The following is a 72,089-nucleotide window of genomic DNA, read 5'->3' on the forward strand; positions in this document are numbered from 1 at the left end:
CCAGACACAGTTTGGGATGCTTCAAACATGACATTAAATCCCAGACACAGAGCCTCTGTCCTCAAAGCATTTATAGTGTAGGGCTGTGTTCTTATCTGGGAGGTCCCTGGACCATAGAATGTTATACATTTTTTTCAGAGAACCATGTACTCTTTGATATTATACACAATATTTTGTAACACTGTATGTGTATTTGATTTTCCTAAAGACAACATGTGCTGTTTCCTCCTGAATATTTCTCTGTAAAAACAACAAAAAATGAAAAGGCCTTCCCATTGAAATATAATTAATTGAATTCTCTTTTTTTAAAGATTTTATTTATTTATGTGACAGACAGAGATCACAAGCAGGCAGAGAGGCAGGCAGAGAGAGGGGGCAAGCAGGCTCCCTCCCGATGCGGGGCTCTATCCCAGGACCCTGGGATCATGACCTGAGTCGAAGGCAGAGGCTTTAACCCACTGAGCCACCCAGGTGCCCCATAATTAATCAAATTCTTAAAATAAGCTTTGATCTCCAAAAAATTAAAAATGACTAGAACTAGTGATTGAAATCTCTTCCAGTTTTCTTATTCTATGTGTCTATTGTTTCCTCTGCAATTTTGCTAAGATGGAGGATCTAAGTGTAAATAGAAATATGTATTATTTCTTTTGTACCTATAAACATAAATTGATACAAACATATTTTTAAAAGTGCAGGCAAACGACGCTATAGATAAATCCAAATGTGAGAAAACAACCTACACTTTCCCCATCTACACATGCAAATGGATAAAAAATAGAGTAAAATGTGACTTATATCAGAAAATGTTCATTCACTTCTGTGTTTTCCCACAATATTGATTTCCTCTTAACAAATAAGTTTGTTTAAAAGTCATCTACTAGACAGAGGAATCTGGCTGGGGAGAGGGTCTATTCAGGAAAGGGAGACAGTTAAAAATGTTCAGGGCCACTGCCTATTGGAAATCAATCAGAAGTGAAGATAAAACATTTCTACCATTATAATGGAAGGAGGTGGAAAATAAGATTTCATTTATGCAACCATGATTTATAGGTAGCTTTTTTCTTTATTTTCTTTTTTTCTTATCCAGAGTCCTGGTCTCTTCCCAGTTCTACCACAAATTAGCTTTTTAAAAGAAAACAACATAGTTATTTTATTTATAGTTATATATTTATTTTCCTTAGCTTCCTCATCTGTAAATCCAACATCAAGCTCCAATATCAGTGGATGTATATAGAGATTTTTCAAAACCACACTTCTAATACCTAACATATAATAGGAACACAATAATTCCTTTTTTAAAGCAATAAGTCTTAAATGAATGCATGAATGAATGAACAAATGAATGAGGGATTTATAAGTCATGTGTTCTGGTGGAAAGAACTCAAATAATTAAAGGAATTAAAAGACATGAATTGCATGCCCTGGTTTCCACAATTACCATATGCATGACACTGGGAAAGAGATTTTAAAATCTCACAATTCGTTCTCCTCATATGTGAAATGAAGCCTCTTGAGGTATGTGAAAATATGTGAAAAACATTTTACCAACAAGAAAACACTGACACCACAGTCACAGTCCCCATTTAATTGTGGTCTCTGACGTAGCTCCTGAGGTTTACTATTCTCTGACTAGTGCCCTTCATTAATCTGCAGAGTTCAAGGACAAGCCTAATAATTTGCTGCACTCCCAGTTAGCTGCTACTAGAGAGTGGATCTTAAATAATAAAATTCAGGACAAACACCTGGAAGGTGTGGATACCACGTAAGCGGAAGTTGTCTTCTCTATTTTTCCCCCTCTTTGCTCATTCTACTATCAGATCATACATTTAAAAAAAAAAAAAAAGTTCTAAAGGAAAAAAAAAATCCTCACCAAAAAATCTGAACAAGCAGCAAATGTACCCAAATTATGTTAAAATATATTAAATATAATAAATGTGTATTGCCTTTTTCATGAAAGTTGCCAGAGCTATTTTGGGGCTTGATTCAGATCCAACCTCCCGCTGAGACTTAAAGGTTTTTAACATGCAGTTTACAAGAGAAGAGAATTTGGCTTTATATAGTATACTTTGTACTTCAGTTTTGCAAAAGAGCATCATAAAGCAACATGTTAGATCCCTGCCTTGTGGGAGGTGCAGCCAGATGCAAGAGCCATCCTGAATCCAGCGCTGGGTCATGCTGAGTTCTGATCAGCTGACTTGACTTTACAAGGTGGCAGTGGTTCAGAGTATAGAGAGAACCCAAAGGGGGCAGTCAATTCACAGGAGTAGTGGAACGTGGGTTCTGAGATGAAATTAGCCAGAGACTAGAGGGAAAAGTTTGGAGATGAGAAATGGAAAATATACTAAAAATAGCAAAGTGAACTGACTCATCTCTGAGATTTCTACTGTTGCTCTGCATGGATAGACTAAAATCCATCAGCTCTTCAGATCCAGCTGTGACCCAAACAATGGCGTTAATTCAACATAAACATTTACTGAGCTCCTTCTCTGGTCCCATTTAGTCAAGACCATTTCTCACATAGATTTGATGTCATGTCTCTCTCATTGGTCACCCCTTGCTGGTCCTACAGTTAATTCCCTTTCTCATACCTTTGGTGCTTCTTTCCTGAAATATTTCACAGGTTCTTTTAATGGTCTCCTTGCTCCTAAATCCACAGAACACAAATCACCAGATTACATGAATCATGTCATTTTCCAGTGTAGTCGATTGCATCTTCCAACAATCCCATGAAAGAAGTATTATCGTTCCCATTTTGTGAATAAGAGACTCACCCATGAATTTTACATGAAAATTTATTCTCTCTGTGGTATGCTTGCACAGTATCTAGTTCCATGATCTTACTCTTACCGCAATGTTTAATCATCTCTCCATCTGAATGTCCATCTACTAAACTAGAACTTGGATTTTTTAGGGACTGAGATCTTATCTCATTCATCTTTTATCTCTGGCGCCTAGATCAGAGTGAATGTTAGTTAAAAAGTTGAGTAAGCATATAAGTGCATGAATGAATGAATATATGTATGCATGAATGAATGAACATGAATAGTGTTGATGGTTCTATGATTCTATAAAGAAGCAAAGAGTACATTATTTCCTGAAGCATGTTTTATAAAACTCTAGTTTGATGCGATCATCTATAGGGAACAAAAAGCTCTTGGGTCGAAAATGATTATAAAATTTGAAGAATCTCATCCAGAATATTCTCAAAACAGGCTGTAAGAAGGCACAAAGTGCAGACTTTTGCCTAACACAGGGTTTTCCAAATGTATTTGGCCATAGAGTCCACTTCCTCTTCTTCTTTCTCTCACCTTGTCCTCTACATCATTCTCTTCCTCCTGCCCTTGTACTTCTTCTCCTTTTTGCATAAGAGGGATTAACAATTCCAAAACAATTACTATGCAAATATAAACTAAAAATCACAGGGCCAAAATAATATTTGTTCTGAGTCATTTAGGTCTTGTCTGTAGCAGAGACTGCTCTGGGAGGTTATTTTCAAAACGGAAGTTCCATAGAACTAGTCAGAACACACCATAGAGGTTCTAAGGTTTGATCCTGTGATAACCCTGCTCTGAATCACTTGTCATGTTCTTGAGAGTCTAATACAAGCTTTCGATAGTGTGCTCTTTGTAGCAGTTGGAAGATTCCAGAGAATGTTAAAAAAAAAAAAATGAGCTGAAGGATTGAGAGTAGAGGTAAGGCACAGTCTCGGTACCTGCATCAAACACTGGGAGCATTTGATTAGAGAACAGAGACAGGCATGGAGCTCTGTGCACTTTCCAGTCTGAACAGAGCTGAAGAAATCACAAGCCAGTTCTCAGCACTGACTCACAGTCCCTGAAATGGTGAGGATGGAAAATCACTGCTCTGAGTAGCAACAAAATGAAATATTTCTGAACACCTTTTCCTGACAGGTTTAAAAAAGCAAAGGAAGCAAAGGAAAGGGGGGTGCTGGCTGTGAAAGTCTTGGATGAATGTATGGAGAGCAGTTATTTTAGTGGTGCTGGTGATAAAAATTAAGTGGGGGCCTTATGGGAAATGTACATTTCCTCGGAATGTGTTGGGACAAATGCAGGTTTTTAGAGGCGATCTCAGAGGCTGGGGTTGGGGGGTGGGTTGGCAAAGAATACAAAGTCATAACAGGGACAGGGTGAGAGGAGGAATGAGACCAAAAAAGACACACTTTGCCTTAGCAGAGGAGATAACATTTAGGGATATCTGGGGCAGCCTGTAAAATACTCAATTCTAGCAATGCAAGGAAGGGAGCAGGAGAAGGACAAATCAAGGGAAGGAGAGAGAGAAGTAGGAAAGGCAAAATGAGGAAGGGGGATAGAGAGGAAGAATTCAGAAAGAACATAAGGTAGAGAGGAGGAAGAGGAGAGAGGAAGGCATGACTGTGTATCATCGTAAATTAGTGAGCCACAGCTTAACAAAACTGCAAAGACCCTGAGGGTCAGACTGACTTTGGCTAAGAAGACACCTCTGCCATTTGGTAGCTTAGACCTTACACAAATACATAAATTCTCAGAATACTTGTTTCTTCTTCTCCTCCTCCTTCCTCTTTTTCTTTTTCTTCTTCCTCTCCCTTTTCCTCCTCCTCCTCCTCCTCCTCCTCCCCCTCCCCCTCCCCCTCCCCCTCCTCCTCCTCCTCCTCCTCCTCCTCCTCTTCTTCTTCTTCTTCTTCTTCTTCTCCTTCCCCTTCCTCATCTTCTTCTTCCTCTTCTCCCTCCTCTTCCTCTCCTTCTCCTTCTTTTTGGAAACAAGGATAGGAATATCTATTTCCCTCAGCCACTTTATTGTTTAAATAAATAATGTTTATGAAGGGTCTAGAACCACACCTGCTATATTGGTAGCATTCAAGCATAATCACTTCTTATAAATCGCATAACATAAATACCTAAGCAAAAAGTAGAGGAAAGAAATGTTCTTGTATAATGAGTGCTAGGCACATATGTTAGCTTATATTATTATTAGTAGCAGCAGAAGTAGCAATGTCATCATTAGATAATCTTGTGCCTTATGCTGATGCATATGATGTTCTATAGAACACTGATCTTCTTAGTAGCTCATGAAGAGGGGAATGCATTGATTATATCATCTGTATCTAAATCTAGCTAGTGGTTTTGAGAAATAGAAAGACATGGGGACTTGCCCTGGCCAAGGAAATTATAGGTATGGTAGAGGGTTGGGCAGAAAACTCAAGTTCAAAAGGGGCTGCGGGGCCTGTCAGTGGTCCACAACCTGGCACTAACAGGCATCTCCAGACAGAGTAGGTTTCTCTCTGGATGAACACAAGCTCTCACATCTGCTCTTCTTTATATATATACACCATACTTCCCTGCTCTAGATGCAGGTGAACTCAGTTGTAATCCTCTGTCTTGGATGCAGCCATAGATTATCAGCACCATTCGAGAAAAAGTCTCAGTTTGGTTGAATCCCAATTTCCAAACTTCAAGAGAGAAAATCTGATCTTTCCCTTATGAAGCAGGTAACTTGCATGGTCTAAAAACCTGAGAGTCAGAAGCATAGGAAAAACATTTTTTTTTTTTTTTGGAAAGAGTTAGAAATCTGGAAAAAAAAAGTGCTTGCCCTCCATTTTTGGTGAGTCTCGTTTATTGAAGACACCAAAACATCCATACATAAGAAAAGAAATTTGCTCAACTTCAACACAGCTTTTACAAAACTTATTTTACCCAGAGTCTTTAATAACATCAGAACATATAATGGATCTGTATGTGATTCACAGGGTATGTGGGATTTTAGAACCAAGGGGAAAATGGCAGAGAACCCTTAAACACAGGCAAACTGTAATGATCAGTGGTTCGACATAGTCCCATTTCACAAGCGAGAAGAACTGAGATTCAGAGAAATGAAAATATCTGAGGCCACATAGTAGGTAGTGGCAGACTATGACCCAATTGTCCGAATCCCCAGCTTAATACCATTCTTTCACATCCTGTTGATTCCTAAGGGCTGCCATTGTTGAAGTATTGCTAGATAATCTATGAAGCTGACTACCACCTGAACCCCTAACCCATTAAGTCCTCTGGGATTGGCATGTTGAGATTGGATTTTTAAAAGAGCCAATGAAAAAAAAATCACATTTAATTCACTTGGCTGGGACACAGCTATTCTATAAAGTAAAGGATGCCTGGAGAATGAACCCAGTATGATACTCGTGCTGACTACAAAGTCCTTCAGCTACTCTATTCATTAAAAGATTTCTAATTTTTGTCAGACAAGTTGGTAGCAATTATCAATCACCAGTGACCTTTCCTTGGACGGATGCAGTGATGGGCAAGGGAAAAGTACTAGAACGTGGCTGAATTCACAATCCAAACCACTCCCTTCTCCCAATCAGCCCACCCCCACATATAAACAATTCAATATCCTGGCTTCTGAATTTTGTTGTGAGTTTGATTATAAATCTTTATATAAAATAAACATGCTCCACGATCAGCCAATAAAAGGCAATTAGATGTTTCATTTGCAGCCAAAGTATAGTTATTTTGTGGGATTTGGCTGATTAGCAGGGGACATTTTGAGATATATGTTTCAGATAACAATGAAACTAATCTTTACATACTCAATTACTCCATGTGATCCCTTCCCAGGCTCCTGCTACCTTCAACTTTTCTTTACTCTGTTGAGTGATTTGGCTTTCAAAGATACATGCCTGGCCGCATGCAGAGGACTGGGACCAATCCTGCCTCATTGCAGAAGGGCTCAGGAATATTTACTCAGTCATCTGGAAGATGAAACATAAAGTTGGTTTTACTGGGATCTAGCTCTAGAATGTGTCTGGCTTTTAGTAAATGGGTTTGCTTTATTTTTCTGATAGGATATCCATCTTACATTTAAGTTTCAGTAAATCAGTTTCATGTATATACTTACATGCCTGAATCCCAGCTTGGTTAGCATGCCAGGTAGTGGTGTGGTTCTGGCGTTGGGCTCAGACATCTGCATTGAATCTTATACTAATACTTACTAGCTTTGTGACACTGGGCAAACTACCTAACCTAACTTAGACTTGAGTTTTCTTTTTTTGAAAAATGGGGCTGATTATTTCTACCTTAGAAAAACTCAAAATAGATATTGTATACAAAGCACTTGGTATTCTGTATATATTTTTAAATGACAATTATTCATTTCAGTGCTATCCCAGGTCTTTCAAATGGGATATTTATTCTCTTATCCCTCTTGTTCCTCCTCATAATGATCCACCTAGTCTTTGGTACACCTGTCTATCACCTCTATCTAGATCTCCTGGATACTAAAGGGCCACAGACTCTCTTAAGATGCATTTATTTATTCTCAATACTCATCAAGATTTGCATTCAACTTCCTTTCAGTGGGATGATTATGTGTCTGCTGACTCCACTGAGTATGTCTGATTTTCCAATCTTGAAACCTTCCAATCTGGTCTCTCTATCAAGGACTTGGCTCCTATTCTTAGTCTGATTTTGGATATGTACCATACAAACCATATGCCATTGTCTGAGAATATAGAATTTGGTTGTCTCATAGAATATATACAAAGATTTTAAGAAAAAAGAATTGATTAATAGAATATTTATATTATCTATGATCCGTTTTCAGTTATATACTTAAATCAGGCAATTTGTAACATCTATTAAGAGATTTCTCAGCAATTACATCATTTGGAAGATTCTCTTATAATGGGATCAAGGGAGCAGACATGCAAGTTACTTCAGCAAAACTTTGAAATAAATAATAAATAGGCAAAAATATATAAGGCTAAGAAGTCCAAGATCAAGGTGCTGCAAGACAATGTCTAGCAAGGGCCAACTTCCTGGCTCATAGACAGATGTCTTTTGCTATAAACTTTCATGGCAGAGAGGGGGTTGGATTTATGGGGTCTCTATTACAAAGGCACTAATCTCATTTATGAGAGCTCTTCTGGAAAGACATAATCACTTATCAAAGGCTTCAACTCCAAATTACCATAAAATTACTATTATATTTTTATATTTGGTTTCAACATAAGAAGTGGGGCAGGAGAGACACAAACATTCAACTGTTAGCAGTGTAGAAGTAGTTAATCACAAGACTGCAAATTAAAGTATTGCCATTTTGATGCAACAGGGCTGCTTTTAAATAAAATCTTAATGGTGTGGTCAAGAAAAAAAAAAGATAAATGGTATGAAGATATCTCTTCAATCTCATACCAATGGGATTTGAAGAATGGTAGTTTGTAAAGATAATTACTAATTGATTACAGAATACAAGAAAGGATACTGGCTCAATATTTTAACCCAGAGGTCTATGACGAGGGGATTAAGTTTGTATGTGCGATTGAAGACAGTATCATAACTGTGAAGACATCAATCTCCAAAAGAAAACCGATACACAACTGGTGAGTGCCAGAAATATAAAGAGAAGTCAGCATTTGAGTCCATGCCCAGAAGGCCACAGTCTAATGAAAAAAGATTAAAAAAAAAAAAAGTCAACTGAAGTAGAAGTAAATGCAGAGGAATCATAGAGGTAAGACAAACGTGCATTGGTAGTAAAGAGAAGAAAACATCTGGGCACATGGGGTAACATTTGGGAGAGAGTGGATGTCACTGAAGAAAGACAATAAAGGATCAATAGTAGTCTTCATAAGATGGTGAGAGGATACTCCAAGAACAAGGAACAAATTTATGCATAAAAGAAACTTAGTGAACAAGACAAGAAATATATGTCTAATTTTCATTAATTTACAAAAGGCTCTATTGTAACCAGAGCTTAAATCAAATTATATGAAACCAAACTTTAAGCCAATGCTAGAAGCCATCCCAGACATGGTATAGTTGAAAACATAAATGCCTCAACAAATGCTGGGGGAAGGGGTGGTAAAAACATAGGTTCTTAAAATAAACCATATATATTTGGGAGGATGATCTAATCTTTTGGAATACACAACCAATAAAAGATGGACATACCAGTTTATAATTTTTTTTTTCAATGTGCTTTGTGAATGACACACCCTGGAAGATTATACAAAGGTTGGGTGTCATCACATTAGGGAGGTTGGTCTGCTTTCACTCTTGGAAGAACTAGTCACTTGTGGCTTCTAATGTGAATTCCTAATCATTGAGCTGAGACTATACCCTATGAACCATGGAATATTATTCATCAAGACACTTGAACTATTTGATTGAACATTGAGTAATTCTAGGTTGCAAGTATGATGCTTGTGAGAATCTATTCTAAGAGCAGGAGCCCTTAAAGAATAACACAGTTTGATCCGTACCACTGTCTTCCAGAGTCACTCTGACCACCATTTTGATACAATCAAGTGATCGAGCCTGGCAAAAGTGTTCACCCTGCCATGCTTGAAATATCAGCAAGATTTGACATTGGTGATCTTTCCTCCTTGCTTGATACATTCTTTCCACTTCTCTTCCAGATCATGCTCTCATGGTTCCCTCCACATTCACAGACTACTCACTTACTCCTTCTCAGTCTTCTTCATTAGCTCCTCTTCATCTCACTGACCACTTAAATCCAACATACTTCCAGGTTTACTATTAAACTTCTTTTTGGTTTCTACTCACTCCCCTGATAATCTCACTCTATGGCTTCAAATACCATGTATACTTCCTGACTCCTAAAGTTTCCCATTTCCTTTAAACATCAACTTTGTGTACACTAATGCCTACTGAACTTTTCCCTTGACTTTCTCGTAGGCACCGCAAACAAAAATTCTGAAATTGAATTCTTCCTCCCCTACCTCACAAAACTATTCTGCTTAGAGGCCTTCTTATTTCGGTTAATGGAAAATTACTTTCTCAGACCAAAAATCTTGGCATCATTTTGACTCTTCTCTTTCTTTTGAACCCCTTTGCCAATCTAGTAGCTAATGTTGTTGGTCTTACATTTAAGTATATCCAGAATTTAGTCCTTTCTCACCACCTCTACTGCTACCACTATAGTCCAAGTCACCATTATCTCTCACCTGTACTATTACAATAGCCTCCTAATTACTCCTGCTACTTCTAACTTTACCACCCTTCTCCCCATCCATTCTAAACATAGAATTCAGATTAATCCTGTTAAAACACAATTAAGATAATGTCACTGCTTTGATCAAATCCTTCTAACAACTGAGTCCTCAGGTCACTAAGAGTACAGTGGCCTACAAGGCCCCATGTGACTTGGAAGTCAAACCTGTGTGATCTCAACTCTTTACCCTCACCAGCCACAATGGCCCCCTTGATCTTCAGTAAACATTCAGGCGTATATGTAAGCTAATCCTTTGAAGTTATTCCCTTTGACTAAACTACTCTTCCTCTAGATGTGTCACATTTACTTCCTCGATGTATTTGCTTAAATCTCATCTTTTCTTTGGTGTCTTTGTTGGCCACTATACATACATACATATATATATATATATATATATATATATATATATATATATATATTTTTTTTTTTTAAGATTTTATTTATTTACTTGACAGATAGAGATCACAAGTAGGCAGAAAGGCAGTTAGAGAGAGGAGGAAGCAGGCTCCCTGCCGAGCAGAAAGCCCGATGTGGGGCTCAATTCCAGGACTCTGGGATCATGACCTGAGCCGAAGGCAGAGACTTTAACCCACTGATCCACCCAGGCACCCCTGGCCACTATATTTTAAATTGTATTCGTTACTCCCTGAACTCTCTATTGTTATCCCCTACTCTATTTTTCAATGGTATTTATTATCTCCTAATATATGCTCTAGCTTATCCTTATTATAGACCTCCCCAATAAAACACAAATTCCATGAGGCCAAAGTCTGTTTTTTGTACTGTTTTATTTCCAATGCTTAAAAATGGGCTTATAACATCCATAGTAAGGGCTCAACAAATCTTTGTTGGACAAATGAAAAAATAATATATCCTAAAGTTAAAAATTATAGAGCTATGCTGGAACCAAAAGTAATGTTAGGAATCATCTAAGGTGGGGCGCCTGGGAGGCTCAATCATTAAGCATCTGCCTTCAGCTCAGGTCATGATCCCGGGTCCTGAGATCAAGCACCGCATTGGACTTCCTGCTTGGTGGGGAGTCCGCTTCTCCCTCACCCTCTCCCTCTGCCTCTGCCCCTGCTTGTTTTCTCTCTCTCTCTCTCAAATAAAATAGTAAGATCTTTAAAAACAATTATCTAAGGTAGTTCGTGTACTTTCTACAGATGAAAAGAACCCGAATCTTTGAAAAACAAACTGATTTGTCTGTCATAGGAACACAGGTCTACTAATAAATAGATCAGACTACTGTTTTTTTATTGCTGTATCTACAAAAACAAGTACAATGCTTGGCTTGGAGCAAATGTTCAATGAGCACCTTTTGAATGAGTCTCTCACTGTTCTTTCCATCACAAAATACTGGTAGCCTTAATTTGTAATTTGGTGGAGCACTGGGAAGTTGATAGGAGGAATAGATTACTTTCAAAGTTTATTTTGACTATAAATTTCTATTGAGCAGACATTCTAAATATCTTGCTAGTTATTATGTAATCATACTTTCTTTTCTCCCTCATACTCCCTCCTTCTCCCTCATAGAGAGAGAGAGAGAGTGAGAGATTGTGCAGGAGCAGGGGAGAGGCAGAGGGAGAGGAAGGGGCAGAGTATGGGGGAGAGAATCCCAAGCAGACTCCATGGAGAACACAGAACTAACTTGGGATTCGATCCTACAACCCTGACATCATGACCTGAGCCAAAATCAAGAGTCAGTCACCTAATTGGCTGAGCCAACTCAGCACCCCAGAAAACCTTTCTTTGGATTGTGAAATAAGTAACTTCTGAATAAAATATGAGGATTATGCATCCCTAGTTACCTGAACCAGGTTATTAGTCATGGTTGGCATGATTTGGTGACCATAGCAGGGCTAGTTTAGAAGCAAAGTTGCTTCTAAAGCAAAATTTAGAGTGGTTCTGAGGAAATTTAGGTTAGCTCCCATTTACCAAAAATATCTTAATTCCTGAAATTCAGTCTTTAACAAATCACATTCTCTTCTCTAGTGTTTAAATACAAAAAGAAAAAAAGAAAGAAAGAAAGAGAAAAAAGAAATCCATTCATTCTTTCATTTAACACATATTTAAATATCCAATAGTCTTTATATGATAATGTTGAACATAACAGACATAACATTGTCCTCATGAAGTTTACAACCCATTGGGGGGGCAGACATTAATAAAATGACTACACAAGCATATAACTAATGTTATTTATTTATTTATTTAAGATTTTTTATTTATTTAACAAGAGAAAGATCACAAGTAGGCAGAGAGGCAGACAGAGAGAGGGGGAGCAGTCTCCCTGCTGAGCAGAAAGCCCAATGTAGGGCTCAATCCCAGCACCCTGAGACCATGACCTGAGCTGAAGGTAGAGGCTTAATCCTCTGAGCCACCTGGGTGTCCCACATATACCTAATTTTAAACTGTGGTAAGTGAATTTATAAAAATGACAGGTTGCTATAAGAATATATATAACTGGTCCACTGGTGGATGGGTCATGGAAAAGCCACAGTTGAGCTAAGACATAAAAGATAACAATATTAATCTTGGAAGTTTTAGAGAGACGAGATTCTTCCAGGTGGAGGTGAATACCTACGCAAATATTCTGAGGGTGGGTGGTGTGGAGGTGACAGCTTGGCTCCTTGGGCAACTAAAGTGGACCATTTTGGGTGGAATAAAGAGAACAAAGAGAAGACAAGTCCACATATGTAATAGGATCTACAATTTTGGTCTTTAAGAGTAGTGGGGAGGTTTGGAGATCCCATACCCCAAACATCAGATTTCCCCTAAATTCAGTAATGTACACGTCATATAAGTTTTTAAATAGAAAGGCTTAAACAGAATGTGTTGCTAAGGGCTAAAATAAGAAACCATTTCTGAACATTAATTTTGTCTAATTCAAAATTTCCCCAGATGTCATTCCACATCTATACATACTGTGGTATTGGTTGATATCATTACCACATGTGCACACATTTTAACTTATATTTTCTTTCCTTCTAAAGAAACTCAGCTTAAACAGATTTCCCTGTCATTGTTTTCCATAAAGCTCTCCTAGTGTTTGAGTTTTAAAAAAATGAGTTCAATCTTAGTTCAGTTCCGGCTATAGTTCAAGTCAGGTCTCGAATTGCCTGAACCAGTTTCTCTTCCCTGGGCAATACCAGTCTTGCCTAGATTTGCTCTTCAGATGAAACAGAGTTGCTCGTTTCAATTTCACAAGAGCTCATATTAGAAGCTATTTCTCTTTTAAATAATAACAGAATTCCAGGCAAAGATGGTCAGGCAGGAAAGTTTCATAAAGCTGTGAACAATAAGCTCATACTGGAATTGATTCAAATGTTTAATTATTTGTTGAGAGAAGGTTGTCTGGAGACTTCACACAAGAAGACACTTTATTGATTTTTATTATTCAGGGAAGGTAATAATTTTGAGATATATATATATATATATATATATATATATATATATATATATGACCAATTCCTCTGTTAAGCAATAATGACAAAATGTTTGTCAAAATAATGCCAGCCACTGAGAAAACGAAGGGTCCAGAGAGCCCTTCTTCTTTATTTCAAGTCATCAATCTTGTGGTCTCCAAACCTGCAGGGACTGTCACAATAATGTAGGTTGCACTGAAGATATTTTTAAAGTCGAGAAAAGATACACCAATTTCTTTGTATTTATGTCAGTATCAGACTAACGTCTTTGACGGAGTTCACTGTAATAACAGGCCCAGTAGCTTCAGACATCAGCCAATATTTTTAAGGAGACTTGTGGTCATTTAGCATAGGTAGATAATGACCACATGAGGTCCAAGGTAACTGGGTCAGACGTTACAAAAAGATTAATATATTTCATATATTGTGAGTGAACAAAAGCAAATAGAATCTACAGAGGGATTAAGAATAGGTTAAAAATGACACTACAATGTAACAAATTATCCAAAGTACTCAGAAGGAGCATCATGTGAAGAAAAGAGCATTTGCTGAGTTAAATTTAGAACATCTAAGTTTTAAGTCCACTACTGTTCCTAAATAGCAGCATATTTTTGGGAAAATTACTTTGTCTTCTTGGGCTTCCATTTCTGCAACTTAAACCAGAGCTAAATGGAAAAAAAAAAAAAAAAGGAATCTCTGAAGCCCTTTTCCAGATCTATGATTTTATAAAGATCACTGAAAACTGATGGATGAGTTTGGGAAATATAAGTATAATCAACTAGAGGGAAATTGGAATAAGGAATAAAAAAGATAGCATAGTATATTTCTCAATAATATGGGGAGAAGTGGAATAAGGGAATCAGACGGGCGAATGTGAACATGGATGGAGTTTGCAGAGGGACAACCAACTGGAAGGGAGAAGTACTTTCTTAAAGATATTGTTCCACGACTTCAGCCATTCACGTTAGAATCTGGAATTCCAGGATTACCCTAAGGTATGTACTCTAAAACTTGAATTTCAAAAGTGACCTTAGTTATGCAAGAATTTATGTTGATTTATATGTTGGTGGAATATGGTTAGGAGTTTAAGGAAAATGTAAGAGCAGAATGGATGTCATCCTGCTTTTCCCTCAGGAGTCCTCATTATCCCTCAAAAAATTAATCAGCTTTATAAACAATATATTTTGTGCTCCCCCATATTTATGGAACATCCAATGTAGGAACATATGCCAGTCCTTATCTCGTGTAATCTTTGAACACAAGTAGTAATATCCTCACATTGTACACAGCTATGTGAAATGTTAAGGAATTAAGTTTGTGATAGAGCAGAAATGCTATTGCAAAAGCCATGAAATAAATCCATAGCTCTTTCCAGAATGAAGCAAGGACTACCTCCAAAGTGCTTCGTCCCTTCTTACTATTGGTACCATTAAAAAATATTCTGGATCTTCTGGAATACTGGATACTTCAGGCATGCAATCAGAAAGTCTTCAGAAAAAGCCACCTGAACAGGCACCTGAAAATAAGTGAGGTCATTGAGGAATATTTAGGAAACTATATCTTGTACTGTAGAGACTGGTTTTTTAAATGTTTTACTTATTTGTCCGAGAGAGAGAAAGAAAAAAAGAGAGAGAGAGCATAAGCAGGAAGAGCAGAAGGCAGAGGGAGGACCCAGCTCCCTGATGAGCAAGGAGCCTCATATGGGACTTCATCCCAGTACCTGGGGATCATGATCTGAGTCGAAGGTAGACACTTAACTGAGCCACCCCAGAATCCCTGTACTGGCTGATCTCTTAAGTAATTTTTCCTAAGCTAACTTTTCTTTTCATCCAAAAGTGATAGTGGAAAACCACAAATGAGTTTCCTCCTAATAAGGGGAGGGCACGAGTTAATGGTCTTCAGTGCAGACATGACAGTGGGACTGGAGAAGAGGTGAAGTCTAGGGCATACAGTCTGAAGATGATGAAACTGAATTTAATGGTTGATTGGATATGGGCAGATAAAGGAGTGGGAAAAAATCTGCAAGGTTTTTGTCTTGGAAACTGGGGCAGATAATACTTACAAATAAGAAAAAATACAGGGCGCCTGGGTGGCTCAGTGGGTTAAGCCGCTGCCTTCGGCTCAGGTCATGATCTCAGGGTGCTGGGATCGAGTCCCGCATCGGGCTCTCTGCTCGGCAGGGAGCCTGCTTCCCTCTCTCTCTCTCTCTGCCTGCCTCTCCATCTACTTGTGATTTCTCTCTGTCAAATAAATAAATAAAAATCTTTAAAAAAAAAAAAAAGAAAAAGAAAAAATACAATGGTGTAGAGAGAAAGCCTTTCCTTTCCTATCCATTCTGCCTTACTAAGCTGTTCATGCTCATGGGCTCCTCTCAGCAGTCACATGATACATATGTCATTGCTTCTCACCTTTCTGAAGAAGCCTAGCAGAGCCGCACTCCAGGCCGCATTCTTGGTTCAGCTTTCCCTTACAGCCTCATTGAACCCAGGGAGTGGCCCTAAAGCCTGGTTTTCCTTGACTTTTATAATAATGTGAGCAAAGGATGCTCTCTACTGATAGTTGGGCTGGGTCTGTACCTCTCAGTGTGCAACAGAAATGGGTAATTATCCCAGAGATGTCTTTGTACGCATCAGCCTTCAAAAGCAGATCCTTAAGTTTGACTTAAGTAATTTGAGTAAAATAAGATTTTTACTCACATGAGTTAAGTCTTTGTAGCCCATTTAAGAATGCATTTTCCCCTGTTCTTCAGTTTTTGTATGTTAAGAGATGATGTCTTCTGTTGGGGCTTTCTCAGAGGACTTCCTGAGAATGTAATTCTTTAATCACTCAAAACTCAGCAAGTATGAACAGGTTTAGTCATTTCTCCAAGGTTTCAGAGGATGTTCTCAGACCCTATGGATTAGAATGCATCTTTACCTCCCTCCAAATTGACTCGCTTTCCCTTTAGTTAATAACAATTCATTACATGAGAAAAACACCTGGTTCTGTTCACTCCTTATTATTTTAAAGACTTACGATGACAAGAATTCAAAAACAAACAAACAAAAACAAACCAAAAAAAAAAAAAAAACCAAACCCTCCCATTATCATTAGACACTGCTATGATATCAAAGACTACAGTACGGTTTAAGGCAGAGTAAAGAAAATCACGATAATGCCAGTTCATGTGCTTTGGGAGAATGGAAAGAGTTTAAATTATTAAACTGTCAAGTTGTCAGGACAGAGACAACCTCAAGTCTGGAGCTGAATCCCTCTGTGGCCCTCACCCAGGCAGCTGAGAGCACAGAAGGAAGGGGGTGGAGGGAAGGGAGGTTTTAAAATTCAAATGCCTCCTGTCCTGAGTATGCATTTCTATCGCAATTCCCCAAGAGACTGATAGCTAGTCTGTCTCTTTGAGTCGTAGGTGTATTTACTTATTCTAAGAGCAATCCTTAGGGGGAAGAAGAACTAAACAAGTCTAGAAGCATGTTGTAGAAGAGGAAAGGAAGACATCATGGCAGGGTTCGATGGACTTTTTTTTTTTTTTAATCAACTTCTACAGAATAAGAAAACAAGTATTTATTTGAATGTACATGGGTTCATGACACAAAGCCCCAAAGTTATACTCCCACACCACATGTCCTAAAATGCATTTTGCAGACTGTAGAAAATAAGACCTTGCCAGAGCATGCAGCTTGTTTAAGGCCTCATAAGATACTGTGATATATGTAAATAGAGAGAGAATAGATAAGATAATCAGATTCTAATATATTTCCTAATCATACTCTTGGGAAACAGGACAGGGCTTTAGCCACTTACTTCTTCCATGACAGCCTTCCTTGCTGCAAAGCGTTTGTGATTCTGAAGACCTTCTGTGTGGTGGGGGTTGGAATTCATGTGCATCTAGAGCATCATCTTAAGATGATGGGGAAAACTTTCTCCCTTCCAAACAGATAAGAGAAAGAAAGAGGATGGGGAGAAGTAAGCTGACTCAGAGTGGTATCAAGATCTTGGCAATGTGGTCTTTGTGACAAGTTTAAAACATACTGTGAATGATTCTTTCTCTGAATCATGTCTTATCTTACCTCTTAGTATAACCTCACTTTTCCCTTTTGCCTGACCGATTGCCACATTTGACTGACTGAATGGACGGATGGATGAAGCAGTTAATGTGAAATTATTTGCCACATTTGTGGATCATGTCTCACATGACTAACAAAAACAGCATATAAGCTAATCAGTAGGCATTACATTTTGGATTTTGTTTTTTTTTTTGTGTGTGTGTGTGTGTGTGTGTGTGTGTTTAGTTTTTGTTTTTTAATTTGACAAAGCTGGTTCAATAAAGACAGTACATCCCCTGTTCTGTTTTTTCCAGTGTGCCCCCATGTTAACATAGCAAACATGTGGGTACATCTCGTTTTGTATGAACATCCAATTAACAGGTGCATCTTGAGTCTTGAAGCTGAAATAACTATTAGTGAATTTATATTTATAGGTCTGATTTTCTATATTTCTCTTCACAATTCCCTAGAAACAGATCTTTTATCAGATTTTTTTTACCCCTTTTCTATTCTTTGATTGCTGTATTCAGCTTCTCATCCTTGTGTTGTCATTCGTTGCTGGAAATGCAATTACCTGTCTTATATTATTATCAAAATGTATTCAAGAAAGTTTGAACAAGAAGAAGAAAAATTCCACCTCAACCACTTCTGTTTTAACATAAGTATAATCTTTTCCTACGAAAGTTAGTTAACTACATTTTTTTTTCTTTTCTAGCTTTATTGAGATTAACAGACACACAGCTTTGTGATAGTTTAGTTGTACAATGTAATGATTTGATATGTGTATATATTTGCAAAATGATTACCACAATAAGGTTAGTTAAACGCATATGTCACCTCACATACTTAGAATTTTGTGTGTATGCATGTGTGGTGAGAACTTTTAAGGTCTTGGTGGCTTTCCAATATGCAATATGGTGTTCTCGGGTATGGTCACCAGGCTTCAGAGTACATCTCCAGGATTTGTGCATCTTATAACGGGAAGTTTGTACCCTTCGACCAGCATGTCTTCAACTCCTCCCAGCCCTGGCAATCACCAGTCTGCTGTTTCCATGAGTTGGTTTGCTTTAGTTTCTGCATATACATAAGATCACACACTATTTATGTTTTTCTCCATGACTTAAGGACTCAGGGTCCATCCATGCTGTTGCAAATTGCAAGATTTCCTTTGTTTTTATGGTCTGAATGCATACACACACATTTTATCTGTTTATCCATCAAGGATAGAGGGAGTTTTTCCATGTCTTGACTATTGTAAATAATGCAGCAATGAACATGGGGCCATAGATATGTCTTCAAGATAGTGACTTCATTTCCTTTAGATAGATACCCAGAAGTGGAATTGTTGGATCATATGGTAGCTTTTTGGTTTTTGTTTTTATAATTTTGGGGGGAACCTCCATACTGTTTTTCATAGTAGTTGTACCAATTTATCTTCTTACGAACATTGAACCCATTATACAAGGGTTCCCTTTCCTCCATGTCTTTACCAGCACTTATCTCTGTCTTTTCAGTAATAGTTATTCTAAAAGGTGTGAGATGATATTTCATGGTGGTTTTGATTTGCATTTCTCTGATGGTGACTGGCCATTTGAATATCTTCTTTGGAAAAATGCCTGTTCAGGTCCTTTGCCAATTTTTAAATCAGGTTATTATCATTATCATTATTACCATTATTGAGTTGTTCAAGTTCTTTAGTTTGCATATTAATCTTTTATCACCTGTATGGTTTGCTAATGTTTTCTCCCACTCTATAGGTTACCTTTTCATTTTATTGAGAGAGAGAGAGAGAGAATCATTAGCATATGAACAAATGAATGAAATAATTCAATCAAATACTTACTTAAAGTAGGATGAAGGAAGGGATGAATATTGGTAAAGAAATGAACTATGGGGTAATAACAACATGCATTTAACCATTGCCTTGATGCCGATAATCTCCTCTACACCAGGTTAACACATGCCTGACATGTCAGTAACAGGTCAAGGCATGGATAGTCCTTACTAGGTTCAAACACATGACTGAAAAAGGATAAGTAATTGAGCAACTTATGTACTAAAATTATTTTATTGGTAATTGAACAATTACACTGTTTTACCCCTTTCTGAGTCTGGGTGGAGTGAGGCTCAGGAAGATAATATTTATTTGGATGGGAGAGAGAAATGAAAAAAAAAATAAGGGAGGCAAGAAAAAAGGAATTAATACCTACTGAAATAATAATAGAAACCATTACACTTTGGGATATTTTACCTCTTTGTTTATGCCTTATGACTGCCTTATGCAATTATCTTATTATTCCTGTTTTACTGAATAGAAGGATAAATTAAGGCTAATTTCCTTCAGGGGGCTGGGAGAGTGGTAAGGATAAGCTGAGAAATAACATGAGAAGGTGTGGGAGGGGAAGGGAACTCAAAAAAGGATTTTGAAAACAAAATTTTTTCATGCACATAGGCACCAAGACGTGTACTGCTGCAAAATAGAATACAGAGAGCCATAAGAGAGAATTCCAATAATTAAAACATATTTTAAAAGTTGCATTCCTTGACTGCATGAATAACATGACAGACAAAATCAGTTTTGTATAAATTAGAGCATGAGTGCAAATCGGCTGTCCGCTAGAGAATCCTGACCATTGTGGCCTAGGTGCTGCTCTAAAAGTTGACATGTTTCAAATAAAACCTTCAATTTCTGGGTTTTCTTAAAGACTGGCAATACTGGATCCATTTTCCCATCTGAAAACAATCACGTGGACAAGAATATACCTGTCCTTTAGGGAGGGGAGGGTGTGCAACTGCTTGTTTGTCAAAATGCCCAGTCAGCCTAGGTAATGATTTATGTTGCTTATGTGGCTCCTAAAAGATTCTGAGTTTGTAACCACTGGTTTTTAAATACACCTTTCAGGAATTTGGAGAATATTTAAATACCTGTGTATCATAGCCTATGATAAATATGGGGGGGAGGTAAAGATGATTAAGATACATGATTCTCTCCTTAAATTCAAAGTTCAGCAGGATAGATTGAATGTTTAAAAAAAAATTAAATGTAAAAATGCTACAACAAGAGTTGGTGCAAAGTGCTATGAAACTGCAGAAAAGAGAGAAATTCATTTCCTTTGGGGAAGAAGGAAAATATTCAAGACTTAAAGTCATGTTTGCACTAGATCTTAAAGAAGGAACAGGGATTTAAAAGTTGTAGATTTGGAAAATATTCCAGGGAGGAAATATCAAACACAAGACATCTATAATAATATAAAGTGTATGTAGAAAAGTACGTGGCATAGGTAACATGTATCAGCATGAAAAAATATAGCATGTTGAGGGGGAAATGGTAATTGCATGTGGCTATAACATTAAATAAAAATTGAGGGGGAGGAGTAGTGATCGATGAGTCAATAAATGGAGATGAAACAAAGACTTTAAAGGTCCTTAATGGTCATACTAGGTCACTTACACGTTATCCTGTAAGCAGCAGTGCCGCTGGGAAACTTTTTTGGGGGGCGGGGGTGGTGGTGTTGTGATTGAGTTGATTTAAACAATGCACTGGAAGGATTTCATTTTTGGAAGTGATAAAGGAATAAGAGATAATCATGAATTCTACCAAAGTTAGTGATGATGAAAATAGAGAATACAGATTTAAGAGTCATTTCTCAATTAATTTAACGTAAATTAATTCAATTTAATATTAATCAATCCCATAGAGCATTTGTTAATCAAGCCTCATGTGTCAAGAATCATGATGGATACCAGAAGTAGAATCCTGAACAAGACCCGTGTCATATTAACTATTATGCTACTGAGACTCGAGTGTGAGACCGAATAGAATCAGTGAGCGCAGCTGAGAGTAATAAATGAAAAAGGTAAACAAATAAGATTTCTTAAAAATTAATGTACTATCGAGGTCCTGTTAAGTCTGTAAAACCATATCTCTCTCTACACCATTCTCCCAACTGAGGTCTAAGATAAAATTAATGAAATATCGTATATTTGGTTTAATGGTCTCAAGGCTTGCCTGGAAATGCAATCTCAAATGTGCCCTGTGATTGGTTCCAGAGCTTTTGTTCAATTCAACCTTTCTGCTACCACTGCCCTTGTTTCCAATTTTTTTGTTCCAAAATAAATTTTTGTTTCCACAGAAAGACATGTGATATGATATATATATATCAATATATACATATAGATATATATGCTTAACTCCATAACTTTCTATGCCTCTGTGTGCCTTAGCATGTGCACATGTGAACACACACACACACACAAATGTGGCAATTTTCCTTTTATGCTATATTTCATCATCTGGTCTTTCAGTAATGCAATGTGGGTTTTTTGTTTGTTTGTTTTTCTTTTCAAAAACTAATGTCTTAGCTCTGATAGCAGTGCCTTGCTGAGCTTTTAGAAATTTTGCTGTTTGCAGGAAGGCAATGTACAGGGGAATCAAGAAGAAAAAGAAAAGCAAGTTTTAATTTTTCACCAGCAATCACTTTTCGACCTGTGTTTTCTCACATGTCTCAGATCCCTGCCTTTACAATGTCTTCCTTGCTACTTCTTTGCTCATGGAAGAAAAGCTTTAGGGAATTGAGGACTGGATATGTGGGATGAAAGCTTCTGCACTTTCAGCAAATTCTAATCTTTTTTTGCCCAGAGCTTTGTGGATGGAAAATAACTGAAATGGTAGTGACTCATTATCACCTGGGTGTGGGGTGGATTGGGTGTCAGGAGCCCTGCATGCTTTCAGCTATGCTATCCTAGCAAGCCACATTCTCTGTGTCGGTGGCAGTTGCCTGATCTGTAAATGGAGGGGGAAGCTAGATGATCTGTAAGGCAGCTCTGGGTTCATGTGTAAGGATGATCCCAGAGGTATATGGTGGTTAGATTCCTTTGCCAAATAGGATCAGAAATTCCCAAGCCATTGTTTAAACAGGAAGATCCTCCTCCCCAAAAGGCATAGTTAAGAAATCATTATCTGGTTATTTAGGTTAACCTTACATTTATCCCTACTTTATATCAATCAATTCTTTTAAAATGTATGTATCTTTGGAATCGGAGGGGGTGCCATTAGCTATCGTCACATTAATTAAATGTCCGTACGCTTAGTGTAACGTGTAAGGATTCTGGACTCCATAACTTCCTGTGCCTTAGTTTTCTTATTTGTAAAATGGAGTTAATAATAGTATTTGTTGTGAAGATTGAATGGGCTAATATACGAAAAATGTCCAGAACATACTTGACGCCATATAATTTTTTTGCCATTATAGCTATCATCCAAAAGCATTAAATTGCAACAGAGTAGATGTTTTAGAAAGTGCCAGTGATGATCAGTGGTGAGGGTGTGAGTGAAATAGGAAATCAAATTGTTGGTGGCCAGACTAGGAGTCTGAAAGGTGATTCTTGGGGATGGTGGAGATTGGATAAAATAAATAGAGGGAATTCAGAGGACAAGGAGTGAAATATGATTAAGTGACACCTTAATTTCAATTCAAAAGAACACTGTCCATACTCAGTCTTCCACTGTGCTCCAGTAGTCCACACAGACACTCCCAGGGAAGCATGGCCACAGACTGAAGATCAACAATCATTGGATGATCTAAGAGTCCTTTAAAGTTTAGCTGGAAGATTAAGAGTCACTTATGGTTTGTCTCCCTCCCTATCCCATCTTGTTTCATGGATTCTTCTCCTACCCACTTAAGCCCCCATGTTGCATCACCACTTCCTCATATCAGAATGCCTTTCTGACCTCACTTGAAAGGTTCTCCCTACTCAGAGTTTATGTCTTCCCCTAGATCAGTTTTTATGTTCCTCTACTCTGTCATGCAAATTCCTGACAGCTTCAGACAACATGAATCTTTTTTTTTCTTTTTAAAAATTTAAGTTTTTTTTAAAAAGATTTTATTCATTTATTTGAGAGAGAGAGAATGAGAAAGCATGAGAGAAGAGATATCAGCGGGAGAAGCGGACTCCCTGCTGAGCAGGGAGCCCAATGTGAGACTTGATCCCAGGACTCCAGGATCACGACCCAAGCCGAAGGCCGTCGCCCAACCAGCCGAACCACCCAGGCGTCCCTCTTTTTAAAAATTTAAAGCACCCTCCGTAGAATAAAATTCAGTACAAAATAACATGTATTGCCATTGTCTTTTGTACAAGTGCTCTTTAAAGTGAATAAGAGGTATGACCAAAGAATTGGATTTGGGTAGAGTTACATATTTATCAACCCAGCTACATAAATATGAAGCAACTGGCTCATCTCATCTAACTGGTAGATTTTAGACCTTGGATTTAAATCCAGATGCTTGGCACAAAAATCCATTCTGCATTTTAGATTGTGTTTGTATTGTTTGCAAAAGTTGCCTGAATATTAGAATAAGCTTATGTATTGTTAGTTAGAAACATACACTCCTGATTTGGACCTAGTGAGTCATAATTTTTGAAAGAGATACCTGGTCATCTAGTCAGTGAAAAACACATCTTGGTGGTTCTTATTATCAAAGAAGTTTGGAAACACCGGTTGAAGGGGTGGGGAGGGATAGAATTTAAATCACCCAATCAATGAAGGGGAATTAGACATACCTGATCTATCTGTATCTATTTCCAAAAAAGCAAATTATGGACACCAGATTTATTTAAATGGTGGCAGAAAGTATAATAAAGCACTTCTGGGAGGGAAAGACATGTCAGTCATATAGAGATGATGAAACATATACACAATAGATGGTCTTGGAAGACTACATGCTCAGCAGACATTTGGGGTTTCCTGGATCTCTGTGGTATGATCAGCCAGTTCCAGGAGGCACAACTCCTCTCTGGGGAGGCACAAGGCTTTGGGCATCAGAGGTACAACTGAAATAATGCTTCCAGAGAAGAGAGTATAAAAAATGTGTCCCAAGGTAATTTTTCAAGCTGATGATGGGGGTTGAAGGGAGGGAAGAAAGTCATTTTCAGGCCAATAATCCCCACTGCACAGCCGCTGTGAGCTGTGTGAATCACTGAGCACATTTCAAGGAATAGCTGTCATGTGTCACTAACGAATTCTCACTGCAGATGGGCTCCATGGTACTCAGGATCTATTTTGGGGAGGCCACAAGCAGGGAAAGCCTGCTAGTGCCACTGGAAGGAAATCTCAGCCACCCTTGAAAATATGAGGGGAATAAAACCTTACGTCCAAGCACATTTTCGCCTTGTTATGACTCACATTGCCTATAGCTCTTCTCCCCCATTCTGTATTCTCACCCTCCCCTCTGTGTGCTCTTTTCTTAGGCAATACCGACATCTTCCCTCGCCTAAGTCTGTGTGCGAAGCACGGTGCTTGGAGAGTTCTGGATACCCGGAAAGAAAAGAATGACGTAAGAGTTAGTGTACACATCGCGTGTTTTCTGTTATTCCAGTGGCATAGAATCCTTCCATGTGCCATCAGTTCACTTCTCCATTTGCTGGATGTTGACACCCAGGACTTCCTAAGAAACTGTCTGTTGAGGCTGGGAAGTCCTTCTTTAACCATGATCCCTGTGGTAGGATGAATAATGGCACTTCTTTCCTCTTCCCTCAAAGGCATGGGTATCCTAATCCCTGGAAGCCTGCAAATATGCCACCTTCCATGGCAAAGGGACTTCACAGATGTGATCATATTGAGGGTCCTAAGATGGAAAGATGATCCTGGATCAATCTGAGTGAGTCCACTGTAATCAAAAGGGTCCTTATAGAAGGAAGGAAGGTCAGAGTATAAGAAGATATGACAAAAGAAACAGAGTATAAGAAGATATGACAAAAGAAACAGACTAGAGAGAGCGATGGAGGCTCATGAGCCAAGGAACACAGTCTCTAGAAACTAGCAAAGTCAAGGAAACTCATCCTCCCTTGGAGACCTCAGAAGGAATGCAGCCATGTTGACTCATTTTAGACCTCTGACCTCCAGAACTATAAGATAACAAATGTGTGTTGCTTTAAGACACCAAGTTTATGATAATTATGTGAATAAGAAGTAAACTCATACTGTATTAATCCACTGGAATGTTGGTGTATGCTTTTAAAAGTGAGTCGTGTTGCTGTAAAAAGTATAGATCCTAGACAGTACAGTTCATGGTATTTTAGAAGTTATGTGGTCACCAAGTTGGATGTTACTCAACCCATCTCCATCCTTCTCTACCTTGATCCTCTATTTTCTTCTCCCTTTCTCATAGTCTCAAGTTCAATTTACTTTGTGTCTTCCCCCAATGCTCTTTGTGACAACATCAGGCTCAGAATAACTTTTCCCAAAGTCTTTAAACAGTTATGCATTTTTCCCCATGCAAAATAAATAAAGAGGATAAATATGGCAAAACAAATGGAGCATCTCAACAAGGAATTACCAAATAGACAATTTTAAAATGCAATTATCTGCAGTGCATCTGTTCAGACACCCTAACTACCATTTTTCTCTCTAAATTTCGACTTTTCCTTCTGGTGGCCCAATTTCATCAGGCTTTTGAATAGGTTTCATTGGAGATTGGGCTGGAGTTTAGGCAAGACAATTGAAATTGTTTATATGCCAATATCATCCTTCTAACGTTTTCTGGTTCTTTATGAATATGGAGATAGATGGGCTCATTGCAAAAGCCAGGATACATTTTTCAAACAGCTTCACAATTGTTCCTACCCACCCTCTCATGCCCTATTTTTAGCTTACCTTCTGCAGGTATCTGTGCTAGTGAAGGCAGGTTGGAAGCAATACATGACAAGGTTCTATGCAACAGCAGAGTTGCACAATGTAAAAAGCTGGGACACCTCAGTCATTGAGGTCCAGCTTGGAGTTGAGCTACTTGATGCAGAAACTACATGTGAATATTTGTGCGACTGAGAACTAAACTTTCATTGTATCGAGTGACCACACTTCAGAATTTTTTTTTAGTAGTTGCCTGACTCTTCCCCACAAAGAAGAGGAGAAAAGATATAGAGAACTGTTTGTATGGTCCAACTTTGCCGTTGTAACATACAGGATGATCAATGTGAAGTGGTTTGCCCAAGGTCACATATAGAACAGCGGCCAAGTCAAGAGTTCCCAAATCTTTTGACTCCATTCAGGCACTTCACTCACATACCCGACATTCGAACCCCTCATATAGTCATTTTCCAGTCCTTTTCCTTTTCTATTTTTGGAGCAGGTGCCAACCTCCCTGTCCTGAAGCAGCCAGGGAAACGTCTTCAAGTCCAACTCACAGCACTCTCTGTGGCATTGATTTTCCACGAGATTTATGGCATTGACCTGATCTCAATGAAGAAACTAAATCCAATTCGCTAAGGAATTACAAGCCTGTCTGATCAATAATCTATTTATCTCCTTCACTTTGCCATCTTTAGACACTCCAAACTTGTCATGGGAAATTGAAGGCATTTAAAAAATATAATTATGCAGCCTCAGGAAAGGTCTCCAACATTTCTGAAGATTTTCAATTGCCTTTGAGGAAATGCTACCCTGGTTTGAGTAATAAAGATCACTCTGGTCACTATCCAAATATCTGGCCTGGGCTCATTAATAGAAATATAGTGTCAGGATAATAGGGCCTGTAATTGCAGCATTTTCCATACTGGCAAGATTTTATCTGGGATATTGAGTTTAGATCTGGGAGCCTGATTTTAGAGTCCCCTAATTGAATTGAAGTACATCCAAAGGAAAGCAACCCAAGTGATAAGGACTATAAAATATTTCGAAATATGAGGAATATTTAAAGAAGTTGGATATTCTGTTGGTATGGAAAAACCAAGGAAACTTGAAAGACAACCTTAAATAATCAAAGGCTGGTACATAGGAGAAGAAGTTTGTTCCATATAGATCCAGATGGCAGATGTAGAATACATTCAGACAACTTAGCTAGGAGATTTTAGTTTGATTTCAAAACAACTCTTTCTTACGATTTAACTCTCATAAAATGAAATTCTCTTCTCTATGCCATAGGAGAAATTTGAACCAATGATCGATTTCTTAGTGGTGGACTATGGATTTTAAATGGGAAGTAGTGGGATTAGGGCAAGCACCTATCCTGCACATTGATGCAGGCATCTAATCCATAGGGTCTGTTGCTAGATTCTCGTTGGCCCGTATCACATTCAGTGATAACCAGAATGTCATCATACATTGGCCCACTTGTCCTTGCTTTCTTCTTCCTGATTCTTGGATTTTTGGGTACATACTATTGCTCTGAGAATGAGTTCTAACCCCTTAAGAGGCACGGATGCTTGAGATCCCCTTTTGGGCTCTTTGGTCTGTGTAGTTTGTCCTGTTTTCTCCTACAGTTGTGTGAGTGTGTCCATGTGATCATGTGCATGTGTGTTTTGAATTCTTGAGTAAAGATGTTTCTTTGCCCAATTATGGAAATCTTGGTATAGTGGTTGATTAGAAAATTTGAAAAGAAATATTTGGTATTATTATTTTTATCCCATAAAATTTTACCTTCACACTTACTTTTTATTGCACACCATTTCTGTTGGCCACTATTATCATTTTTTTGACTTGTAAGAGTATTATTTTTTTTTTAAAGATTTTATTTATTTATTTGACAGAGAGAGAGATCACAAGCAGGCGGAGAGTCAGGCAGAGAGAGAGAGAGAGAAGCAGGCTCCCGCCAAGCAAAGAGCCCGATGCGGGGCTCGATCCCAGGACACTGAGATCATGACCTGAGCCAAAGGCAGCGGCTTAATCCACTGAGCCACCCAGGCGCCCCATAAGAGTATTATTTTTAACTGTTAAATTGATATTCCTAAAACTAACTTGGATCAGTTCAGTTAGCTACTCAAAACTATTCAAATGGATAACGTGTTTGACCCCAGTGTTTCCTATTGCACTGTCACTTGATGTATTCCTTCTTTAAACTTCCCATTCCTTGAGAATCACCTGTAGTCTACCAGCTCTGGTCTCTGTTTATGCTATTTCTTTCATCATCTCATTACAACGAGGGAACACATTATCCATTGCCAAAGCTCTGCTCAAAAGCCACCCTCTCGTTACAACATCAATGACTCCTGTTTCTCTACATTTCTAACTGGGTGCTTATCGTACCCACTTTTGAAGCAATTATGCGTGTGTGTGTGTTTTCACATCTTTTAGAGAGCCTTAATCAGTGGTTCCTAGGTTTAAGTAAGCATCAGATTCACGTGGAAGGTTTTTTTAAAACACAGGTTTCTGGGCTATCTCCTAGAGTTTCTGATTCAGCAGGTCTGGTATAGGGACTGAGAATTTACACTTCTAATGAGTTTCCTGTGGATGCCAAGGCTGTTATTTTGGAGACAAAACTCTGAGAATCTCGACTGGTCTAAACTCTAAATGCCTGCTAAGTAGGGATCCTAATACCTGTTAATAAGATTTCAGTGTTAATTAATAACATTATTGTCATTTTGAGCTATATGATTCTCTATTCGAGAGGCCTGTCTTATGCACGCTACACCGTTTAGCAAGATCCCTGGTCTCAACTAGATGCCTGGAGCACCCCTCTCCCTTCAGTTGTGATAACCAGAATGTCATCACACAGTGTCAAAGGCCACCCTTCCCCCAGCTGAGAACCACTGGATGAGAAGTAACAGAAATACTTGACTCTCCGTTGTCAATTAGTTCTGGTTCTAAGAATTATACATGGAAAGACAAAAATCAAATAAGAGTTTTTTGTTTATTTTTTTGTTTTTTGTTTTTGTTTTTTTAGAGTGAGTGTCCAGGACATATTTAACCCAACAGTGGGGATTCTGTAGAACCAGGTTGAAGCTCACAGGGTTCTACCTCAGTGTATGCCAGTTGCTGGATCTTGAAATCTTACCTTGATAGGACTAGCTTCCTGGTATAGAACCCTATGCTATGGTTAGTCCACTTAGTGGTCTTGCTAAAAGCAGGCACAATCTGCCTGTCTGAACCTCCCCAAGGTCTTCTCTGTCCTTTTTAATTACACTGATAGTACAGATTTGGTAGTGCAGAAGATACGAGCTTGAAAAGGAACATAACGTTTTAATACGCAGTAATTCTGTCCATCTATAAACGTGGCCCTCTATGTCTCTTGTAGTCGGAAGGATTCTTCCCTTACGAAAGAATGAAAAAACAGGTAGAAAAGGAAATAGTAAATGCTCTCTTCTCCGGTTTCCCCCTTTCCCCATGATTTTTACAGAACAAGCATTTTGTGTTTGTTGCAAAAATAACTGAACGAACAAACAAGGATAGATGAAACCTATGAAGGAATCTTCGATAACATTATCTTGAAACTGCTACTCAAATTGAAAATTCTATTTTTCTATGAGCCAACTGCCTAGCTTTTCAGAAATGGGTCACAAGTTGCTTAAACACAAATAAAAGCATGAAAACTGACTCCCTATAAGTACTCCTTAATTACTAATGTATGCCATGCTCTGCATTAATTATCTTCTCATTTAGCCTTACAAAAGTTCTATGAAATTAGTATGAACACCTATATTTTACTGATGAGAAGACCAACGCTCAAAAAGCTAAAGTGACTTGCCCAAGGTCAGGCAGCTGGTTAGCTCCAGAAACAAAACCTGAGCCAATGTATTCTAATTCCACATGATTGTTTCACCCACCATATAGTCCTCTGTGATCAGCACCCCTGAGTGATACACACTCCCCTCACAAGGCTGGGCTTCCTCTGTTTTGACAGCACGTGACTGAGTTAGCTCCAGCTCTGATGATGACAGCATTTGTGTCTCTTGCTACAAGCTCAGTTTCTTGAGGCTTAGATTGATGGTCCTTCTTTCCCTGTTGAAAATCTCTAGACAACACAAATACTCTGCCAGTGCCTTGAAACACATCAAAAGACATAAACCCTAAGACCTACTGGTTTGGAAGTTTCAGACTGTGATTCACAACTGCACGTAAGAATAGCTGGGACTTATCTTTTGAATACTCTCCACTCTCCAGGGACACCGCCACCATTTTTTTTAAATCAATAATCTCATATGATCCTCAGGACAAGCTTATAAGGTAGACCCTGTCATTATCCCTATTCCACAGACAAGGATACTAAAGCTTTGTGTGGTGGTATTATCCTCATTGGACAGAGGCTCAGGGTAGGTGAGGCACTTATTCAAGGTCGGAGACAGAACTCAAACCCAAGTCTTTTGATAGCTACTCTTAAAACCATTTCCACCACTGGACAGTGATAAATCATATGCTCAGAGTGTTTACTGACATCAGTGCCTTCCACCTCTTCTGTAGGGTGACAGGATCTACCTATTTAAGGGTATACAGATGAGGCATACTGTGTACTCTCAGGGGTCAAAGAGACCTAAAGAGTGCAGGCTTCTCAGTCAGACAAACGGTTCTGAGCTCCAATTCCAGCTCTGATTCGTTATCTATAAAACCTTCAGAAAGCCATTTCTGGTCATCAAACCTCAGTTGCCTTATTTGAAATTTAAGGATAATAGTTTTACCTCCTTCATCAAGTCACTATTAGAATCAAATCACACGCCCCATCAAACACACAGTAGGTGTTCAAAATGGAATTGATCACCAGTAGCTGGGAAAATAATCCAGCAAAAGAGAGCTGAAAAAAAATATTTTTTATTTACTTTTTTAAGATTTTATTTATTTATTTGACAGACAGAGATCACAAGTAAGCAGAGAGGCAGGCAGAGAGAGAGGAAGGGAAGCAGGCTCCCTGCCGAGCAGAGAGCCCGATGCGGGGCTTGATCCCAGAACCTGGGATCATGACCTGAGCCAAAGGCAGAGGCTTTAGCCCTCTAAGCCACCCAGGTGCCCCCTAAATATATATATTTTAAAAGGTTTTCATGAACTACTATATACTTTTAATTCTAAGAACTAAGAGGAGGGATGACTCACGATGAGTTTAAATGTGATTAAAGCATTTCAGCTCAAAGGATGCTCTAGGGTAGCTATGCTGCCCCTTTCTTAGATAAGGAAACCAGAGCTCAGGTATAGCAAATGACTTGCTTAAAGTTTTATCACAAACTCGTGACTTTAGGGCTTTGAATCCTGTTCTATTTGCTTCCAGTGATCGGTGAAGGCTTGTAGATACTAAAAAGATGAGAAGTCCCCTGAGCACAGGAATATGTGACTCCATATAAGGGAAGACCAAACATTGAGAGACTTGCATTTAGCATGTCTTTTTCTAATTTTCTTTTGTATCCCCAACCTCTACATAGATGAAAAAGACAATATTTTCTGCACAATCTATGGCAAAAGAACTGTATGTATTGCATCATTTAACTTTCAAAGCATCCCTGGAAGGTGGGTATTCTTTCCATTTTAAAGGTCAAGAAAGTGAGGCCCAGATATATTAAAGCCCTTGGCTAAGATTATGCAGTAAATAACTTTAGAGCCTGGATTCTTTCTCTCCCAAATTCATGTCTTTTCTGATCAGTATATCCTTTACATTACAGAGTCTGCTGGTATGTTCCCTGATACCTGCTTTCCAGGGCCAAATGCACTCTCTCTCTCTCTCTTATCTACAGAGGTTCTTAGCTGTTGCACTTTAACCTTGTAAAGAGGAGAAAGAAACCCTGAATGGAGAACTGACCACTAGTTGGAGAGAGACTGGCTCTTTTTCCCAAACAATTCCAACTACCCCCTGCTCCCCACTTTTTATGTTTTTTAAACATAATATTTGCCATAGAGGTCCATTCATTGGGTTGTTGTTATACACAGTGGCCCATATGGGGGAAAATAATTGCTGTGGAAGAAACAACTGGAAAATATATAATGGCATATTTGGAATTGCACAGAAAGACTGCAATTCACGATGTTCCATATGTCCCCCAGCACAATCCCCTGGATGTCTTTGCTGCTGGAATACCAGTGCGGTGTATGTCCCAGCTTAGATCACATTGTTCATGCACTATGGTTTTGTTGTGGAAAGATAATATATACTACTTATGGTGCCAGACTGAGCTCCCTAAAATGTAATTGCTAACGTTCATTCAGACACATACAGGTAACCTGTTGTGGTTCCTCTAGATAAAGGTTTTGATGAGTCCCTAGTAACTAAAAGACAAAGTGCACAACATTTTAGTGCATGGCTCAAAGTCTTCCAAATAATTGCTCTTTACATAACTCAGCATTTCCGTTACTCTTGCCCCATGCCAAGTCTCCGGTCTTCCTTTCTGTTTATCTACACTCCTCCTATCTTTCTGAATTCAGACCATGTATCACAGAAGATGAGAATAAGATACATTTTAGGTAAACATTTTTTTTTTAAGATTTTATTTATTTATTTGAGAGAGAGAGAGAGAGCACATAAGCAAGGGGGAGGGGCAAAGGGAGAGAGAAAAGCAGACTCCCTATTGAATGGGGAGCCCAACTTGGGGCTTGAGATCATGACCTGAGCTGAAGGCAGACACTTAACTGACTGAGCCACCCAGGTGCTCCTCGATGAGCATTCTTAATCTAGATTCTGATTGGGCTTCATAGGTTCCCAATCTTGGGATTGTATATAAAACTATGAATGTATTGGACATGTGCACTTTTCCAAATTATAGTAATTTTCAGACTTTAAAAATATTGCTTACCACCAAACCATTAAGAAACCACTGCAAGATTTACCCATCTGCTAACATGTTGATCTAGATTGATGGTGACTCTGAGATTACATAGGCCTTTCCCACACTCATTTGATTACGAAACATTTGTATTAGTTCCCTAAGGCTGCCATAACAAATACCAAAAACTCTGTGGCCTAAAACAACAGAAATGTATATTCTCACGGTTCCAGAGGCCAGAAGTCTGAAATCAAGATGTCAGCAGTGTTAGTTTCTCTAGAAGCTCTGGGGAAGAACTCATTCCAGGCCTCTTTCCTAGCTTTTGGTGGCTATTAGCAAACCTTGGCATTCCTTGGCTTTTAGACACATTCACTCTAATCTCTGCCTCTGTCCTCATGTGGCTTTCTCTCTTCTACCCGTGTCTCCATGTCTCAAGTCACCCTCTGTCTTTTCTGATTAGGACACTTGCCATTGGACTTTAGCTTAGCAGAATGTCATCCCAAGATCCTTAATTTAATCATATCTGCAAAGACCCTGTGTCCAAATAAGTTCACACTCACTGATTTTGGTTGGATATATCTTTTATTGGGGGAGGGAGCACAATTTGACTTAATGGAAATTAATATTTCCATTTATCAGGAAATATTTGGAGAAGCTAAAATTTAGGGGGAGGGGTAATAATTGGAAAAACTAGAGCAGATCTCATAAAATACTGATTTTTTTTTTATTATTAAAATCCTCTTCTAATGGCTTGGGAACAAATTCTTCCATTCTTTCAGGCCCAAATTTTATAATGTTGTGAGATTATGTTTTTTCCTTGATATTTTGTTTTATTTTCTTTTTTTATTTTCTTCTTATTTAACAACCAAATTATTCTTCCATTCAATCAACATCTGAGTGCCTGTGGTGTGCCTGGTTCTAGGTGTTGAAAATAGAGTGGTTAAACAAACGAACAAACAAAAAAGATAGTCAAGTTTTCCCATCTAGTGGAATTTATAATAAATAGGGAACTAAATATATGCTTTTAAATAGTGATTTTTAAAAAAAAATAAAAAAAATTATGAAATGAAATGGAAGATTTGAGTGCTGTAACAGACAATACCATAGGGAATGTGGACCAGGAAAGACCTCTGTTATGCACTCAGTTGGGTCCCTCAAAATTCACAGGTTAACGCCCTAAGACCACATGTGACCTTATTTGGAGATAGGGCCGTGAAAGGAGGTGGTAAGGGGGAGGCCCTAATCTAATCCAGTGGAAGCGATGTCCTTGTAAGAAATATCAGGGAAGTACACACATAGAGAAGGGGCTATGTAAGGACACCAGTGAGAAGACAGGCTAAGGAGAGAAGTCTCAGGAGAAACCAGCTTTGCCCAGCTCCTTGATCTTGAACCTCTGTACTCCAAAACTCTAAGAAAATAAACTTTTATTGCCGAAGGTGATGGTTTGTTATGGTAGCCCCAGCTGATGACTACGACCTCTGTGAAGATCAGAAAAGACTAAGAAGAGAGATACTGAAGCTGAGATTTGAAGCATGGGTAGAATTTAGTCAAGTGAGGAAGTGAAAAGAACACTCGAAATAAAGCAAAGAAGACACGCAAAGGTTCTGAGAAAGGAAGACATTTTATATTTTCTAGAAATAGAAAAAAGTGAGCATGGGGGATCGTATCATGAAGGAGAGCCGCGGTGTGGCCAGGTTTCAGGTCAAGCAGGGCATAGCAGGAGGTGGTGAGAAGTGGAGACGTGGTTGTAAATGCAATGGGAAACCACAGAGAATTTCTAAGAGAGTTGGTTATCGTGATCTGGCAGAGTGATCTCTTTTAAAAAAAAAATCTCTCTGGTTACTTTTTTGTGGTGAATGGATGGAAAGCGTAAGAATCATAGAAAGGAAATCAGAAGGTTACTGAAGTAGCCACGAAGAGAGTGGTGCTGGAGTGGGGGGGGTGTTTAATACCGGTGTCTAGAATAAATACAGACTCAATTCTAAAGAAACGTACACAGGCATCTTCCTGTAATGTGGGCTGAATTTATAACCACTAAGAGGACGGGTGACGGGATCAAGATCAGCATCCCAGAAGGGTCATCACGGGGAGCATGGAGAGAGCAGCTTCTTCCCACCCTATGGGGGGAAGAGAGCCTCTGCACCCCAGGGAGATGCAGGCAGGCTTTGCTCAGGAGTCTTCCTCTGCAATCACGGTGTTCCCTCCAGGAGAGACACGACTCCCTTCCCCTTATTGACGACTGTTTGTGGTTCTGATTAAACAGCCTCCTGGCAGGAGGAAATCCTTTCTGGGAAGGGCGGAGAGAGGTCTGCTGTTTCCCAGAAAAACCTGGCAGTCATTAGGCCCCACTAATAGTAGCTGATGAGTTAATTGTCCTCCCTAACAAGCCTTCCTCCAAGAGGCAGAAATAAACACTGGCAGGGGGTTGTATGAAAATAGCCAGGTGCTCAGCTCCAGCCCTCCCAGGTCAGCAAGAGACATGCAATTTACCGTTCCCGCTTAGGGTGAATGTGCTGGTACAGGTCAGCAAGTTCAAGATGGTGAGGGGAACGATTTAAAAGCAAATGAAAAGCCATAGTTTTCTCTCCACATGGTTCGAGTGCACCTTGGCTAAAACCACTCCTGCTCTGTCATTTAAGCCTCAGGCTTTCCCCCTCGTGCCCGCTCCTGGGAATTGGCAAGGACAGCAGAGAGCTGGAGCCCTGGGGTCCAGCTCAGTGCCTCTGACCCACTTTGCTGAGCCTGGCTTTTACTGCCCCCTTTTGGCAAACACACACTGTAGGTTCTCCCCTCAAGCCCTAAACCCTAATTTTAAGGCAAGGATTCCCATGCAGCCTGACACAGTCTCCCCTAGGATAGCAGCACCACATTATTTATTTCCAGTTTGCTTTTAGGTCTTGACTCGAAAACCAGACAAATACTATTTACTTTCTGATTTTGTGGGTCTAAGGGCCCCTTTATCTGAGAGGAATTGTGCTCCTTATAAAATGATAAAATGTAAGATTTGGAAATTTTTTTAGTTTATCTAGTCCAAAAATTTCAGGTACATAAGCTTTCTATATATCATCTTTGTCCCCTTCTGTGCCCATGGAAGGCATTTTTAATTAATCACTCTATACTTTCTCACTGATCCCCAGACACCGTCTCAGTTCTTTTGTTTTCATCATTAATCTTTTGGCTTGGATCAAAGATAAAACCTATATATTGCTTAGTCACTACCTTAATTTTGCAGATAAGAAGAAGGGACCAAGAGAAGTGATAAGAATCTAAGAAAGTGCTCCCAGGAGAGAGCTCTTTCCATTGAAAATCACTGTATTCTTTAGAAAAGGGAATCCTTTCAGGGATATTTTTATGGCCCATCCTCTAATGCCATATTTGCAACTATCATGGTTTTATGGGGGTTATGGGTTGAAAAGTGTCCCTCCTCCCCCATTCATACTTATGTTGAAGCTCCTACCCATTCTGTGACTGTATTTGAAGGTAGGACCTGTAAGGAGGTAATAAAGGTTAATTAACACAGTAAGGATGGAATACTAATCCAAACGGAATGGTGACTTTGTGAGAAGAGTAATGTGTGTACACAAAGGACATATGTCCATATGTGAGGACACAGCAGGAAGGTGGGTGATCGTCAAGCCAGGAAGAGAGCTCTCACCAGAAACCAACCAGGTTGGCAGTGCCTCCATCTTGAACTTCCAGCCTCCAGAGCTGTGAGGAAATAGTCTGCTGTGAGGTATTTTGTTATGGCAGCAGGAGCTGTGTCATAGGGGGATCATTCATTTATTCAAACATTTACTCTTCATCTAGCATAGTGCTGGGCACTCCGCAGGGTGTAATCCTCACACAGGAAAATATTTTTCTAAATTTTTTGAAAATTGAGATTTTTAGATTTAGATTAGAAAATTTAAATTTTCTAAAATTCTAAATTTTTCTAAAAATGGAATAACTTCTGGATCAAAGGACCAGGCTAGGCAGGGGCTGACAGTACATCCAGTTGTTCTGAAGAAAACTATTGGTAAACATAGACTTTTGGGGGCAGAGGGAAACCCTGAGATCATGTGGTTCAGGCCTTTTACCCTTTAGATGAAACCTTAGAGATTTTTCCAAAGCTAGATAATCATCACTAGTGGAACTGAGGCCACCACTCAGTTGTCTGATTCAGTACAGAAAAGCACTATGATCCCATGCTGTCCTGATCAGACAGAGCAAATCAAACAGGTGAGTTTACTGGTCACTTAAAGTCATCCACTGTACTCAGTGCTTTATAAACATCATCACAAAGCACCAATAAAATCTTGTGAGAAAGCCATCATTCTCCTTTGCCAATAAGGCAAGTGAGACAAAGAGTCTGTGTAACTTGCCAACACAATCATCTTGGACATTACTGGTACGCATTTATACGCAGACCCTTCTCCTTCCTGGGCACAAGAAAAACTCGTCAGCTTCTTTGTTCTTTGGCAGAGTCATTCTGTTAATTTTGAACAATGAATTATGAACAGGGTGGCATGCTCAGGCTGCAACAGTGAATACACATGCAAGACCTTTGAGTTCTCTCTTCTCCTTACCACAGGGATTATGGAAACTTCTTGCTGCCACAAGACAGAATCTGCTGGGATCAACAGTCCACTTCTTATAAGGAAGTTGCCTTGGGTCCTGACTGGACCAACTACTATTTGTTGAGCCATTGATACATAGGGTTTGTTTATTACCACAGCATTGCTTTTTTTTTATTTTTTCAAAGATTTTATTTATTTATGTGACAGACAAAGATCACAAATAGGCAGAGAGGCAGGCAGAGAGAGAGTGGGGGAAGCAGGCTCCCCGCTGAGCAGAGAGCCCGATGCGGGGCTCGATCCCAGGGCCCCGAGATCATGACCTGAGCCGAAGGCAAGGGCTCAACCCACTGAGCCACCCAGGTGCCCCAGAATTGTCTGTTCTATCCTGACTACTATAAACCACAAGGTACGGATATCAGTTTAAAAACAAAGTCTTAGTGGGTCATTTTCTTTCTACTACCTTGGAATTACATCTTACCTCTGCCAATTAGACAACTTCTAAATAAATACAGAGTCTCGTGTTCCTCAATTGTGGAAGTTATACTGACACCTCCTTAAGATAGTTGTTGCAAGAATTAATTGAGAAAATATATATAAAGTCAGTGAAACACAGTAAATGCTCCAATTTTAGTTTGCTATTTCCCAGCTCTATCACTCCGTTGAAATAAACTCTGAAATGAATCTCATTCCCTGGACGCATTACGCTCTTGTCATGGTCACAGGATCAAATGCACACAGTGACCAGTTAGTTACGGTAAATCAGTAATTCAAGCTGCATATGGTGAGCTAGAGACTTCTTAAACCTTTAGAAGGGGCAACTACTGCTCACCTGCAGGCTGAAGGTGGCTAGGTAGATTGTTAATGCCATGTAAATGAGATACCAGAAATCCTGAATTTCTTATGAGATCTATTTTTATTTTAATTTAGGAAAGTATTGATTCTTTCCTTTAGACTTATAAAAGTTGCATCAGAGGGGCGCCTGGGTGGCTCAGTGGGTGAAAGCCTCTGCCTTTAGTTCAGGTCATGATCGCAGGGTCCTGAGATTGAGTCCCACATCCAGCTCTCTGCTCGGCAGGGAGCCTGCTTCCTCCTCTCTCTTTCTGCCTGCCTCTCTGCCTACTTGTGATCTCTGTCAAATAAATAAATAAAATCTTTAAAAAAAAAAGTTGCATCAGAGCTCAAATTACATACACGTACCTACAGGCCAACTAGGTTTCCTGGCCATTTGTTTGTAATTTCTGGATCCGATTTCTAATCTTAACCTCCTCTACCTAGCATGAATTGTGCCCTCGTGAATGCTGGGCTTCCCAACTAGACAGGCAGGAAGTCCCTAGAGGAGACTGACTTCATCCTTCCATGTCTAGCCCTCCCACGGTCCAATAACAAACCTGAAACAAAAGATCGCCAAGAGCTGAATGGCATTAAATTAATAATGCCTTATGAATGGCAGCCTTTCATGGAAGTGAGAGATTGGATTTAAGCAATTTAAAAGTAATCTTCTCCATATCAAGGAAGTAGTTGTCCCAGGTTGTTCATCCCAATACAAGGCTAAGAATTACCTGGACTGCAGTTTCAATTAACCTGCACCCTATCCCTTTCCCCATTCCGATGTCAGAGGGCAGACGAGTCTCCTGCCTTATAATGAACACAAATTCAGAGGGACATTGGAGAGCTGGTGCAACGTTCTCAACTAGAAAAGCAGTTTTTCCTGAGGCGTGTAAGAGAATCCTCAAGGAGAGCGTAAGACTCTGGAAGGTTTATAAGTGTGCCCTCTAAAACGCCCATTACCTAAAATTACTTTCAGACACAATCATTATTTTAAAATATAAGGTAACACTAAAGAAGGATGTTGAATTTGAATGCAGGTGTTCTAATAATAATAGCGAAGAATACATGTTTCCATTTATTGCATCCTGCCATGTGCCAAGCACAATTCAAAGGGCTTGACCTATATTATTATTTCATTTAACCCATAGTGCCTTCTGAGGTTGGCTATGATACTTTATCCATTTTAAGATGAGAAAACGGAGGCTCAGCTAGGTTAAATAAATCTTGGTAAATCACTCAGCCGAAGTATTAGCTCAACCCACTTCTAAAGGCCATGATTTAATCAAAACAGTATTTCCTTCTGCTAAACAGGGTCCTATATCCTCACCTCTCGCCTCCACAACAATCTTTCAGTAGGAGTCAAATGAGAGAAACTGATGAAAATCATTCTCTTTGCAATGAGACTTTACAGACAACTCTAAGTGATATATCCTCAGGTTGATATAACATTTTCCCTCCTAAAGTTCTTGAATCCCTTGTAGCATTAATAATATTATAATTTTATATAATTACTCCATTTTTAGCTGCCAGATTCAAGTACAGGACAGTTAAGTATCTTATCTATGATCTAATTCATTTAAGTGTCAAAAAAATTAAAATCTAGGACCATATTCCATGGAATATTCTATGGATGATTTTGGGCATGTTACTCTATCTGTGACTGTTTCCTTAGAGTAAGCCCTCTGTGATAAGATTGCTTAAATGATTAAATGAGATAAGAAAAACAAAAACAGATTGATAGATGCTATTGGCAATTGGTACACATTAGATAGCCAACAAATGCTCGTTTTTTTTAATTACCGATATCATTATTACCTAAGTATTTTTGTCTCTATTACCAAATGTTAGCAATTCTAAAATATTGATATGTATCTAAGAAACATCAGAGATGATGATCAGTTATGGAGTTAGTTATGAAGAAGAAAAGGCTATCATTGGCTCTTTAGAGTGTAGTGTTCTGCAACGAGAATACCACATTTTGAGTTTAAGAAAATAATGTGCAATATTTTGTAAGATGCTCATGCATCAGGGTTATCTCTGCCTTTTATTATCTTTGAGTGCTTTTATAACACTGCAAGTTGCAGTAAAACAAATAATCGTTATTTTCAGAAATGCAAAGCATATCCATGAAATGCAACAGATTATCACTCTATAGACATTGAACAGTTTTGCAGATCTGAAATTTCAGCATTCCTTATGTGACTACAATGTATGAAACTTTTGAGTTTTCCTCTGAACCAGTTGTAACATCTTATTTGTTCTTTATTAATTAATTAGTTAAACAAAATAAATGTGTTCATGTTACATTTGTATGAGAGGCATAATTTTACCTTTCTGAAAAATAATCTTCTAGCAAGAGTTATAAACTCTGAGTTCAAGGATAGGCTTCATCATTCATTGTAGTACAACCTTAAGCAATCACTTAACTGATCACCCTGTGGGTTTCTTCTTTAAAAAAACTATATCTATATCACATATAGGTCCATATCAATGCTCTCCTTATAGGTTGATTCTGAGATTCCAACAAAAAAGTGGATAAGAAAATGATTTGAAGTTGTAGATTTCTATACAATTGCCAAGAATGGAAGTTACTAGAATTATTATATTTGGTGGGCGGTAAAGTAGAAGCAAAGATAGGTTAAGTGGCTCATAGTCAGCAATTAGTTGGCGGAGACAGAAATACAGGCAGGCTAGGTGCTATTTAGTCCAGTATCCCTACTAGATCGCTGTGTTTTCCCGTAAAGATCAGAGCAGGTTGGCTTGAAACAAGAGGAAACTGGTAGCAAAGTGATTGTGTGTGTTATCAACAAGATAATAAGCTCAATAAAGAGTCCATTACAAAAGAGCCTGCAAGGCAAGTGGGTTTCCTTTGTAAATAATTCCTCACAGTCTCCAATGCAACCATTTCCTTCTACAGAGCTCTGGCCCACCGTGAGTCCTGATGGGAAGAGCCAATTCTGACAAAAGAATGATGATGCTGAATTCAGAGCTCATGTGTGCAATTTTCAAGTTTTCAAAACCTCACCTTATCTTCCATTTCTCGTTAACTTACCAACTTGGAGCTGCTAAATTGAGTGAGACAACTATCCCTTAGTTCAGCCCTAATCTATCTGCATGAGATGATGTTTATATCTGGTGTTTCTTATTTCTTTTCCTTTTTTTTTTTTTTTTTTTAGCCAGATACATCATATGGCAGATTCACATTGAGGCAATGTCGGTTAAGGATCTAGGTTCCTAAACTTGAGGAGGTGTTAGACTCCAGCATCTCAGTCACTGAGAAAGCAAACTCATCTAACTGTATGCTTCCTATTCAACCCTGACTTAATTTGATTTTATAGTTTTATTTATCTAACATCAGTAATATTTCACCAACAATAAAGTCGTGAAGGAGAAACAGAAAAAAGAGCGGGAAAAGAGGGATGGGGGAAGGAAGGAGGAAAAGAAAGAATCACTTAACCTCAGGAACCCCTCCCCCCGCCCCCCCAGATAACTAGCTGGTAAGCATCCGGGGAAGTCATGATGCCTCCCAGGGCTATAGTTTCCCCCACGGAATGGAAAGGGGCTTCCGAAGTATACCTCTGAAGCTCTAATCTAGAACATGAAATGACTGTTGATCACAGGAATGCACTTCACAGAGTATCAAAATGCAGAGGCACTCTCTGCAAGTACCAACCGGAGAGGGATATTTACTACCTCTGGGTGTAGGAAGAGACCAAAGCTCTACAGAACTCGCCAAATGCTAAATGGCTTACTGAAGCTCCTTGTAGACCTTTTTCCTGGCTGCTAATTTATCAACTCCGAATTACCCTTTACATTACATGACTATGTGCATAAAGCAAAATGCTATGTGGTGTGAAAAATAGAGCTGCATTTAGGGAGCCTTTTTACAGTAGAGTTAAAGGGCTGCTCTGTGTCTATTTCAGGGGAGAAAAAAAATATTCAAACTCCCAAGGGACCTCTAACTCTATTCCACTGTTTTCAGTCTTGTAAATTTTTTGGAGACAGGAGATTGACAAGTTAGAATAAGGCTCAAGGGTCAACACCCATAGGGTAAGACTAGAAGCGTTATCGTTATCATCATCATCATCATCATCATCATCATCATCATCATCTTCTGTTCCTCTCCCTCTGCTTTTCAATGTTTGCTAATGGTATTAGCACTCCCTGGCAAGCACCTGGATAACAATGAACTCAGCTCCACCTCTCCATAGCTTCAGTTACAACAATGCCGTGGATCACGGTCTTCTGATGCTCTGCCTTCCCACACCCACTTTCTCATTCCCAATGCTCACCTAACTTCCACATACCCTAGGAGACAGGCACTAATGCTATAACTTTTTTATGAATAAATCATTTAAATAACTTGCTCAAATGCCTCTGGCTTAATCCAGTTCTGTCTGATCCAAGTGTCTTGATCAACACATCATTCTGCCGCCCTCAGCTGCAGGGTTTCCCTTAATCACACTGGTCAAAACCCATTCCTCCTTCCTCTACTCCTCTTTACTCTGTTTCAGATTTTTCAAATGTTAATGTGAGTACAAACTTCCTGAAAATCTTATTAAAGTAGAGATTGTGATTCAGAAGATCTGGGGTGCCAATCTGCGTATCTGCATTTCTACTAACCTCTCTGGTCCTGCTGAGGGAGCTGCTCCAGGGGAACACACTTTGTAGACTTTGTATGACTTCCACTGTTGTAGGGAAACAATCAGGTTTCATTTCATTGGAATGTGAAACTATTTATTATCATATATACAGGACAATCACCACATAGTGATTTTTATTACAGGTATTTGAATATTAATTATCACTCACCAAATATATTTATTGAGCCCAGAAAGTAGTGTTCTATAATCTTGCATCCCCAAAAATATCTTGTATAGAATTTTCTACATTTTAGTCACCCAGGAAACTTTGCTGAATGAGTAAAATAGAAAGGTAGGTTAGATAGGGGTTGCTAGTGACAGGAAGGTGATGAGGTTTTAGAGATGGTCTCAGCACATATCCTGGTCTTCATCATCTATGCTCTCAAGGAAATGGGCAGATTACTTCTAATACATAAGCAATTATTGGGGGGAAAAAAGTCCCAAGTCTTAGGGAAGCAGAAAGACATGTTGTTAAAATGGAAATGACATATGATTAAGATCTTAGTGACTTGACATGTGGTCTTAACAATGTTTTTAATTCCCTGTATGATTAGCAGAGCATCCCTTAGCCTCCTGAGACCTCCTTTTCCTTATCTCGTAAAGGATGAATTTGGGCTGCATTAGGTCTCATCCAGCTCAAACCATCATTGAGCCACCAGTGTCCCTTGTTGTGGGAGCAAGAAGGATAGGAACATAGTCAGGGGCAGAGCGCGTTATGGTGGTTCATTCTGTCTCTTTCATTCTCAAAAAAGGTAAAAAGGGCATCCTGTGCTCTGGGCATGAAGGCAGCTGCAATTGCTGTGCTCTTTTTGGACTTAATCTGTCACAGCTGCCTGTAAACTGCAGCTGAGTGGTGGGTGATGGGGGCTGCTCGAATGAGCTCCATCAGTGATCAATTTACTACCCTACAGCTATTCAAGATTGCACCTCATTTACTCAAAGAATGAACTGTTGCAAGACAAAAATCCTTGCTGACGTGACTGAAGTAGGTCATGTTTCTTGTGTTACTCAAGCAGTGGGTATTGTTGGGTTCCCAGGAGCTACAAGGGCTGTGCTAGAGGAGTGGGTATTGATGTTTCATGGCACTGGGTGCCTAGGGAAATTATTCCAGACTCCCAGAAGGGCCCGATTTGGATAAAGAGACTCTTTCTTGATCATGGCTAAATGAGGGTCAATGCTATCAGCCAAAGGATTCCTAAATGTTATAACTAAATGCTATTATCATCTTCAAATTGGGGAAAAAATGCCCTTTCTTTTTCTCAAGACACATAGCAATGCTGTGATGTTTAGCAGTGCTAAGTACACAATGAAGGTACTCATGGGTATTCAACTCACGTTGAATGAGTGAATGTATTTACTTGGCAAATATTTATTGAGCCCTGAACTAGGAACTTTGTATACAAGTATTTTGGTTGTTTACTGCTACTTAACAAAACTACCCCAAAAGCAGGTGGCTTAAAATAAACATTTTTTTATTTCTTACAACTATGTGTTGAATGGATTCAGCTGGATGGTTCTTCTGTCAGTGGAGTCTGGTCATCGGGAGACTTAGCAGAGCTGTAATGTCTAACTTGGGTCACTCACATACATGGTGCTGGCTGTTGGCTGACTGAGAGTTCACCAGTGGTGGTGAGCCAGTATCTAAGTGCTATGTGGGCTGGGCTTCTAACAGCATAGCACATGAATCCTTAGTTTCAGGGATTGGAAGCTGTCAGTCATCTTAAGTCTTGTTCTCATAAGTCTCAGAATATCATCTCTGCTACATTTCTTTGGCCAGTCAAAATGCCAGCCTGGATTAAAGAGGAGGAGAAATAAAATGTATCTCTTGATAGAAAGAAAAAAACAGCATGTACAAGTAGGGAGAAGAAGGATGGTTGAAGACATCTCCAGAAACTTATTATTATTTTTTTTTAATCACCTAAGCTAGTCTCTTAAATTTACATAAAGTGCTAGGATTTAAGGCACAAAGAAATATACCAGCTAAAATGTAAAAAGACTGACACTAGAAAGTGTTAACTAATTTGTGGAGCAACTAGAACTCTTGTGCATGGTGGTAGGAATGTAAAATGATACAATCTCCTCAGAACACCATTTGGCAGATCCTTAGAAATATAAACAAAGAAGTCACATCACAGTTATAGAAACACAGAGCAGATCGGTGTTTGCTTGGAAACAGAGAGGAGGAAGGTGGGGTAACAGACAAAGAAAAGGCACAGAAAACCTTTGGAATTAAAGAAAATATTTCACACTTTTGACTGGGTGGTGGTTACATGGATGTACCTATTTATTAAGAATCATCAACTTTACACTTAAACTGGGTGTATTTAATTGAATGAAAATTATACCTCAGTAAACTTGATTTTCAAAAACAAGGTTCTAGATGTCGCCTGGTGTCTTTTCAATGTGACTGGTAGAAACAGGGAAAAGAGGCCTCCCAAATCAATCTGCATATCACCTGGCTTTATCAAATTTACCTGACTCTGCTTTCTTTTACCTGCCACAGCTCCTTCTGGTGTTCTGCTCTGGGCTGGTCTTACTGTATGTGATATAATTTACTTTTCTTCAAGACAGTGATGCTACAGGGGTGCTGTGTTGGGAAGACATTTCTTTGAAAGACTTGTGTGGCAGAACACTGATATAGCAGTGGACACATCACAGCATAAGATATGACTAAAATCTAAATTTTGAAGACTGCTTTCTTGAAGTTTCTTTCCAGGTTATCACAGGAAATAGAGCACTGAATAATTCTCACCCAGGCCACCACTGCTAGCATATTTCCATGGCACCTTCTATAATTTCTTTAATAAATGATATCCATAGTACTCCCTACAACCATTCATATACTTTTTGAAGTATGACACATTTAAACATACCTATTGCAGTGTCAACTTTTTTCCTCTTCAAAGCAGTAATGTCTATAATTTTAGAGATATAGGGGAGGGAAGAGCAGAGAGAGAGAGAGAGAATCCCAAGTAGACTCCCTGCCAAGCATAGAGCCCCCAATGGGGCTTGATCCCATGACCCTGAGATCATGACCCAAGCTGGAAATCAATAATTGATGCTCGATTGACTTGAGCCATCCAGGTACTTATTGTTAAGTTCAAATTTAAGGCAGTTTGAGTTCCTCCTTCCCCCAATACATACATGAATATGCAGTATTCCCAGCACACAAGGGCCTCACAGTGTAAAGGGATAGACAGTAACAAAGCAGTATGGCTCTGTGCAATAGCATATATTTTTTATTATAATACAGGTTGCTAGAGAGCAAGGAAGAGATGCACATAACTAGTACAGGTGATGAGGAAGGTGACGAAGTGATGAAAGAAAGGTTTCTAGAAGAGAGGGAAGGAATGTCTCAATTAAAGTCTGAAGGGATTATTCAGCACAAGATATAAAAAAAAAAAGAGGGAAGAGGAATGGAAAGGGTATAAAACATTCTATGCAGAAAAAAATGCTGCACCAAGGAAATAGAATTACTGACTATGCATAAAAAACCAATATATTGACTTATGGGGGAAAATCCAGTGATTTATATAGAAGAATAGGTAGATGGAATTGACTTTACATGTAGATTACTCCAGTGAATCACCATTTTCTTCTTTACCCATTGGCTTCTTCTTCAAGCTGATTCTCCCATGGTAACCACAGCGACTGCTGCAGCTCTACACCCATCTCCTCATTCTGAATGACCTAAAGCAGTACTTTACAATGCCAGCTGTGCCAAAAGTGAATCACCTACAAATCTTTTACCTAAAAAGCTCGTATGTCAGAAGACATGCATGTGCATGTGTTCTCATACACCTACACACAAACACACACAGCAATTCTAACGCACATTCAGTTCAGAACCACTGAAATAGAGAAAAAATATGGAAAATTCTGTGTGAAGATATTCGCTTTCCTCCATAATTAGAGGTGTGCAAACTGGAACCATTTCTTACCTATCAGATTGATATAATGTGTGAGAACACATTCTATTTATTGGCCAGGCTACGGACAAGCTGATACTCTCATGCATGAGGATCTGGATGCAGATTGGTACGATGATTTTGGATCAGGATTTGGCAATATCTAATAAATATGCATTTACCTTTTGACCCAGGAACCCCACATCAGAAGTTTATCCCGATTTTCATCCTTCAGATATGCAAAAATGTGTATACACAAGCTTATTTATTGAAGCCTTGTTTGTAATTTTTAAAATACTGGAAACAATAATGTAAAAGACCATATAATAAAGTGGTTAGGGGGTTTGGAATGGTATAAAACAAGCAGTGCTATATGGTACTGTTGAAAAAGAATGAAGAAATCTTCTGTGGACTGATAAGAAGAGATTGCTAGGATATCTTGTTATTTAAAGAAAGAAAAATGCACAAAAAAAAAAGTATCTCTGGAAGCTACCTTTTGTGTAAGAAAGAAGAGGAAATAAGAAAATACACATTTCTACTTCATTTGTGTGCCAAGAATAGGAGGAAGGAGAACACAGAGACTAACAAGATTGGTCATTAATGGACTTGAGTGGGAGTTTGGTGAACAAAATGCGGAGCACTTCCTTAGGGATAGCTTGTATATAGTTCTACCCTTGGTACCAGATTGACATATGACATAATCAAAAAATATTAACAAAGATGAGAAAAAAAGTTGAAATAGAATACAAACAGAAACAAATGTCCCTTGTTGAATCTCAAATGACTAGCATAGCCACACTAAGGGTGAAAACGCAACTAACCCAATTAGTTGTGAATATGATGGTTTAAGATAATCAAAGAATTTCAATAGACAGATAGGATTTTGAGCCACTGACTTAGGAAAAAATAATGTATCTTCCAATAATTCCCCCCCCACTATATATATATATATATGTATATATATATATATATATATATATGTTTATATATTTATTTATATATTTATAAATATATTTATTATTTATATATATTTATATATTTACATATATATAAAGATTTTATTTATTTATTTGACATATAGAGAGATCACAAGCAGGCAGAGAGGCAGGCAGAGAGAGAGAGAGAGGGGAAGCAGGTTCCCCGCTGAGCAGAGAGCCTGATGCAGGGCTTATCCCAAGACCCTGAGATCATGACCCAAGCCAAAGGCAAAGGCTTAACCCACTGAGCCACCCAGGTGCCCCAAAAATACATATATATTTTTAATTTTTTTTTCCACATCACCTTATTTTTGTTATTGCAAACTTTCTACAACTTTGTTTTTCAGTGTTCCAAGATTCATTGTTTATGCACCACACCAAGTACTCCATGCAACATGAGCCCTCCTTAATACCCACCGCCGGACTCACTCATCCCCACAACACCTTTCCTTCCAAAACCCTCATTTTGTTTCTGAGTCCACAGATTCTCATGCTTTGTTTCCCCCTCCAATTTCCCCATTTCACTTTTCCTTTCCGTCTCCTAATGTCCTTCATGCTATTCCTTATGTTCTACAAGTGAAGCCATATGGTAATTTACTTCCTCTGCTTGACTTATTTCACTCAGCATAATCTCCTCCAGTCCCACCCATGTTGATTACAAAAGTTGGGTATTTATTCTTTCTGATGGAGGCGTAACATTCCTCCATGTATATGGAGGAATATATACATATACATATATGGACCACATCTTCTTTATCCATTTGTCTGTTGAAGGGCACCTTAGCTCTCTCCAAGATGGCAATTGTGGACATTGCTGCTCTGAGCACTGGAGTGCATATGGCCCTTCTTTCCAATACAATTGTATCTTTGGGGTAAATACCCAGTAGTGCAATTGCAGAGTCACAGGGAAGCTCTATTTTCAATTTCTTAAGTAATCTCCACACTGTTTTCCAAAGTGGCTGCACCAACTTGCATTTCCACCAACAGTGTAAGAGGGTTCCCCTTTCTCCACATCCTCTACAACACATGTTGTTTATTGTCTTGTTAATTTTGGTCATTCTAACTGGTGTAAGGTGGTATCTCAATGTGGTTTTGATTTGAATCTCCCTGAAGGCTAATGATGTTGAACATTTTTTCATTTGTCTGATAACCATTTGTATGTCTTCATTGGAGAAGTGTCTGTTCATGTCTTCTGCCCATTTTTTGATGTGATTATCTGTTTTTTGAGTGTTGAATTTGAGGAGTTCTTTATAGATCTTGGATATCAGCCTTTTGTCTGTAGTGTCATTTGGAAATAACTTCTCCAATTCTATAGGCTGCCTCTTTGCTTTGTTGACTGTTTCCTTTGCTGTTCAGAAGATGTTGATCTTGATGAAGTCCCAAAAGTTCATTTTCACTTTTATTACTTTTGCCTTTGAAGACATGTCTATTTTTTTTTTTAATTTCTTTGCAGAGTAACAGTATTCATTGTTTTGTACCACACCCAGTGCTCCATGCAATCTGTGCCCTCTCTAATATCCACCACCTGGTTCCCCCAACCTCCCACCCCCCACCCCTTCAAAACCCTCAGATTGTTTTTCAGAGTCCATAGTCTCTCATGGTTCACCTCCCCTTCCAATTTCCCTCAACTCCCTTCTCCTCTCCATCTCCCCTTGTCCTCCATGCTATTTGTTATGCTCCACAAATAAGTGAAACCATATGATAATTCACTCTCTCTGCTTGACTTATTTCACTCAGCATAATCTCTTCCAGTCCCGTCCATGTTGCTACAAAAGTTGGGTATTCATCTTTTCTGATGGAGGCATAATACTCCAGAGTGTATATGGACCACATTTTCCTTATCCATTTGTCCGGGTGAAGGGCATCTTGGTTCTTTCCACAGTTTGGCGACCATGGCCATTGCTGCTATAACCATTGGGGTCGAGATGGCCCTTCTTTTCACGACATCTGTATCTTTGGGGTAAATACCCAGTAGTGCAATTGCAGGGTCATAGGGAAGTTCTATTTTTAATTTCTTGAGGAATCTCCACACTGTTTTCCAAAGTTGCTGCACCAACTTGCATTCCCACCAACAGTGTAAGAGGGTTCCCCTTTTTCCACATCCTCTACAACACATGTTGTTATTTTAAATTCAGCCTCTTTCCCACTCGCAGCATCTCCTTATTTCTCACTGACTGGATCAGATCAGTGGCCATCTGAGTCACTGGCTATGGCAAGGGAGATGGCACATATTCATCCATTTAAGCTATTCAGGTTTATCTCAGAAGCCAGAGGTGTGGTCAAACCCAAAGAAAAGAGTGTTCATAGAGTAAAGAGATTAACCCCAATATTATGGGGAAAAGACAGAGGAGAAATATATTCACAGATGAAAAGGGGAGCAGACTGACAAATCCAGCCAGAAGTTGTTCACTGAAGGGCAGGGATGGAATGGAGTCTGGTCTGGGGACAACACATGACATTTTACTCATTCATTCAATTCATTCATTCATTTTTAAGAGGGGGTGGGCAAGGGGCAGAAGTCAGCATGGAGTCCAACTCAGGGTTTGATCTCAGACCCCTGCAACCATGACCTGAGCCAAAATCAAGACTTGGACATGTAACCAACTGAGTCACCTGGTGAACCCCAACATATGGCATCAAAACAACAACAAAGGACAGAATTTAGGAGAATTGTAGCTCTAAAAGTTCCTACTTGGAGTAAGGGAGATGTTTGATAATTAGATTGAACACAAAATGAAAGCAAAGGAGATTTTTCAGAGATCCAGACAAATGAAAACCGTCCCACTAATCTCAGGGAAAGGATGTCCTGTAAGTTCACGACAGACAGTAGTCCTGGAATAGGACAGGATTCTCAGATCATCATGTAGCCCTGGATAAACTGTGAGCTTGTGGCTTTGAAGGTTTTGAGCTCTACCGCACAAATTCAGTAGGACAGGGGTGAGTCCCAGAGATCTAATTTTTTAAAAAAAAATTTTTAAAGATTTTATCTATTTATTTGACAAAGGGAGAGAGAGCACAAGTAGGCAGAGTAGCAGGCAGAGGGAGAGGAAGAAGCAGGATCACCGCTGAGCAAAGAGCCTGACATGGGGCTCGATCCCAGGATCCTGGGATCATGACCCAAGCCGAAGGCAGCCACTTAAACAACTAAGCCACCCAGGCACCCCAGAGATCTGATTTTAAACAGTCTCCTAAGGAGATTTAGGTATACATGGTCTGACCACCACACTTTGAGAAATCACTATACTGGAGAAGAATGATGACAGTTAACTAGTCAGTTTCAAGTGCTGAAAAGAAAATGAGAATCCAATGGACAGAATTCAGGTTCGTATATAAACTTGACCACTGGTCTAGCCAATATTACCTATCCTAATGTTAGTCAGATGTAGCATAAAAAATGTACCCATTACTGTATACTTTTCACTTTTTTATGCATTACAACATTTAAATTTCACATCAAGTGTGGAAGGCAGAGGCAGTGTAACTTGCTTAGCCTTATCTCAGTAAGCAGAACTGACAGAGGTTCTGCCTGCCTATGAAAACTGAGTTTCACCACAGCACTATATGCTACCTCCTTGAGGAAGAAGGTCTAGGTTAGCAGAAATGAAAGTAACTCAAGTCTGAAAAATTGGGGACTCAGGAGCTCTACAGAAATCTTAACTGGGATTAGTTTTAGACCTACAGGACAGTGGAAGTATGGATGCTGGCAAGGACTGATCTTACATGTAAAAATATAATAATAATAATAATAATAAAATAAATAATTACAAAAATAGAGGGAGTGTTGGGTAAGATATTAAAGCACCAGTAACAGAAACTAAAATAAACAAGTAGGACTACTTCAAACTAAAGAGCTTTTGCACAGCAAAGAAAACAACAAATTAAAAAGGTGATGTACAGAATAAGAGAAAATACTTATAAAATATATATCTTATAAGGTATTAATACCCTAAATACAGAAAGAACTTATATAATTCAATATCAAAAAAAGCAAATAAGCCAATATAAAAATGGGTAGAAGACCTGAATAGACATATTTCTGAACACAACATACAAATGGCCAATAGACATAGGAAAAGATGTTCAACATCACAAATCATCATAGATATGCAAATCAAAACCAGAATGAATCAATACCTTTATAAGATGGGTACTATCAAAAAGACAAGAGGTAACAATGTTAGCAAGAATGTAAAGAAAAGGGAACTGATACACTTTGGGTGGGAATATAAAATAGTATAGCCATTATGAAAACGAGTGTAGAGGTTCCTCAAAAATTTAGAAGTTGAACTACCATATGATCCAGCAAGCCTACTCCTGGATATATATCTGAAGGAACTGAAATCAGTTTCTTGAAGAGATATCTGCACACGTGTGTTCATGCAGCATCATTCACAATAGCCAAGATACGGAAACAACCTAAAGGCCCTTTGACAGATGAACAGACAAAGAAAATATGGTATCTATGACATATAGACATGAATATGATATATACATATGACGTATCATATATATTATATAGCACATACAGTGAAATGTTAGCCACAAAAAAGAAGGAAATTTTGCCATGTGCAACAACATGGATGAATTATAGGCCTTATGCTAAGTGAAATAAGTCAGGCAAAGACAAATTTTCTACACCATCACTTATATGTGGATTCCAAAAAAACAAAGCAAAATAAAACAAAAAACCTGATTTTAGAGTTACAATAGAGAATAGAATGGTGCCTGCCAGGACCAAAATGTACACATTTTCAGTTATAGGAATAATTAAAGAGGATCTATATATGACATGGTGGTTGTAGTTAATAATAGCATTATATACTTGCAAGTTGCTCAGAGTAGATCTTAAGCATTCTGATACACACACGCTAACAAATGTTAACTCTGTGAGGTAATGGATGTGTTCATTGTCATGATCTTGGTAATCATTCTACAAGGTATATGCATATCAAATCATTATGTCATATACTTTAAATATATATGAATATATTTGTCAATTATTCCTCAATAAAATTAAAACAAGAAAAAAGAGTAGTATAACCTGAAAGGATTTTTTGAGGGGTCGGGTGCCGGTAAGTCATTCTCAGGCAAAGAATGGGACTTGGATTCTGGTCTCATCACAGATATTTGATGACATTGAGTATGCTGATTGATATTTCTGTTTTTCAGTCTCTATCACTTGTGAAATAAGATTGCCAGCCTACATACTTCATAGAGGGATATGGAGAAATAGAAGATGGGAAACCAACTCTACATTTTTCAAAGAAAATAGAATAAAAGCCACCCAAAATAGAATCCCATCAATACATCTCTGAACTGGTAATTTCAAGTAAATTATAAAATAGTCTTGTAATTTATAAATAAAAGTTATCTTTCAAAACATGAAAAATGGTTAATGTGCAATATAAGCAAAGGGAGGGCATCTTTTTAGTATAAGACACCATACCAAAAACTTACCAATCACCTTTATAAAAATGTTTACATTCTGTCATTTTACTTCAAAATAAAACTGTGATCCAAAATCTGTTGAGAGATATTTTGAAAACATGTCAGCAATGCTGCCATTAACCCATACCTAGTCAACGGCTTCTAATTGTCTTTTTGGAAGCATCACCCAGAATAAGAAAGGACCTCATATGGTCTTTTCTTAGCACCAATAACCCTATATCCTCTCTTGTGTGTCATAATACAGTCAAGTCCTGAAAGGAGAGGAGTAGAGCTGCAACCCAGATTCTTAAGTAAGCAAACACACACCATCAGGGTACCTACTCCACCCTAAATCACTACCTCTTCCCACAGAAGCTTCTGAGGGTCTAGCTAAACTTCGAATTTGCACAATAACAGAAATCTGTATGTACAAATCTGCCCATGGATTTGACAGAGAAAACTTGCCAGATCTACTGATACCACCACCTGGTAGCAGTCACTTTATATACACTACTCTCTCTAATCCAAAATGGACTCTCTCTCTTGCTCTTTTTTCTGGTTTCTTTGGCTACCTACTAGTAACTTCTATCCTTAGCTATGCTGCTGCTGATACATAGGCAATTTCTGGTCCCCTCATCCTATTGTTAGCCACATACAATTTGACCTATACCCTCAAAGAATTCAAAAGGGAAGAAAAAATATGTATGTTAATCAAATAATGAGAAGCACTCTGATAAGGCATACAGAAGAAGATTCAGTGTATCATAGAAACATAGGGGAAGTTGCAACTCACTCTGAAAATCAGAAGGGGCTTCAGAGAAGAAAGGTTAGAAGGAATGACTTCTATCCAAAAATGCTTTCTCCACTTATGCCTGAAATCCCAGCATGATTCACTAAGGTGTGCACAGCAGCATGGCAGAGGCTTTAAGCAGGAGATGTTTGGTGGAGACCTCCTATTACCCTCCCTCCTTTTCCACTTCCCCATCTCAACCATGTCTCAGACTTAACAGAAACCAGTACACACTCAACCACATTTTCAGCATCAGTAACCGTTCCATTTTACCTATAAGTATAACATAGTTTTCTGAGGATGATAAGACAATCACATATCATGCTGGTTGAGACAGGGACCCCCCCACTTAGGCTACCAGTGAGAAAATTTGGGGCCATTCCATTATAGACTCATTGCTTTGGAATTCAATTTCTCCTCTGGACATCTATTTTCACTAAGAAGAGGGAAGTTGTTTGAGAAATACAGAAGGGCTTTGGCCATTCTTTTCTCCTCTATCTCCTCTTCAGCCCCTCGTTTTTTTCTGGCTGTTGTGGTCCCCTCCCTCCAGGCAGAGGGTAATTTGTATAGTAGCTGAAATAAAAGCAGCTTAACAGATGAAACCCATGGTCAAAGCCTGTGGACATCATTGAGGAGTTAATGAAATTTCTGTGCCTGGAACAGATTATTAGGCAACAGCTGAGATTGGAAAAAGATTAAGCTACTGAATTGCTGGCAGAACCAAAGGAAAGAGTCTAAAGTCAGCATTCATCATGCCTCATAGAAGATGAACAATTCGGGAAGTAGAATTGGGTGATTTGTTCTGAGCTCTGAAGGCAATGTGCTTTGTCCTTCCTCGACCTAAATGGGTGGACGTTTCTCTTGGCTGGTGCATTCCATCACTCCCTCTGCCCCAAAACTCTCAATAGCACCCTGGTGTTCATGCACTCATAACCTAGAATTCTAGAACCTTCCAGACCCTCCCTGGTATCCTCTTCCACAATATATCTCATGGCTTCCCTACCTAAATCATCATTTTGAGAGCATGAGGCCATTTTCACTCAGAATATTTTGCTTAGACTTTTGTTGTGTTTCACTTTTACATGTCTTTTTATACAATTGCCCCATCTGGAAGAAATACCTCCACCCTTTATACTGAGCTGTAAGACAGATAGTAAAATTGGGATTTTGCCTTCATTATATAGGTAGAATTCTATGAGTAGGTGCCTATGCACTGGACTGTCCCTGCTTGTGTTCAAACAGAGAAGAAATAATAATGTTTTCTGCTCACAAGGAAACTAAAGTCCTAGCAATGATATAATCCGTAAAAGTCATTTGCCAATAAATTCCTATGATGTCTATTTATTGAGCATTTACTAGATACCAAGCATTATACTAAATGCTTTTCATGCACTCTCTTTTAGCTTTCGCAAATATCGTGTGCGTTAGGGACTATAATTATCCCTACTTTACAGAGGAGTAGATGTTAAGAAAGGTGGAGTAACTTGCCCAAAGTCAGTAAATTGTTAAGCCGAGCTGTGAAATGGAGTCTCCCTGGCACTTAAGAACATGGTGGTATTCTTTCCACCGTCCTGAAGACTGATTTAGCTTTTATGTGTAGAATGAACTAGAGAAGAGTCAGGATACAGAGGAATGTATAGTTAAACAATCCCCAGGAGTATTCTGAGTAAGAGTTAATGAGAATATGGATAGAGAAGTGGCAATTGGAATGGGGAAAAGTGACTAATATGAAAAGATAGATCCTTTAAGGATTATTGCCTGCTTGGGTTCAGGGTGCCAAAAGAGAGAGCTGTCAGAGATAAGACAAAATCTAACCCCAGTTAATGAGGGTATATGCAAAGAGAAGAAAATCTCTTGGGAAACAATGGTTTCCCCGTAATAGAAACCCACTGGCCCAAACTTGCTTCTGGATAAAATTTCCTCCAAGATACCAAAAAAGCCATAATATCCACAAGAGTGTTTAATTATTCAGGTAATGGCCATCGTTGCAATTCTTGTTTGTCACATGTCAGGACCTGCAGTCTCGTATTCCCAGAAGACTATCCCTCCTTCTCTAAGGCAGAAGTAGGAAAGGATTAGAAGACATTGAGGGAGAATGGTTTCTCTTCCTTCAATTCCAGTCACAGTGGAATAAAGTCAATTGGCCTGCACTTGATTTTTTATTTAACTTGTTTGTGCAGTAAAACGCTTTGGATGCAGATTAACTTTCCCGCCGTTCAATACCGCCTAATTGATTCACCTACCTTGAAGCAGATGCTTGCAAGGCCTTTGATAAATAGATTGAAAGCCTTTCTTTGCTTCATAACTGCCTCCGTAAGCAATAACTCAACCGGGAGAGAGAATCGTGAGCATCCTCCGGTGACAAAAAGCTCCAGGGTCTGGGTCAGGAGGAAAAAGTGTCTTCCTCTTCCACTAGAGGCACACTCATTTTATTGAGTGGTCATAAAGGTTATGGGAAAGCTATTTCAGAGACATTGCAGGGGATCACTGTGTGTTGAGCACCGTGTGGGCTGGAAAGTGTGTTTGCAAAAGCACACTTCGTTCTGTGTATCCATCAGGAAAAATCTTATGAGATAGGTATCGAAATTCAAACTCTGGGGATATGGAAACTGATGCGCCAAGAGGTTAAATAAATAACTGGCTCAAGAGAGCACAGCTAGGAAACAGCGGAGCTAAAGTCCAACCCAGATTATTTTAATACCACATACCATGCTCTTACCACATTACCTCCCTCCTTGTCGATGCAGAGTCCCAGTACATTCCCTCTCTAAAAAATGAAACCCAACAGTTGTTCAATCAGGGATTTAAAATTGAGAATAATGTCACAACAAATTGACAGGATGGGTGTTCAACAAGCACACTCAAGGGCTCCTTCCAAGCCAAAAAATAGTATCCGCTTACCGTGGGGGCCTCTCTCCAGGGGCGTGGGACAAAAGTGACAGCAAAGTGGGAATGTGGGATGGAATGGGCCTTTGATCACTGAACAAAGCAGTTGCTCTCACAAGGACGGACACAGAAACAATCAGCCCCTGCCCCGGCTCCGGAATCAGGCAGCAGCCTCAGGGCCTGTCTCTAGTACAAAGGCAGACACCAGGTTTCCTCTCCAAACCTGACCATGTAGTTCCTATTTGATCACCAAATGGACGTGCCTCCTGCAACGAGAAAAGTCATCTTGTAGACTTTGCTCACAGTTGCTCTTACAGCTGCCAGTTCTCTGGACTATCTGCCATCTTTTCCTGCCGTGTTTCTTCCATAGTTGTATGTGCACTCAAATGCATCTGTTATACTCCCCTGGCCCACGGGTCATTACACATGTAAGAGATAGTGCATATCAAACACATGCATTGACAATCTTCCCTTCGTTCCTTCTACTGTTTATCAATATTCCTTTCTCAGTACTACTAGATACTTCATGCACTGTTATAGGCAATATAAAACATGACCTTCACTTTCACAGAGCTCAAAAACTAGTGAGAGACAAAGAGGTGATAATACCAGCTACGGTGCATCGTGGCATCATAGTCTGTAATCTGGTATTTTGGGTGGTCTAAAGAAAGACAATCCATAACGAAAGACAGAATTAGAAGGAAAAAGTTTTAATAACAATATTTAGAGTGCACATGATTCCTTCTAGGCTTACTGTTGAGCTTTTCAGGCACTGACAATAGAGTACTCAACACATCAGACTGGACTGCAGCTCTAACGGGGTGGGGAAGACACACGATAAATAAGTACTCAGATATATTAGATAACGTCAGATCGTAATTCAGGCCAGGAGGAAAATAAAACAGGGTAATGTGATATTGAGTTGCTCAGGAGCGAGAGCAACATTGAATGATGTGGTCAGAGAAGATTACCTGAAGAATTGATATTCGAGTTAAGATTTAAAAGAGAAAAAGGAGCCAGCACTAGACTGAATATTACATATGAAACATCATGAGAAAAGACCTTAGGCCAAAAATATCTCCTGTAACTGCCTTAAATTCCACTATTGTTCATTAGCCTGGTGTGGCAGACAGAGAAATGAAATTTTTAGATCTCTTACTGTACGGGGCATATCTGACTGATGTCCCCAGCTACTGCCCCCATGGATACACCATGCCTGCTTCCCACAGGCTGATCCCAGCCAATGGCTGAGTGCAATGAGGTCCACTGTAGTGAGATAAACGGATTACCTGGATGGGTTACTTTAGCTCAAGATCTTCTGTTGGCCCAGCCGAATCTTTCTCGGAACTGTGCCCATAGTCTGAAGCTCCACCCTTCCATCTTTTTCTTTCTCCCCCTTCACAGATGTCAGACCTGCATCGCATTGTTAAGCCTGTCTTCTCCTGTCCCTTCCCTAATAAATCTGCTGTAAATCTTATCCCTTCTAGGTTTCTACTTCTTAGTGGACCCCAAAAAACATAGCTACAAGCAGGAGTTACCCGCTAGAGATTCTGCCTTAGGAGAAACAAATGGAAGAAAGAGAAGTTAAGTGTTAAAGACTGAGGGGTAATGTATAAAAATGAATAGTGATATGTATTTAGACAAAAATAATAAAAGTGCTATGGGAGAAGAGTGAATATGGGACCAAAGACCAAATATTAAAATCCAGAATCAGACAGCCCATAGTTAGGAACTATATAAAGGTCAGTGGCTCATAAGTTTCAAGTGCAGAAGACTCAGGTGCTGGAAATTGACTTTATCAAGGTCAACTTCTCTGAAGAATTAAAAGTGTTCCTCTGAATATGCTGCTTAAGCACATGAGAATTGGAATAAAATTCTGTCTAATATTTCTTGTACTCTCATTTCTAGTATTGAAGTTCTCCTAAGAACTCATTTAACCTATTTTTTTTTTTTTTATTTCACAAGTGAACTCAGTTAAGATCTAAAAATCTCCTTTAGTCCCCCTCAACTGAGGTGTGGAATTTAGGCAACTCTAATAGTAGGCTCATAGATTGATGCTCAATATAGAAGGCATAAAGGATACCCTAGGTACTGACAGGTTGACCAATGCCAAAATCTAGAAAACTATTAGAATTTAAAGGTAGACATGTCAAATTCTAAAGTCTCTAAGGGAAACAGAAATCCAAGTGTTGTGGCTGACAGCCTTCTTCTATAATACCTTCTAATTAACTTCCTTAAGTTTTCTTCACATGTTGGTTGTTTGGGTAATGGTGGTAAAAGGTCAGCAAGAGGGCAAGGTAAAAGGTCAGCAAGAAGGAGCTGTATGGGAGTAGTGCTTTATGATATACATAAGGCTCAGTCAAAAGGTATTTTTTTTTCTCCCAATTTATTTATTTTCAGAAAAACAGTATTCATTATTTTTTCACCACACCCAGTGCTCCATGCAAGCTGTGCCCTCTATAATACCCACCACCTGGTACCCCAACCTCCCACCCCCCGCCACTTCAAACCCCTCAGACTGTTTTTCAAAGTCCATAGTCTCTCATGGTTCACCTCCCCTTCCAATTTACCCAAATGACAGTACAGACAAAAGGTTGATATCCAGGATCTATAATGAACTCCTCAAACTCAACCCACACGAAACAGACAAACACATCAAAAAATGGGCAGAAGATATGAACAGACACTTCTCCAATCAAGAAATACAAATGGCTATCAGACACATGAAAAAATGCTCATCATCATTAGCCCTCAGGGAGATTCAAATTAAAACCACATTGAGATATCACCTTACACCAATTAGAATGGCCAAAATTAACAAAACAGGAAACAACATGTGTTGGAGAGGATGTGGAGAAAGGGGAACCCTCTTACACTGTTGGTGGGAATGCAAGTTGGTGCAGCCTCTTTGGAGAACAGTGTGGCGATTCCTCAAGAAATTAAAAATAGAGCTTCCCTACGACCCTGCAATTGCACTCCTGGGTATTTACCCCAAAGATACAGATGTCGTGAAAAGAAGGGCCATCTGTACCCCAATGTTTATAGCAGCAATGGCCACAGTCGCCAAACTATGGAAAGAACCAAGATGCCCTTCAACGGATGAATGGATAAGGAAGATGTGGTCCATATACACTATGGAGTATTATGCCTCCATCAGAAAGGACGAATATCCAACTTTTGTAGCAACATGGACGGGACTGGAAGAGATTATGCTGAGTGAAATCAGTCAAGCAGAGAGAGTCAATTATCATATGGTTTCACTCATTTGTGGAGCATAACCAATAGCATGGAGGACAAGGGGCGTTAGAGAGTAGTAGGGAATTTAGTCAAAAGGTATTTTTGATTTATATTTCCCTGATGTTGAATGATGTCGAGCAGTTTTCCACGTGTCTGTTGGCTCTTTGCATGATTTCTTTGGATAAATATTTGTTCATGTCTTCTGCCTATTTCTTGACTAGATTATGTTTTTTGGATATTGAGTTTGATAAGTTCTATATAGATCTTGGATACTAGCCCTTTATCTGATGTGTCATTTGCAAATATCTTCCCCCATTCCACAAGTGTGATACTAGGTATTTACCCCAGAGATACAAATGTAATGATCTGAAGAGGCACATGCATCTCAATGTTTATAACAATGTCCACAATAGCCAAACTATGGAAGGAGCTGAGAGGTCCATTGACAGATGAATGGCTAAAGAAGATGTGGTTCATATATACAATGGAATATTACTCAGCCATTGGAAAGGATAAATACTTACATTTTGCATCAGTGTGGATGGAACTGGAGGGTATCATGCTGAGTGCAGTAAGTCAGAGAAAGATAGTTATTGTATGGTTTCACTCATGTAGAATATAAGAAATATCCTGATAGGGGAAGGGAGGGAAAGCTGAGTGGAAAAGAATTAGAGAGGAAGACAAACCACGAGAGACTCTTAATTCTAGGAAACAAACTGAGGGCTGCTGGAGGGGCGGTGGATGGGGGAATGGGATAACTGGATGATGGGCATTAAGGAGAGCAGGTGCTATGATGAACACTGGGTGTTATATGTAACTGATGAATTATTGAACTCTACATCTGAATCTAATGATATGTTGGCCAATTGAATTTAAATTAAACAACAACAACAACAACAAAATGTATTTTTGAATCAAGCTGCAAGCTGTTCAGTCTTTTTCATGAAGCTACCTCATACTGACATAAATAAAATAACCTAATATTCTGACAACCAGAATAGTTCTGTTTCTTCTGAATGATCTTCAAGGGACTATCAGCACAAGAGGGGTGGGGTGAGATTCTGGTATCAGTAATTTACATGTCAGTGGGAAAGAGGAAAACAAAACAGAATACAACCGAGGAAACAGTGAAAACTCACCAGGCCAGCAGGTAAAAAATATTCTATGAAGAGCATGTTGAGAAGACACAGGCAGATAATAGAATTTAGGACCCAGTTAAGAAACAATATAACAGGGATCTGAGTAGCCAGTCCATACCACGCATGAGATATCTTTAGAAATCTATGTCATCACTAAGAGCAGAATCAAGAATGAGATTCTTAACTTCTGACATAAGTCCTTTGAATGTGTTAGTATATGATATGCTTCTGAGGTGTGATTATAAAGACAATCTTAAACCTATTCGAGGTTACATGATAATAGTTAAAGAAAAAAATTAAAACACGTATAAATTAGTAAATAAAAACAAAAGATATAAGAGAGCAAGAAAGAAGTAAAGGGATTGAAATGTCATACACACAAGAAAATTACCAAATATCAAGTAAATGAGAAACTACAGCTAAAGCACCTCTCAAAATTCCAAGTTAAGACAACAGACCATTAATAAGAAGAAATCACGGGACGCCTGGGTGGCTCAGTTGGTTGGACGACTGCCTTCGGCTCAGGGCGTGATCCTGGAGTCCCGGGATCAAGTCCCACATCAGGCTCCCAGCTCCATGGGGAGTCTGCTTCGCTCTCTGACCTTCTCCTCGCTCATGCTCTCTCTCACTGTCTCTCTCTCTCAAATAAATAAATAAAATATTTAAAAAAAAAAAAGAAGAAATCACTTATGCAATATCTCTAAAGTGTATACAAGCTTCATAACAATGAAGGATGTCCAGTGACACAGAGTCTGGATGAATACAGGTGGAATAAATAAAGGTAGTGTAGTCTTTGACTGCTAACTCTTGGGACATGAGAACATAAGATGGAAGTTTGTGTCATACTAAGAGAGAAGTTGTTCTCCTATAAAAGAGGCAGTGTTTGGAACGTATGGAGTCAGTGAGAGAAAAAGGTCAATAGTAAGCAGAGGGCAAAAGCTAGAAGAGCCTCCAACCCATGCTGTCTTTTCCAGAGTGTTACTTAAATTTTACTTGCATGGTGCCCTTTCCCACTGAAAACCAGTACTTGGGAATATCTTTCTTGATGGGTATAATTATGAAACTCTGTTCTGGAAGGTTTCCTTATTTCTTTTTTAGAACACAGAGAGGAGTGAGGATCTCCCCTCTGTGGCTACAGAGTGGATGATTTTCTTGAGGATTTGTTCTTGCCTGTCAAGTCCCAAAGACTCTCCCTGAAGGACTGGCCTCTCTTAACCAGTCCAATCTCCCTTCGTGATTTATAGTGGCAGCTTTGTTTTTCTATAAAAACGGTCCCCAACAGCACACTGGTGTACTGCAAGCCCATCACAAGAGAATCACCAGATGTTGATTTCTATTTCCCTTTAGCTATAACTTCAAAGACGTATCACGACGGTGATGCCTGATGAAGCACCGAGCTGAGAAGTTTGTGTAATGCTGACCTCTTGCTACCAGTAAGAGGTGCAGTAAAACATCAGGCTAGCAAAAAGAATGATTGGACATTTACTAAAATCTTTGAGTCCTGAGTCTCATGAGATGGTAAAAAGTTCAATAGGGCCATAAACAGTTCTCCTCAAATGGCAAAACAGTGCCAAAGGATGACCAAGTGAATGGTTTAATAACCGTAGATGAGTTTATAGAATCTGTGAGGCATTGTTATACTGTGGTAGTGATGATGTTCTTAATTGTTACTGAGTTTTTAGTACTGTTTTGAGTCTTTCTGTGCCTTCAAGTGGGACAACAGAAATTCTAGTACTTGAATGTATGGCTGCCTATAACTGTTTCTCCCCACTGCTGTATGGATTGGACCAGAGTTGTCTGTTTACCATGACTGTTGTTCATAGAAGCTGGAAGGTACATGCATGGGTGAGTATCTGTGAATGACATTTTCTGATTGGGAAAACCTGTAAATTACAAAGCTCAGTTTGTTATTAGCACTTATTATGAACTAGAGGCTTTGTAGGCTATAATAGCTGTAATAAATTATTTACATAAATTAAGAACTGAACAGAATTCTGAGAATATGCTCTGAATCACTGGGAAAGAGCCCAAGGACCAAATGACAGAGTCTACATTGGGGACAAGGTGGGGAGCTATCACATTTGTGCTGTATGCTTACTAGGGATTAAATATTGCTAAGAGAACTTCCATTTATTCCAATACTTCTATGACCTTCCCACATATCTATCTAATCAGGTGGCCATTAAGTTAGATCATTAGAATCACAGTACCACCAGGAGAAACTGCAAATTTTACTCTACCGCATTCTGTAGATTATCATCTCCTCTGTCTTGTTTCCAGACAACAGCCCAGCATGGGTTTTTGGTTCTAGCCAGACTGACCTCCTTCATATCCGTAAGACCAGCTTCCATATACTCGAGACATCATGCTGAGATAATACATAAATACATTTCTGATCCTCAAAACAGCTACATAGTATGATGCTATTTTGTTGTCACAACTTTATAAGTGAAGGAACTGACACAGAGAGAGGTTATATAATGTGCCAAAGTTTACACGGTTGGTAAGTAGTCAAACTCACGTTTGAATTCAAAACTGCCCAGTCTAAAAATCCTTTGCCTCTTCTTTTTTCCTTAGCTCTAAAATCTCTCCTCCCTAAGATCTTATTTTCGATAATATGCTAGTTTTGCTTGTATATTTTGATTTAATTTTGGATTCCTAGTCATTTTCCTCAGGAATTAATGATAAATCATCATCTTCCAGGTCTGGGGGATATTTGGGCTAGGGTAATTGGGCGGTTTATTTGGTTTCCCTCTATAACGTAGAGACCTACTTACTGAAATTAGTGTGAGGTCGAGGGTTAGTCAGTTATATGAAAGAGTTATAGGTAGAATAATTGATGCACATAATTGGGGAAATAACGCCCCAACTGACACAGGGCGGGGCAACTAATTTTACCATGGCCGGGGTGCCTCCCACTAATCCACACATGTAATGTGTGAGCAACCGTAGGGTGAACCAGTGTCTGTGTTTGATCCATCAGTCCTTTAAAAATATGCCAGACAAACATATTTGGCATTTTGTCAAAAAACTTTCTGCAAACCTCCAGACAGAGGAAGTAGTGATAAAGAGAACCATGCTGAGGGATGTTTCCTTGGAAGAAGAAAAAGATAGGAGATGATAATGTTGAGAAAGAGGGATTCAAATAGACGCATCGTGACAATTGAGTCACTGCAAACATAGGAAGGCCAGAATAGCCCTCTAGGGGAAGATTTTGGAGCTTTTCCAACTCCATTCTTTTCTCTAGCCATCAAGTGGTAGAGATTTGTTGAACATGACACCTGGCTGCTCTGCATTATGGATTTGAATGGAGAGACAAAAGACAGAGCTAATTGTTTTCCATGCATTCAAGTTTAATTTGGTGCACTTTTAATTAGGGCTCTGATGGGACTAGGAATCAGTTCCTTCTGCACAGGCAGCTCCTGACAGCAGGTGACTATGTAGAGGAAAGGGATTATTACGGAAGCCACTTGGGTCACATTGGCATCAACATAGCCGTTACAGAGGATGTCCTGGGAACTGTCAGTCCTAATGTCAAGGGTGAGCCATTCAGGATCAAAAACACGCAGCAACATTTGATCCATCAGGGCTTAGCCAACATGTAAAAGGCAGCTAGGCTCAGAATCGGTAAAAGAGGGTCACATAAAATCATCCCTAAGAAAGTAAAACAAAACAAAACAAATTAACATTTAGGGACCAAATTTTGTGTGGTGTAGGAGCATGGACCCATAGAATAAAAGCTCTTTCTTTCAAGGCTCATAATTATCCTTCCTGTTCTATACCCTTTACAACTGTGGAAATTAAGGTTGAGTAGTGATAAGTGACTTTCACCCAGTGTACACAACTAGGAATTAGTAAACCAGACATCAAACTCAATTCTCTCTTGCACCATATTCTTGTTTCCTTCTGTCCTCCCAGTCCTTCTCCCAACCCCTAACACGGTCTATTCTTTCTGGTTTCTGTGAAATTATAAAGATATATTTCCCCTCATATGGAAATATAAGTATGAGTTTGATATAGAAATTATCAATATCATTTATTTTTGTAGATATTAATTATTTTTGTAATAAATTTATTTTTTGAATTTTATTTTGGATTCAGTTTATCAAGTCTGTAACAGCAGCACTGGCAAATAAGGTGAGGTCCTTCTCTAGTAACTGATGATACGTGTTACATAAATGATTCTGTGGAAGACCTGTAGGCAACACCTTTTTATACCCTTTTCCCCCAAGTTGAAATGCTGTTCCCAAGTTGAACTAATGTTTACTAGTGTGAAATAAATCAAATAATGTAGAAAAGGTCTTAGATGCAATCTGGCCACTGTGACTATCAAATGTCCTACTGAAGCAGTGCCCAAGGAGGAAGTTGGGTAAATATTATAAGATTTTATCAGAGTGCACTATTCATTTTTTAAAAAGTAGCTATCTCATGAACATGTGCAGAATCCCCAATGGCACCAAGTTTAAGGGGTCAATCAAGTTTCTTTGCACATCTGTCTCCACATCCCTTTCAATGTCAAGTGTTTTTCTACAAGGAAGAAGAACGTAGCCCAAGAAATTTCTCTATTTCTCTGACATGCGACAGGGAATCCCATTAAATTTCTTCTCTATCATTAGACCTGGACTACTCCAAAACCTCCCTAATTGGATACCCTGTTTTTATTTTTACTTCCTTTTAAGTCATGTCATTATAGAACAACAAATATTTTACCTTAGTATTTTTCATTGTAAAATAAAACAGACATAAAAATCATAAAACATATATAGATAGAAATATAGATATTAATGTAGTGTTACAATGCAAACCCACTTGAAACCACTACCCAGGAAAATAGAACCTTGCCATTTACATCTGTTGGCATCTGGCTTGTTCTAACTCAAAATCTTGCTCAATCCAAAGGAACCACTCTCCTGACTTTCACAGTAATTATTTTCTAATTAAAAAATTTTGCCGTCAGATTCCCTTGATTAGTCTTGCCTATTTTTAACTTATGTTTACTATATCTCTTTTAATCTATCACCACTGAAACCAACCTTTTCCTTTCTTTTTCTTAAAACTTATCTGTTGATTAGCCCAAGGGATTTGACTTGTAGAGTTTCCCACAGTCTGGCTTTTGTTGATTACATGCCCACAGTACAGCTCAACACATTCCTTCACCCTTCACATTAGCAGCTGGATATAGAGCCTAATCACATTCATGATTTGCACACTCAATTGCTTTGGCAAGACTGGAAGTGGTGCTGTGGGCTTTCATCAGGGGCACATCAAGTCTGCTTGTCTCTCTCTTTAGAGAAGTTGTCAGGTCGTACAAGTCAGTGTCTGGACCCATTACTTCGCTAGGAGTTGTCGAACATTGATATTCAAATTGTTTCATTTCCCTCTCTTTTTAAGGTTGTCCTACTTTTGTAAATAAATGCTTCCTTCATCTGCTCTGTGGCTAGCAGTTAGTGGTACTATTCATACAGAAACTAGAGAGAAAGATAAGCATTTTAATTTTTTCTCTTAATTACCAGTTTCCTAGAAAAACTGGGTTCCCTGCCATCTTCCAAATGTGACCAATTAATTGTTGTTGTTATTTTGTTTTGTTTTAAATTTGTTTCATCAGGAACTCACATATTTAAACATATTTGACAGGTTTCAATCAATGGCAATTACTATTATTTTGGAGAGCAATTGTCTTATCTTTGGCAATGAGAGCCTCCTTGGGATGACTCCCAAGCCTATCTTGACATGACTTTAGTGGTCTTTGATTGCTTCCCCAATATCTGGATTGATTTAAACATTTCTTGTCCCCAGACCTGGTAGTAGTTATTTTTTCCAAGACAACTTGCTATCTTGTTTTATTTTTTCTGTAAGTGGAAATTGATATTTCAAGGCCACAATCGGTACCCTATCTGTGCTCATCACTACTGGTCTGGTCATTGATAATGTTTCTTCATTGGAAGAACTAGAAGAAGAAAAAAAAAACATATAGGTATAGATACAGGTATCGACATAGACAAAGATATTGATAATGTACATGTGGGGGAAATTTATTTTACTGATACTTCCTATTCAAAGTTAAAACTATAGGAGTTTTTGTTTGTTTGCTTCTTTTTATTATCATTATTATTTATTTAAATCAGCTCTATACCCAGTGTGGGCTTGGGCTCACAACTCCAAGATCAAGAGTTCTACGCTCCACGAGCCAGCCAGGCACCCTTTTAAAACCTGGATTTCTGCTTAACTTCTGCAATGCTCCTCTATCATAGCAAGAATCTTGGCCCTTGAGGGTACATGAAATAATAAAATTAAAATAGTCCATATACTTTTATATTCACTTATCCCACATTATCTGTACAACATTCTTAGAAGGGCCATCTGTACCCCAATGTTTATAGCAGCAATGGCCACGGTCACCGAACTGTGGAAATAACCAAGATGCCCTTCAATGGACGAATGGATAAGGAAGATGTGGTCCATATACACTATGGAGTATTATGCCTCCATCAGAAAAGATGAATACCCAACTTTTGTAGCAACATGGACGGGACTGGAAGAGATTATGCTGAGTGAAATAAGCAGAGAGAGTGAATTATCATATGGTTTCACTTATTTGTGGAGCATAACAAATAGCATGGAGGACAAGGGGCATTAGAGAGGAGTAGGGAATTTGGGTAAATTGGAAGGGGGGATGAACCATGAGAGACTATGGACTCTGAAAAACAATCTGAGGGGTTGGAAGTGGCGGTGGGGTGGGAGGTTGGGGTACCAGGTGGTGGGTATTATAGAGGGCACAGCTTGCGTGGAGCACTGGGTGTGGTGAAAAACTAATGAATACTGTTTTTCTGAAAATAAATAAATTGAAAAAAAATACTAATACTTTTACCACTAAAAGCAGTTAAAAAGAAAGTTGTGTTTTGTTTCTCTGTCTCCCCTCTCAATTTTTATTCTTGTACTCTCACTGAGCACATAGCTCAGACGCAGTGCTCATATACTACATACTATACTCCACTGTTTTAAAAATCCTCCACTTTTAATTCATTCATTTCAAGCTTTACACTAATTCTCGTGTCAATGTGTTCCTAGTTATTTTGATTGTCAGATGTTCATTCTCTAGGAGTTTCCTTAGGAAGAGCTCATCAGAACACGATTTTTTTGGTTCTTGAATATTGATAAGAGTTTGCACTCTTTATATGTGAGAGTCAGTTTTGCTGGATAGCAACTCTGAATATTAAATATATGACTCCATTTTCTACAGCATAAAATATGCCTGTTAAAAAGTTTGATGGTAAATTTTCTTTCTCTTATGTCACTTGATATCTTTGCCTACATGTCCCAAGGACTTTTCCTGTTTTTTTTTTTTTCTTTTTACTTCTTAATTTTACTTATTTGAGAGAGAGAGAGAGCATGCGTAAGAGAGAGCACAGCATGGGGAGCAGAGGGAGAGGAAGAAGCAGGCTCCCTGATGAGCAGGGAGCCCCATGTGGAGCTGGATCCCAGGACCCTGAGATCATGTCCTGAGCCGAAGGCAGACACTTAACCAAATGAGTATCCCAGGATTTTTTTATTTAAAGTCTAATAATCTTACAAGTATATATCTTGGTATGGTCTTCCTGGGTCAATAATGTCAAGTACATAATACACTTTTGTAATCTATCATTTTGAGTCTTTTTTATTTCAAGAAAGGTTTCTTGAATCACAACTTTCATTATTTATTCTGTTCCAATGATTTTTTTCTCTTTAATGACTCTATTACTGTGTAATAAATAATATTTACTTATTTATTTAAAAACAAAGATATCTTTGTTTACCCTCAATGCCTGTCAGCTTTTCTTATTTTTTTGAAAAAAAATTTCTTCATTTTTTTCCTCCTTTTCTCTATTTCTCTTAAATCATTGTGTCATATTTATTTATTTTTTTGTGTGTTTCCTCTGGTTAAGATTTCATATATCAAATTATTTCTTTGTTCTTTTAATTTTTGCCCCTAGTTGCATGAACTCACATTTTAGTTTTTTTCTAATTCTGACTTTCCCTTGTGTTTGAGTTCCTACATCACTTACATCTTTTATCTTGTGAGATAATTTACAGTCTTACCATGTTCTGAGTGCATATATTTCTGGGAGGTTTTGAAGGACCAAAGAGATGTTACTGCTCCTTACTCCATTTTGTCTTGTAATAATTTGGTAGGGGATTTAAAGTCCATACTTTTATGTTATTTATTTATATGTAAAATTAGTCTTCCTGAAATTTTAAATAGGGCTTTGATTGAGGATGTTTTTTATAACTATTTTCTGAGCTCTCTCAACTGCTACTATCATGTCATGTTCAAAAATATGGTGGCTTATTATCTGCTATTTCTTGGCTTGTTTATCTGAACAACTTTTATCTGCAAATGAGCTTTCCTTTGTCTCTGTTGTCACTGTCCTGCACCATTTTGGTATCTTTCCAGAAATTTCTCCTAAGTGTGAGCACTGTTCTGCAAGGGAGTGCTGGTGAATAGTTCAGTGCAGATTACCTGCTCAATCTCTGTTACTCCTTGTCACGCCCCTGTCTTCCTCTGGCCCAGATCCCTTTCTCTCCTATTACCAAAATGACATGCTGTGTTTCTAACGAATATTGGTTGATCACTTTCAGTTTTGGTTCTCTGTTGCTTCTCTCTGTCATCTGCCACACAGATGACGATATCATGAAGGTCCTATGGATGTTAGTAATTTGCTTATAGTTTGGTACTGCTGCAAATACTTTGTTGGCTAGGTTTGTTACAAATATAATCCAGTGTTTTTTTGTTTTGTTTTGCTACCTACTTTCTTTTGGGTGGTGACTGAGAGAGAATAAAAGACTATGTCACAGCTGTCATCTTCCTAGAATCCCCTGAAGTAATCTTCTTTTAATGAAAAACAAATTATGTCACTTTCTTGTCTAACACCTGCTTTTGATTTCTCAATTCATTTATAATAAAATTACAACTTCTTGCCCTAGTTTATAAATTCCTTGGCTATATATCAACTATTAATCCCTCCAACCGTATCTGTTTCATTCTCCTCTTCCCTTAGAAGGTTTTAGAAATTTCTCTTCTAGACTCTGCATTTTCCTCATATGTTCTTCCTTCTGATTTTTATGTCTGTCTCTCATTTTATTAAAATTTCAGCTTAAATTTCCAAGAGATTCTCTCAATCCTTATACTCTAAAGAAGAGAGCACCAAGTCACTGTCTGCTACATTACCTACATTAAATACTTATTTAGCACTTACCACTAACTAATACTGTTGTGATTTATGTATTTATTTATGTGTTCATTCGGGAGTGAGCAAACTATACCCTAAAAGCCAAATCTGGCCAGGCACTTGTTTTTGTAAATAAAGTTTTATTTATAAATCCAGCCATTTCTTTAAGTATTATCTATGACTGCTTTTTCATAGTAATGACAAAGTTGAGTAGTTGCATGAGATCATATGGCCCACAAAGCATAAAATATTTAATGCCCGGCCATTTACAGAAAAATATTTTTCTAACCTTCTCATTAGTTCATTGTTTCCTCCCACTAGAATGTAGGCTTCATGGTAATTCAGTCCCTCTCTGTATTTTCACTACTTTATCCTCATAAAAATTGGTAGCTAACATACAGTAATCAATCTTTAAATATTTGTGAATCAATAAACCCAATTTTGAATTGTCAGCATCATTTTTAGGCTATCATATAGTCAAAATTAAAAAACAAAAAATATTAGAAACTTAGTGATTATTGTAATCAATTCACCATCCAAATAGCCAGATGACAAAATTAAAACTAGACTCTTAAAGGCAATGATTCTAAGAAAGAACATTTGGAATTTATATTTTTACAATGATCAGCAAATATATGAACATATAAATGTTTAAGAGCACATAAGCTCTGAATTAAAAAAAATGAATGGACTGAAAACTCAGTTCTACTACTGGTTATGAAGCCTTGTGCTAATTAATTTACTTTCTGTATCTCCATTTATTAGTGTTAAAATAATTTTAATGAGGTATGTAAATTAAGGATTATAATGAGTATTAAATAGGCAGAGTGCCCAGCCCACAATAAGGGTTCCATATACTTTATGTGGTGATGATGGTAGTGAGGATGATGTTTATAATTACAAACTGTGGTGAAAAAAGGAGGAAGAGGGGGAAGAAAACTAAAAAGAAGAGATGAGAAAATGATAATGTTGGTAAAAATAAACTTAATAATTTCAACTTATCAAGCTGGTACTCTGTTCCAGGCACCATGATCTGTGATTCCCACTGTATTATTTAATCCCTACAAGAGCCTTGTGCGGAGGGTACATTAATATCCTGATATTACAGATGAGAAATCCATAGCTGTCTTAGGCTAAACTATGTAGAAAAGAACATATCTCAGATCTAAATTCAGACCTGCGTGTCTCCAAAGCCATAGTTCTTGACCTATATAGTTTTCTCCTTACCCATCTAAATGTATCTTTAAAGATCTATCCACTTCCTCTTTAAAATGTGACGTGCATAGATTTTTGCTTGCAGGAGTCTTCCAACTTATCTTCTTAAACACATTTTAAATATGCCCAGTTTCATATTTTGCCATCCTCAAACATTGCTTTGGATTCCAAAAGCATTCTTGTCTCCCTCCCTGGAAATTCTCATTTAGTCTCTAGACCATAGCCAGCTGTCAAAAGAAATCAGTTGGAGAGAATGATTTCCACCGAGGTGTTCACAATGAAACCTGTTTAATTGCTGTTAATTCTCTACTCGAATATAAGCTCTTGTAAGTTTGGATTTTGTAACTTCAAGCTTGT

General features: G+C 38.6%; 1 long non-coding RNA gene across 2 annotated transcripts; it reads left to right on the forward strand.

Moving 5' to 3' along the window:
* Positions 1-14,049: 14,049 nt before the first annotated feature.
* LOC122916852 lies at positions 14,050-53,105 on the forward strand. 2 transcript variants are annotated; one of them, XR_006386316.1, is made up of 4 exons: positions 14,050-14,425; positions 21,169-21,327; positions 24,719-24,804; positions 53,002-53,105. It is a non-coding gene; the product is annotated as an uncharacterized LOC122916852 (long non-coding RNA). The 2 variants fall into 2 exon arrangements; XR_006386315.1 differs by lacking the exon at positions 53,002-53,105 and adding an exon at positions 25,010-25,211.
* The last annotated feature ends 18,984 nt before the right edge of the window (positions 53,106-72,089 follow it).

This window comes from Neovison vison, chromosome 9, assembly GCF_020171115.1.
Source record: "Neovison vison isolate M4711 chromosome 9, ASM_NN_V1, whole genome shotgun sequence".
NCBI lineage: Eukaryota > Metazoa > Chordata > Mammalia > Carnivora > Mustelidae > Neogale > Neogale vison.